This window comes from Eschrichtius robustus, chromosome 12 (genome assembly GCF_028021215.1).
Source record: "Eschrichtius robustus isolate mEscRob2 chromosome 12, mEscRob2.pri, whole genome shotgun sequence".
Lineage (NCBI taxonomy): Eukaryota > Metazoa > Chordata > Mammalia > Artiodactyla > Eschrichtiidae > Eschrichtius > Eschrichtius robustus.
Genome location: NC_090835.1, coordinates 41840989 through 41913077, shown reverse-complemented (window position 1 = coordinate 41913077; position 72089 = coordinate 41840989). Strand labels below are relative to the sequence as shown.

General features: G+C 42.1%; 1 protein-coding gene across 2 annotated transcripts; it reads left to right on the top strand.

The window, feature by feature from the left end:
• Nucleotides 1-12693: 12693 nt before the first annotated feature.
• CCR3 (C-C motif chemokine receptor 3) lies at nucleotides 12694-55175 on the top strand. Of its 2 annotated transcripts, none has more exons than XM_068558787.1 (2): nucleotides 12694-13467; nucleotides 53056-55173. In XM_068558787.1, exon 2 carries the CDS (start codon nucleotides 53067-53069, stop codon nucleotides 54141-54143), a length of 1077 nt encoding a protein of 358 aa, XP_068414888.1. In that variant the 5' UTR covers nucleotides 12694-13467; nucleotides 53056-53066; the 3' UTR covers nucleotides 54144-55173. The 2 variants fall into 2 exon arrangements, with proteins under 2 accessions (XP_068414888.1, XP_068414889.1); XM_068558788.1 differs by lacking the exon at nucleotides 12694-13467 and adding an exon at nucleotides 13475-13876 and having other exon boundaries at nucleotides 53056-55175.
• The last annotated feature ends 16914 nt before the right edge of the window (nucleotides 55176-72089 follow it).

Below are 72089 nucleotides of genomic sequence, written 5' to 3'. Positions count from 1 at the left end.
TTTGAAAAGAGTCCTCCTATTTTAGATGGCAACCAGAAAAATAAGTTTTGGAGTGTTTTCTTTTTACATATATTTAGTAACCAAGTAGACTTTTGCTGGGAGGCTATAGCTTGAGCTGTCTCATTTGCTATTACTATTTTTAAAGTAGGAGAAAGGTTTCATAGCTACAAGAAGACATTGAGACCGTAAGGTTGCAGTTGGCAGCTGGGAGTATATATCGTTTTGAAAATGGCTGATGATGTCCTTAAGTCTGATAAAGTTTAGAGAACTCAAGTTTTCAGTAATGTAGGAACGTGTCTAAATCCACATCCGTAACAGCCACCTAGTTCCATTTTGGATGTCTGAACGACAGTTATTTCGTTTTGATTTTTTAAATGTAATTTTTTTAATGGCTGAAGCAGATGTACAACACAAGTTTAATAGGTCATAAACAGGCTGTTCTGATTAGCAAAAAGTTCAAATTCAATCATGTACAAGCCAGAATGATTTCCCCACACCTCAACATGTGAAAATTCCTCCCATCATTTTCCACTTTTGATTGCAAATCTTTCCGTAAATGGCACTGATAATCAATACATTTTTCTAATGTTGGCAGAGTGGCCCAGTTGCCTGCTCTGGGTCCATTTATGTCTCTCAATGCTAGACCTCTTTATTTTTTTTTTTCTGCCTAGTTCTCCACGTTGGGGGAAAACTAATCAGATATCAAGAAGAGGCTCAGAGATATATTAATGGGGAAACACTTTGTAGGCTATGCATTTCATCACTTGTACTTAATTGTCACACAAACATTGTACATATGTTTTTAGCAATACACTTAAAACACACAGTGAGGTGCGGAGTCAAGATGGCAGAGTAGGAGGATGCGGAGTTTGTGTCTCCTCATAACTAAGTCACCTACCAGACACTGGTGGGGGACCTTAACACCCAAGGGGACAGGAGGAACCCCCGAGCGAACAGGTAGGATGTGGGGGGTGGAGCAAGGGGGGAGTAGAAGTGGAGGCCAGACAGGGCCAGAGCCCCTGAGGGGTGGCTGGGGGAGGAGAGGGGTTCTCACGCCTGGAGGGACACTCGGGGGTTCGGAGGATCAGAGGGGAACGTGGCTAGCGTCTCCCCCACCCATTCAGGCCCTGGGAAGCCTGCAGGGGTCCTGGACAGGGTTCTCCACCCTCCGAGGCCCCCTCAGGCCGCGTAGGTCCCAGGGGCGTGGGAGGGGGGGGAGGAAGAGTAAAGGCGAACAGGGAGGGACCCTCTGGGATTGGAGGATTGCGGGGGGAATGCAGGTAGCATTTCCCCCACCCACTTGGGCCCTGGTGAGCCTCCTGAGCTCCCGGGCCTGGTCCTCTTCCCTCTGAGGCACCCTCCAGCTGCGTGGGTCCTAGGGGGATGGGGCGGGGGAAGAAGAGTAGAGGCAAATGGGGGGTACCCTCTGGGATCAGAGGATTGGGTTAGAACATGGCTAGCATTTCCCTTGCCCACTCAGGTCCCAGGGAGCTTGCTGGGGTACCAGGCCTGGTGCTCCACCCTCCAAGGTCCCCTCCGCTGCGTGGGTCCTAGCGGTGTGGGAGGGAGGGTGGGGAGGAATAGAGGTGAACGGGGAGGGATCCTCCAGGATCAGAGGATCGGGGGGGAACGCAGCTAGTGCTTCCTCTGCCCACTTGGGCCCCAGTGAGCCTGCTGAGGTCCTGGGCCTAATCATCTGCACTCGAAGGCTGGAGGTACTCCGGGGCCCCTCCAGCTGCACTGAGCCTAAGCCCCGCCCCCCAACCCCCCAAGGCCTTTAGGGGCAGTGGGTCCTAAACCTAGACCCCGCTACCGCCTAAACTCCACCTCTGCCTAAGCCCCACCCTTGCCTAAGCTCCACCCCACAGCCAAGGTCTTTTCCAGCCTTTTTTTTTTTTCTTTTTTGCTATTGTGGTTCTGTTTCACTTTCTGGTTGTTGTTTATTTTTTTATTTTTTCTAACATATCTGTTAGTTTTCTAATCTTATCTTATTTTATATTTTTTGTTGTTATTCTTCTCCTTTGTTTTGTCCCCCACCCCACAGAGCTTGCAGGATCTTGGTTCACAGGCCGGGTGTTAGGCTTAAGCTCCTGTGCTGGGAGCACCAAGTCCTAACCACTGGACTAACAGGAAACCTCAGACCCCAGGGAAAATTAATCACAGTGAGGTTTCCCAGAGGTCCTCATCTTGGCAACAAGACCCAGCTCTACCCAACAGCCTACAAACTCCAGTGCTAGAAGCCTCAGGCCAAGCAAACAGTAAGAGAGGAACACACTCCACCCATCAAAATAAATGAGATGACAAAAAAATATGTTACAAATGAAGGAGCAAGGGAAAAACCTACAAGACCAAATAAATGAAGAGGAAATAGGCAACCTACCTGAAAAAGAATTCAGAGATAGTAAAGATAGTAAAGTAAAGTAAAGTAAAGTAAAGATAGTAAAGTAAAGTAAAGATAGTAAAGATGATCCAAGATCTTGAAAACAGAATGGAAGCAGAGATCAAGAATATGCAAGAAATGTTTAATAAGGACCTAGAAGAACTAAAGAACAAACAGAGATGAACAATACAATAACTGAAATGAAAAATACACGAGAAGGAATCAACAGCAGAAAAACTGAGGCAGAAGAACGAGTGAGTGAGCTGGAAGACAGAATGGTGGAAATAACTGCCGAGGAGCAGAAAAAAGAAAAAAGAATGAAAAGAATTGAAGACAGTCTCAGAGACCTCTGGGACAACACTAAACACACCAATATTTGAACAATAGGGGTGCCAGAAGAAAAAGAAAAAAAGAAAAGGTCTGAGAAAATATTTGAAGAGATTATACTCGAAAACTTCACTAACATGGGAAAGGAAATAGCCACCCAAGTCCAGGAAGCACAGAGAGTCCCATACAGGATAAACCCTAAGTGAAACACACCAAGACACATAATAATCAAACTAACAAAAATTAAATTCAAAGAAGAAATATTAAAAGCAGCAAGAGAAAAGCAAAAAATAACATACAAGAGAATCCCCATAAGGTTATGAGCTGACTTTTAGGCAGAAACTCTGCAGGCCAGAAGGGAGTGGCAGGATGTATTTAAAGTGATGAAAGGGAAAAACCTACAACCAAGATTACTCTACCCAGCCAAAATCTCATTCAGATTCAATGGAGAAATCAAAAGCTTTACAGGCAAGCAAAAGCTAAGAGAATTCAGCACCTCCAAACAAGCTTTACAACAAATGCTAAAGGAACTTCTCTAGGCAGGAAACACAAGAGACGGAAAACACCTACAATAACAAAACCAAAACAATTAAGAAAATGGTAACAGGAACATACAGATCGATAATCACCTTAAATGTAAATGGATTAAATGCTCCAACCGAAAGACACAGACTGGCTGAATTAATACAAAAACAAGACCCATATATATGCTATCTACAAGAGGCCCACTTCAGACCTAGGGACACATACAGACTGAAACTGAGGGGATGCCAAAAGATATTCCATGCAAATGGAAATCAAAAGAAAGCTGGAGCAGCAATACTCGTATCAGATAAAATATACTTTAAAATAAAGACTGTTACAAGAGATAAGAGAGGACACTACATAACGATCAAGGGATCAATCCAAGAAGGATGTAACAATTATAAATATTTATGTACCCAACATAGAAGCACCTCAACACATAAGGCAAATGCTAACAGCCATAAACGGGAAATGGACAGTAACACAATAATAGTGGGGGACTTTAAAACCCAACATACACCGATGGACAGATTATGCAGCCATAAAATAAATAAGGAAACACAAGCTTTAAATGACACAACAGACCAGATACATTTAACTGATATTTATAGGACATTCTACCTGAAAGTGGCAAAATACACTTTCTTCCCAAGTGCACATGGAACATTCTCCAGGATAGATCAAATCATGGGTCACAAAGCAAGCCTCGGAAAAGCTAAGAAAATTGAAATCATATCAAGCATCTTGTCCAACCACAACTCTATGAGATTAGAAATCAATTTCTGGAAAAAAACTGTAAAAAACACAAACACATAGAGGTTAAACAGTGTGCTGCTAAATAACTAAGAGATCACTGAAGAAATCAAAGAGGAAATAAAAAAATATCTAGCATCAAATGACAATGAAGACACAATGACCTGAAACCTATGGGACATAGCAAAAGCAGTTCTAACAGGGAAGTTTATAGCAATTCAATTTCACCTCAAGAAACAAGAAAAATCTCAAATAAACAATGTAACCTTGCATTCAGAGCCACTAGATAAGGAAGAACAACAAAAACCCAAAGTCAGTAGAAGGAAAGAAATCATAAAGCTCAGAGCAGAAATAAATGAAATAGAAATGAAGAATACAATAGCAAAGATCAATAAAACTAAAAAGTGGTTCTTTGAGAAGATAAAGAAAATTGATAAAACTTTAGCCAGACTCATCAAGAAAAAAAGGGAGAGGACACAAACCAATAAAATTAGAAATGAAAAAGGAGAACTTACAGCAGACATTGCAGAAATACAAAGCATCCTAAGAGACTACTACAAGCAACTCTACACCAATAAAAGGGACAACCTTGAAGAAATGGACAAATTCTTAGAAAGGTATAACCTTCCAAGACTGAACCAGGAAGAAATAGAAAATATGAACAGACCAATCACAAGTAATGAAATTGAAACTGTGATTAAAAATCTTCCAACAAACAAAAGTCCAGGACCAGATGGCTTCACAGGTGAATTCTATCAAACATTTAGAGAAGAGCTAACACCCATCCTTCTCAAACTCTTCCAAAAAAATTGCAGAGCAAGGAACATTCCCAAACTCATTCTATGAGGCCACCATCACCCTGACACCAAAACCAGACAAAGATACTACAAAAAAAGAAAGTTACAGACCAATATCACTGATGAATATAGACGCAAAAATCCTCTACAAAATAGTAGCAAACAGAATCCAACAACACACTAAAAGGATCATATACCATGATCAAGTGGGGTTTATCCCAGGAATGCAAGGATTCTTCAATATAGGCAAATCTATCAATGTGATACACCATATTAACAAATTGAAGAATAAAAACCATATGATCATCTCCATAGATGCAGAGAAAGCTTTGGACAAAATTCAACACCAATTTATAATAAAAACCCTCCAGAAAGTAGGCATAGAGGGAACTTACCTCAACATAATAAAGGCCATATATGACAAACCCACAGCCAACATTGTTTTCAGTGGTGAAAAACTGAAATCATTTCCACTAAGATCAGGAACAAGACAACGTTGTCCATTCACACCACTATTATTCAACATAATTTTGGAAGTTTTAGCCACAGCAATCAGAGAAGAAATAAAAGGAATCCAAATCGAAAAAAATGAAGTAAAGCTGTCACTATTTGCAGATGACATGATACTATACATAGAGAATCCTAAAGATGCTACCAGAAAACTACTAGAGCTAATCAATGAATTTGGTAAAGTAGCAGGATACAAAATTAATGCACAGAAATCTCTTGCATTCCTAAACACTAATGATGAAAAATCTGAAAGAGAAATTAAGGAAACACTCCCATTTACCACTGCAACAAAAAGAATAAAATACCTAGGAATAAACCTACCTAAGGAGACAAAAGGCCTGTATGCAGAAAACTATAAGACACTGATGAAAAAAATTAAAGATGACACAAACAGATGGAAAGATATACCATGTTCTTGGATTGGAAGAAACAACATTGTGAAAATGACTATACTACCCAAAGCAATCTACAGATTCAATGCAATCCGTATCAAACTACCAATGGCATTTTTCACAGAACTAGAACAAAAAATTGCACAATTTGTATGGAAACACAAAAGACCCCCAACAGCCAAAGCAATCCTGAGAAAGAAAAACAGAGCTGGAGGAATCAGGCTCCCGGACTTCTGACTATACTACAAAGCTACAGTAATCAAGACAATCTGGTACTGGCACAAAAACAGAAATACAGATCAATGGAACAGGATAGAAAGCCCAGAGATAAACCCACGTACATATGGTCACCATATTTTTGATAAAGGAGGCAAGAATATACAATGGAGAAAAGACGGCCTCTTCAATAAGTGGTGCTGGGAAAACTGGACAGCTACATGTGCAAGAATGAAATTAGAACACTCCCTAACACCATACACAAAAATAAACTCAAAATGGATTAAAGACCTAAATGTAAGGCCAGACACTATAAAACTCCTAGAGGAAAACATAGGCAGAACACTCTATGACATAAATCACAGCAAGATGCTTTTTGACCCACCTCCTAGAGAAATGGAAATAAAAACAAAAATAAACAAATGGGACCTAATTAAACTTAAAAACTTTTGCACAGCAAAGGAAACCATAAACAAGACGAAAAGACGACCCTTAGAATGGGAGAAAATATTTTCAAATGAAGCAACTGACAAAGGATTAATCTCCAAAATATACAAGCAGCTCAATATCAGAAAAACAAACAACCCAATCCAAAAATGGGCAGAAGACCTAAATAGACATTTCTCCAAAGAAGATATACAGATAGCCAACAAACAAATGAAAGAATGCGCAACATCACTAATCATTAGAGAAATGCAAATCAAAACTACAATGAGGTATCACCTCACACCATTTAGAATGGGCATCATCAAAAAATCTGCAAACAATAAATGCTGGAGAGGGTGTGGAGAAAAGGGAACCCTCTTGCACTGTTGGTGGGAATGTAAATTGATACAGCCACTATGGAGAACAGTATGGAGGTTCCTTAAAATACTAAAAATAGAACTACCATACGACCCAGCAATCCCACTACTGGGCATATACCCTGACAAAACCATAACTCAGAAAGAGTCATGTTCCACAATGTTCACTGCAGCTCTATTTACAATAGCCAGGACATGGAAGCAACCTAAGTGTCCATCGACAGATGAATGGATAAAGAAGATGTGGCACATATATACAATGGAATATTACTCAGCCATAAAAAGAAACAAAATTGAGTTATTTGTAGTGAGGTGGATGGACCTAGAGTCTGCCATACAGAGGGAAGTAAGTCAGAAAGAGAAAAACAAGTACCATATGCTAACACATATATATGGAGTCTAAAGAAAAAACATTGGTTAGGAAGAACCTGGGCGCAGGACAGGAATAAAGACACAGATGTAGAGAATGGACTTGAGGACACGGGGAGGGGGAAGGGTAAGCTGGGATGAAGTAAGAGAGTGGCATGGACTTATATATACTACCAAAATAGATAGCTAGTGGGAAGCAGCGCATAGCACAGGGAGGTCAGCTCGATGCTTTGTGACCACCTAGAGGGGTGGGATAGGGAGGGTGGGAGGGAGACTCAAGAGGGAGGAGACATGGGGATATATGTATAGCTGATTCACTTTGTTATAAAGCAGAAACGAACACACCATTGTAAAGCAATTATACTCCAATATAGATGTTAAGAAAAACTAAAAATAAAAAAAAAATAAAAACAAAAACAAAACAAAATGAAAACAAACAAAAAAGAGTCAATTCCCTTCAGTTTTGTTGCACATGTGCTAGGTGAGTACCTGATAAGGGTCCTTTTATTTATTTTGAAGACAGTCCTTTAAACAATGTCTCTTCCAGTGTATATAATCTCCTAGTTGCAGGTCATAGGGCATCTAATCTTCATCCAAAAACAGATTACTGTGATCGGCTTTAGAAACAAGCTTAGAATATCCTTTACTAATTCAATTGAACTTCATAATAATGTAACATAGCAACAAGGAGCCATCTTGGACATAGATAATACAAAGCCTCAGTAAATACAAAAGTTCAGTATCAATTTTTTTTCTCGAGATTATCTTTATTTCTAAAGATAATCTACTTTATCTACTAAATAGATAAAGTTTGGCTACTAAATATAGCCAAATTAAGACTAATTTGTTCAAAATAAGTTCGGTTTCAATAAATATGGCCTGATTATTCACATAAGTGTAATTGCTCATATAGGCTCTTTCAAATTGGCTGCCCTGGAACTTTTTATTAGGAAAATCGGATCGAACTTTTAAAAGGCCTCTCAAGGCTAGGAAAGCCATGCCAATGGCTTGCCTTCAGATTGTGCCTGTGATATCTATAAGTTGGGTAAATTTGTCTCTTTTCCAGGTCCCCAAAATATCTAGATTCCTGCACCTGCCAAAAGATAGTCTTTTTCATCCACCTGGTAAGGTTGCTCAGAACCCAAGAGTCTCCAATTTCTGGAGGAACCAGACAGAAGGAAAAGAAAAATATTATAATTTTACCCACAGGTGTAAACTACCAAATTGTTGTAAATCATAATTAGCTTGAGGAAACGGGCTTTTCTATTTCTGAAAAACAAAGATTAGAAGCCAGTACTATGTCAGACAAGGCATAAAAATTATAATCATATTTAGCAGTTCATTTAATCCCATATAATTAATCTTTGTTCTCTTTGAGTCCAGTTTTTCCATTAGTTTTCTTGTCCATGGACAGATGAATGGATAAAAAAGATGTGGTACATACATACAGTGGAATATTACTGAGCCATAAAAAAGAACAAAATAATGCCATTTGCAGCAACATGGATGGACCTCGAGATTGTCATACCAAGTGAATTAAGACAGAGAAAGACAAATATTATATGATATCACTTATATGTGGAACCTAAAATACAACACATATGAACAGATCTATGAAACAGAAGCAGGATCCCAGACACAGAGAACAGACTGGTGATTGCCAAGGGGGAGGGGGTTGGAGGAGGGATGGAGTAGAAGGTTGGGGTTAGCAGATATAAGCTTTTATATATAGATTGGATAAACAACAAGGACCTACTGTACAGCACAGAGAACTATAGTCAATATTCTATGATAAACTATAATGGAAAAGAATATTTAGGACTTCCCTGGTGGCACAGTGGTTAAGAATATGCCTGCCAATGCAGGGGACACGGGTTTGATCCCTGGCCCGGGAAGATCCCACATGCCACAGAGCAACTAAGCCTGTGTGCCACAACTACTGAGCCTGTACTCTGGAGCCCGCGAGCCACAACTACTGAAGCCCATGTGCCTAGAGCCTGTGCTCCGTAACAAGAGAAGCCACCACAATGAGAAGCCCATGCACCACAACGAAGAGTAGCCCCCACTCGCCGCAACCAGAGATAGCCTGAGTACAGCAATGAAGACCCAATGCAGCCAAAAAAAAAAAAAAGAGAGAAAAATGGAAAAGAATATTTAAAAAAAAAGAATGTATATATAACAATCACTTTGCCGTACAGCAGAAATTAACATAACATTGTAAATCAACTATACTTCAATTTAAAAATATTAAAACGTAAAAAAAATAAAGGAAAAACTTGCACCTGGATATTTAGAACAGTTTTATTCACAATTGCCAAACTTGGAAGCAACCGAGATACCCTTCAGTGGGTGAAGGGATAAACAGACTGTGATACAACCAGACAATGGAATATTATTCAGCACTAAAAAGAAATGAGCTATCAAGCCATGAAAAGAAGCTTAAATGCCTATTACTAAGTGAAAGAAGCCAATCTGACAAGGGTGAAAGGCAAAACTATGGAGACAGTAAAAAGATCAGTAGTTGCCAGGGATTTGGGGGAGGAAGAGATGAAAAGGTAGAGCACATTTCTTAGGTGATTTTTAGGGTTGTAAAAATACTCTATGATACCATAGTGATGGATACGTATTATTACACATTTATCTAAACCCATTAGAATGTACAACACGAAGTGTGAACCCTACTGTAAACTATGGACTTTGAGTGATGATGATGAATCAGTGTAGGTTCATCAGCCATAACACAGGTACCACTCTGGTCAGGGATGCTGATAATGGGAGACGCTAAGGGCATGTGGGGGCAACGGGTATACAGGAACTCTGTCCCTTCCCCTGGATTTTGCTGTAAACCTGAAACTGCTCTAAAAAATAAAGTGCGTTTAAAAAAAAATCATATGGGCTTCCCTGGTGGCGCAGTGGTTGAGAGTCTGCCTGCCAATGCAGGGGACACGGGTTCGAGCCCTGGTCTGGGAAGATCCCACATGCCACGGAGCAACTGGGCCCGTGAGCCACAATTGCTGAGCCTGCGCGTCTGGAGCCTGTGCTCCGCAACAAGAGAGGCCGCGATGGTGAGAGGCCCGCGCACCGCGATGAGGAGTGGTCCCCACTTGCCGCAACTGGAGAAAACCCTCGCACAGAAACGAAGACTCAACACAGTCATAAATAAATAAATAAATAAATAAAAGAACGTGAATTTCTAAAAAAAAAAAAAAGAAAAAAAAAAATCATATGAGGCAACAGGTAACTTAAAGTTTAAGTAACTCTGCCAAAGGTCCCAGAGCTGGAAAGTGATGGAGCTGAAGGCAGAGCAGAGATTGACCCTCTGTCTTGCTCCAAGGCCTCCATCTAACCAGTACAATCTACAGTTTCTCTCTGGGGTCTGATCGGAAGCCACCTTTCTGGGACTTCCCTCGTGGCCCGGGGGTAAGACTCCGCACTCCCAATGCAGGGGGCCCGGATTCGATCCCTGGTTGGGGAACTGGATCCCGCATGCCGCGACTAAGATCCGGTGCAGCCTAAATAAATAATTTTTTTTTTTTTTTTAAAAGAAGTTACCTTTCTGTGTGACTTGCCCCTTTATTCCTTCTGCACATGAATCACCTGTGCAGAATGTGATCCCGTCTGGGGTGGGGCCTGACAGCATGCCTTTCTAACGAGCTCCCCGGCGACGGGGATGGAGCAGGTCCAGAGGGGACACTCTGAGTCACCAGGGTCTGCGTTCCACCCACGCCAACCTGCTGGCTAAGTCCAGTGCACACTCTCTGTTTTATCATCACCATGTCTTACTGATGCTCCCACCACCCAGAATGTCTTTCTGCCACATCTCTGTTTGTCAAAGATCATAACCTCCCTTAGATATACAAATTAAAGTCTACTCTCATGATAAATCATCACCTGACCCTCACCCACCCCCACCGACAGCCAGAATTGATTTCTCCTTCTGATGTGCTTCCCTTGCCTGCAGCACCATTTCATGCAGCGCTTGCTTCTTCCTTGTTAACTGGCACCTCCCTGTTCACTGGCTGTGCATCTGTTCACTTCTGCTATTCTGAAAGCACCTTGAGGAGAGGGACTCTATCTCTTTCATCTTTATAGGTTCCTTGACCTCAAGCAGGACTTTGTACGCAGAAAGGAACATGACCCTGCCTTGCCCCCTTCCTTAGCTCCCTGATATTGGTCCTCTCGTCTATAAAATGGGACAGTAACACCTATCTGTTTGGACTGTTATGAGGTTTAAATTACATGTCATATGTAAAATGCCTCACCCATTAATTATTTATTGAATTGGATTTTCCTCTTTTATTATCCGAATAAGGAAAGGAGGTGGGCATGAAAGTGAGTTAAAGACAGAGCCAGGTAAGATACCAGGCTTAAGATACCAGATATCTTAACTATTATTCTGGTCATTTTTCCACTCTATGAAGCTCTACTGTACTTTATTTTGGTTATGTAAGTAACTCCCAGTCATTCATGTGACTAAAATTTATCAGTATTTAGAGAAGAAACCTAGAATATTGTTTCCTGGTTCATATTTCCTGTACAAATCACTGGCTAAAATTCCGATAAGGCTTACAAATAAAAGGCACTGATGTATCCTTACATCTTAGTAAATGATAAAGTAACATAATATATTTACTACCCATCTATAATATAATGGTATGTCTATGTCAGTGGTCCCCAACCTTTTTGGCACCAGGGACCAGTTTTGTGGAAGACAATTTTTCCATGGACCGGGGTGGGGGTGAGGAATGGTTCAAGCGGTAATGCGAGTGATGGGGAGCGAAGGGGAGCGGCAGATGAAGCTTTGCTCGCTCGCCGCCGCTCACCTCCTGCTGTGCAGCCCAGTTCCTAACAGGCTTCGGACCGGTACTGGAGTGGGGGGCGGGGACACCTGGTCTATGTAACTCAAAACAACCAAATTTAAAAATAGGAAATGGTTCCAGATTAAACATGATCGTATGAGAGAAAGTAAATGATTATGATTAACCAGAGTGATTGCCTTCACCAATTACTCACTGGGACACCTTGGCAAACTCAGTTGATTTCTGATTTACTTCATCTGTAAAACACACATATTACCAACCACCTTACTTGCTTCTCAGAGTTCATGAAATGAGCAAAATATTGCCAATTTATGCAAATGCTGTAAAAATATGGCAAACTTTCTATGGGCAAAAAATCATTAGCCATATCTTTGGGCATAATCCAGAGCTGAGGGGAAAGGTAATTTATGTGAAACATATAGAAAGTGGAAGACTTGGGGAGGACCAACTATAAGTATTTCATCTACTTTTATTATTTTTTAGATTTATGGTCTTTGCTCCAACTGCTCCAGGTATCTAAGTGAGACATGAGTCGTGTGTGAAAAGGTCGGAGAGCAGAATGCTTCTAGAGCCATCTTCCCTTTTTCAGAACAAGAAAAGATGGTTTATTTGATGTAGACATGTTGACTGGCAGTGCAGGCTTGCAAATTCCTTCAGTATTAAGTCATGTCTTCAAAACTGGGTGGGGCGCTGAGTCATTAAATTTTTTCTTTTCCTCTGGAAGCCAAGGCTTGCAAGTAGCTGAAGATGACATGCGAACTGAGTTGGGTGGTCTCAGGAAAATTCTGTGTAAACAGCATTGCTCATCTAAAAGTAGCACAAAACACTGCACATCTGTCTGTCCATATAAAACAAACAGAATTTGGACTCCATTAATGCGCCTGAGGAATAAATTATTCTCTAATAAATGTTTTTATAATCACAGTGGAAAGGAAGGTCCAGGACACCAAAGGAAATAAGACTCCACTGTACCAATCTGTTGGCGGAAGCCTGGAGGAGGAGTAGGAGAAGGAAGAAGTCCACAGCTGTGTCTGACGCAAGAGATGTCGTGCCTTCTCTAAAGACGGGGAATGTAGGGGCTCTGGGAGGATACCTTATTCTAGATTGCCAAGGAGAATGCCAAATCACCCCAGGAGGGTGGCTTTTGCTCTTAGCTTTTGCCGGATGATCCAACAACAACCCAATGAGACATTCAACTGAGGCTCCAGACCCGACGACCCCAATGTCCATGACGTGGCGCTCCAGCAACTATGGAACACGGCACTTGGGCTGTGTGGTTTTTGCATCCAGATATTGCTAATGCACGAAATACCTACTCTTCTCTCCCTTTGCCCCATCAAATGTTTGCTGTCATTGGCTGATGAGCACAAGGGCCTTTGTTTTGTAAGGGGGGACAGAGATGAAGTCTGATTGACTCAGAAGTGGTGGGGAAGAGAGAAGAGGAGGCTAGAGGGTGACGTGGTCTCTGTTCCCTGTCTGGCTCCCTGGATTGCATATGAGCCTGGATGTCGGAGGATTGAACTGCTTTCATTACAGACTGTAAGATTCTTGCAGCGGTGATACATCTGAAGCACGGTAGGCTCAGAATGGTCTGGGGTCCCTGCCTCTGTGAGAAAGCTGGCCCGGCTCTGGGACCGAGAGGGCTGGCACTCTCACAATAAAGCCCATTAGCAAAGGCTTCGTTAATGATGCTAGAATGAGGCTTCTCAGGCAGAGACTGAGTGGGGGTTGGCTGAGGAGGTGGCAGATGTGCTGTGGTAAGCACCGCTGACAAACTGGTTTGTGGACACACGTGAGGACCCATTTGGGGATGCTCAGGAACAACTGAAGAATACATTCTTGATTGGGCAGATGGGAAACGTTCAACCCCAATTCAATGTACTTTGGGCGTACTCATAAATGGATCCAGTTTTGTATTTACTGACCGGCAATGCCAAAGGTTAAAGCTACATAGAAAATGACATTTGGGTTTTGGAAATTTCAGGTATTTATTCGGCATTTATATAATCTTCCTCTGGCTATGCCAAATTCATTTGCTGTAAAAGTCATGATGTCTTTAACATATGGAATTCGTGAAACTATTTCCTAACACACCTTGCTTTTTAATTACAAAAAATTTTAAGGCAATGATTTTTATTATTATTATTATTATTTTTGTTTATGTCCAACTTTTTTCACACAGCAAAACTTTTTTTTGTTTTTAAACAACAGACCTGTATTTTCTCACAGTTCTGGAGGCTGAAAGTCCCAGAGCAGGGTGCCAGCATGGTGGATTTTTGGTGAGATGCCTCTTCCTGGTTTGTAGGTGGCCACTGTCTTGCTGTGTGCTCATATGACCTCTTCTTTGTGCAAATGCAGAGGGAGGGAGGGAGAGGGGGAGAGGAAGGGAGCAGTAAAATGTATTTGAGATTCATCCATGTTGTAGCAGGTGGCAGCATTTTGTTCCTTTTTATCGCTCAATAGTATCCCATTGTATGAATACACCAAATCTTGATTATTTATTCACTAGTTGATGAACATTTTGATTATTTCCATTTCTGGCTATTATGAATACTACTACTATGAAAATTTCCATGCAAGACTTCATATGGATCTATGTTTCACTTCTCTTGGGTAGATATCTAGGAGTGGAATTACTGGGTTGTGTGGTAAGTGCATGATTTACTTTTTATGAAACTGCCAAAATATTTTCTAAAGTGTCTGTACTATTTTATGTTCCCACTAGCAATGTTCGAGGGTTCCAGTGGCTCCGTATCTTTGCCAACATTGGGTATTGTCAGTCTTTTTGATACTTCTAGTAGGTGTGCAGTATCTCATTTTGGTTTTAATTTGCATTTCTCTAATTCCTTGTGATGTTATGGACCTAGAGGTTGTCATACAGAGTGAAGTAAGTCAGAAGGAGAAAAACAAATACCGTATGCTAACACATATATATGGAATCTAAAAAAAAAAAGGTTCTGAAGAACCTAGGGGCAGGACAGGTATAAAGACGCAGACGTAGAGAATGGACCTGAGGACACGGGGAGGGGGAAGGGTAAGCTGGGACGAAGTGAGAGAGTGGCATGGACATATATACACTACCAAATGTACAATAGATATCTAGTGGGAAGCAGCTGCATACCACAGGGAGTTCAGCTCGGTGCTTTGTGACCACCTAGAGGGGTGGGATAGGGAGGGTGAGAGGGAGACACAAGAGGGAGGGGATATGGGGATATAAGTATACGTATAGCTGATTCACTTTGTTATATAGCAGAAACTAACACACCAATGTAAAGCAATTATACTCCAATAAAGATATTAAAAAAAAACTATGTACATACCTTAATTTAAAAATACTTTGTTGCTAAAAAATGTTAGCCATCCACATGAAAAACTGCTCAATATCACTAATTATTAGAGAAATGCAAATCAAAACTACAATGAGGTATCACCTCACACCACTCAGAACGGCCATCGTCAAAAAATCTACAAACAATAAATGCTGGAGAGGGTGTGGAGAAAAGGGAACCCTCTTGCACTGTTGGTGGGAATGTAAATTGATACAGCCACTATGGAGAACAGTATGGAGGTTCCTGAAAAAACTAAAAATAGAATTACCATATGACCCAGCAATCCCACTACTGGGCATATACCCAGAGAAAACCATAATTCAAGAAGACACATGCACCCCAATGTTCATTGCAGCACTATTTACAATGTCCAGGTCATGGAAGCAACCTGAATGCCCATCGACAGACGAACAGATAAAGAAGATGTGGTACATATATACAATGGAATATTACTCAGCCATGAAAAGGAATGCGCAGTTGGGTCATTTGTAGAGATGAGGATGGAACTAGAGACTGTACAGAGTGAAGTAAGTCAGAAAGAGAAAAACAAATATCGTATATTAATGCATATATGTGGATTCTAGAAAAATGGTACAGATGAACCTGTTTGCAAGGCAGAAATAGAGACACAGACAGAGAGAACAAACGTATGGACACCAGCGGGGGATGGGAGGGGGTGGGATGAATTGGGAGATTGGGATTGACATATATACACTAACTAATATGTGTAAAATAGATAACGAATGAGAACCTGCTCCACAGCACAGGGAACTCTACTTCGCTGTACAGTAGAAACTAACACAACACTGTAAAACAACTCTACCCCCATTAAAAAAAAAAAAAAGAGAGAGAGAGAGAGAAAACGTTAGCCATCATCTAAGCCTTCAGTGAGTTGTAATCTTTTTGCTGCTGGAGGGTCTATTGCCACACTGATGGCAACTGACTGATCAGCGAGTGGCGCTTGAAGGTTGGGGAGGCTGTGGCAACTTCTGAAAATAAGACAGCGCTGAAGTCTGCTGCATCAATAAGACTCTTCCTTTCAAGAACAATTTCTCTGGGGCGCGCAATGCTGATTGACAGCATTTTACCCACAGTAGAACTTCTTTCAAAACTGGAGACAACCCTCTCAAACCCTGTTGCTGCTTTACCAACTAGCTTTATGGACTATTCTAAATCCTTTGTTGTCATTTCAACAACTGATTAAGTTTGCCATCTTACATGGTTGTGGTTCATGGCACTTCAAAACAATTACAACAGTAACATCAAAGATCACTGACCACAGATCATCATAACAAGTATAATAATATGAAAAGGTTTGAAATATTGTGAGACTTACCGAAATATGACACAGAGACACAAAGGGAGCAAATGCTGTTGGAAAAATGGCGGCAACAGACTTGCTTGACACAGGCTTGCCACAAACTTCAATTTGTAAAAAACGCACTATTTGCAAAAGTAAATAAAGTGAAACACAGTAAAATGAGGTATGCCTGTATGTTGTTTTAATCTGTTAAATCTGTAGTAATTTGTCATGCAGCAATGGAGAAGTCATACAACTGAATAGGATTTATGGCAGACGGGACATTGCAGGAGAAATGATTAGTGAAATTGACGACAGCAGTAGAGAGTATCCAAAATGGAACAGAGAAAAAAGAATTAAAAAAAAAATCATCAATGAGCTGTGGGACAATTTTAAGACATGGCCTAATAGACACATAATTAGAGTCCCTGAAAATGAGGAGTGGGGGAAGAAGCAATTAGAAGAAATAATGGCTGAAAAACTTCCATGTTTGATGAAAAGTATAAATCCACAGATCTAAGAAACTCCATGAAATCCAAGTACAAGTAACATGAAGAAAGCAAAAAGCATAAAAATAATGATATATTCCTGATTAGAAACAAATCAAGTGAGGAAATAATAGAACACATTTAAAGTACTGAAAAAAGACTGCCAACCTAGAATTCTATGCCCCCAAAAATTATCATTCAAAAACTCAGGGTGAAATAAAGATGGTTTCAGACAAACAAAAGCTGAAATAATTCATCACCAGCAGAGCTGTACTACAAAAAAACATTAAAGGAAGAACTTCATACAGGAAGAAAATGGTATGAGAAGGGAATGTGGATCTGCACAAAGAAATGAACAGCAGTGGAAATGGTAACTACATGAGTAAATATAAAGTATTTTTTCTCTTAGTATTTAAGTCTTTTTTAAAACATAAACTTTTAATTTTAGAATAATTTCAGACTTACAGGAAAGTTGCAAAGTTAGTATGAAGATATTTGGATATATGCTGCCTTCAGACACCAACTTCATATATTAAGAAACAAACTGGTTAAAAGAAAAAGGAAAGAGAAACATATAACATCAGTATTCATTAAAGAAATACAAATTAAAATGCAATGAGATACCTCTATTCCTTTGAATGGCTAAAATTAAAAACCATACCAAATGTTAGTGAGGATGTAGAGCAACTGGAACTCTCACACACTGCTGATGGGGATATAAAATGGTACAGCCACGCTGGGAAATAGTTGAGCAGTTTTTAAGAAAGTTAAATATGCATCTACTATAAAGTCCAGGCATTCACCGCTAGGTATTTACCCAAGAGAAAAAAAAGCTTATGTTTATACAAAGACCTGTTACAGATGTTCATAGCAGCTGTATCTTTAACAGCCCCAAACTGAAAACTGCCTCCATGTCCATCAACAGGTGCCAAGGAGGCGGGCTCAGAGGAGGGTGCTGTGCACTAGGAAACAGAAATGCCTCACACTGGCAACTGGATGAGTGGATGTGCATACAGGATCCTGTGCTAAGTGTGCTGTCCCCACGTGTGCCTGTAACAATGCTTGTTGACTGACCATTTTGTTAAATTTTATTTATTTATTTACTTTTGGCTGCGTTGGGTCTTCGTTGCTGTGCGCAGGCTTTCTCTAGTTGCGGCAAGCGGGGGTTACTCTTCGTTGTGGTGCACGGGCTTCTCATTGCAGTGGCTTCTCTTGTTGCGGAACATGGGCTCTAGGCATGCGGGCTTCAGTAGTTGTGGTACTTGGGCTCAGTAGTTGTGGCTCGCGGGCTCTAGAGCGCAGGCTCAGTAGTTGTGGCGCACGGGCTTAGTTGCTCCGTGGCATGTGGGATCTCCCCGGACCAGGGCGCGAACCTGTGTCCCCTGCATTGGCAGGTGGATTCTTAACCACTGCATCACCTGGGAAGACCCTCATGTACTTATTTCATAGATGTTCACAGAGCTATACAGCTATGTCCCCATCACCACAATCATGATATAGAATACGTCTATCACCCCAAAAGCTCCCTGTGCCCCTTCTGTTTCCCTCCCTTCTACCTGCAGCCTTTGGAAAACATTGTTCTGCTTGCTGTTGTAATAGTTTGGGGTTTTTTTTCTTTAGAATTTCACTGAAATGGAATCATAACAGTATGTAGCTTTTCTAGTCTGGTTCTTTTACTTAGCATACTGCATTTGAGATGCATCCAAGTTGTTGTATGTATTATTCTTTGCATATAGTTCATATTTTTTTTACTGCTGAGTAGTATTCTATTCATGGATGTATCACAGTTTATCCCTTCTCTGGTTCACGGGCACTTGAGTTATTTCTAGTTGGAGTTATTATAAATAAAGTTGCTATGAATATTTGTATACAAGTCTTTGTATACAACATGTTTCAATTTCACTTGGATAAGTTCTTAGGAGCAACTGCTGTATCATATGGCAAGTGTATATTTAACTTTGTAAGAAACTACTGAAGAGTTTTTAAAAGTGGTTATGCCATTTTACATTCCCACCCGCAGTGTATGAGGGTTCCAATCTCTTGACATCATCTTCTGACTCTGATTATAGGTATCCTAGTGAGTGTGAAGTGGTATCTCATTGTGGTTTTGAGGTGCATTTCTCTGACGGCTAATGATGCTGAGAATCTTCCTGTATTCTCATTTGCTACCTGTATATCTTTTTTGGTGGACAGCTTATTCAAATCTTTTGCTATTTTTTTTTTTTTTTGCTATTTTTAAAAATTGGGTTATGTGTCCTCCTATTAATGAGTTGTAAGAATTCTTTATATGTTTGCATACAAGACCTTTATCAGATATGTGTTTTGCAGATATTTTCCTCCAGTTGGTGCCTAAGCACCAAACCTTAGGGTCAGCCTTGACACCTCTCATTCTCCTTCCTGTCACAATCCAATCCTCCTGGCTCTATCTTAACATGTATCCAGAATCTGACACTTCTCACCACCTCCACCGCTTCCACTCTGCTCCACCGTCTCTCACTAGGATTACTGCAGTAACCTCTTAACTGATCCCCCTTGCCCCTTGATTCTATTCTAAACATAGCATCCTGAGTGATCCTTTTAAGCCAAAAGTCAGATCCTGTCACTTTTTCCACTCAAAACTCTCTAAAATCTTCCCTTTACTAAGTCAAAAACCAGTCATAAAAACAGAAAAAATGTTTACATTTTCATTTCAGAAAATATTTCCCATTCACATTTTTTAAAATTAGGCTTGACAACACAGTATAATAAAAATTTTTCACTAAATCAAATACGAAGGATTTCAAGTATGGCCTCTCAAATGATTCTAATACCATTTGCCGTTGAAATTTCAGCCACTTTATGGAGACAACACTATCTTTCCTAGGGCCGCCCAGCTTCCAAGGCAGAGTCACCCAGTAGAGGAACTCTATGCTGAAAAAGGGATAACCTTGTAATTGGCTTCCTCTTGTTAGTTCAAAGTTAGGTTAGCAAAGAGAGGGGAGTGTAATGCTGTCAGGCAATGACATCAAGCAATATTACCGTTCCTTTAAGCTTGACCCATTAAGCAACTTCATGTGTATGTTAGGTTTATGAGATGCTTAATTAATTTTAATTATTAAGCATAATTTTTAATTATAATTAATTATATCCTTGTGTCATTTCTGCCAGAAATGACCCTTTTGAGTTAGCCTGAATGATTTCTAATGCCCCTATTAGAATGTACTTTCATTTAGATTACAGTCAGATGCTAATAAGGGTAAAGGTCACTCAGGCAATCATTTTAAATCGATTTTTAGAATCTATTTACCTCTCATATAGGGACTAGAACGCATGTAAGTGAAGGTCAGGAAACATACAAAGCAGCTGCGCATTCAGGATGTACAAACAAATCTTTCTTTGAGTCACATGTGAAGAAATAGGATTTCCATCGTCATCATTAAAGAGTTAGGAGATTTTAAACTTTAGGAACTAATGGCATTTTATTTTCCCTCTGGGGAAATTACTTGACTTCTGGGAATATCCATTTGTTTGAATTTCTTTGTTGATAAATTAAATGCCCACAAACTGTAATACAAAAACAAAATCCAAAACCAACACTACCCTGTGAACCTCTTGGCTCAAGTGTTTCAATGCTATGAAGCTGCAGAGTCAAGTCAGTTAGAAAAAACAAATCGTAGAGCCAGGACTCAAAATTACGTATTTAAATTAAAAAATGAAGTCAATAATAGCTACAAGTAAACATTGTTTTAGGACATAGAACCCATTTGCTAAATTTCTAAATATTTTATTCAAGTGTGAGGAATGTGACACTTTCTACTATAGAGATTCCAGTTTGGTCTGAGTTACTGTGAAAATAAAAAGAAAGTCATAATGTTCTTTCACAAAATTATTTCTTAGGCATTTGCTATCTGCTTTCTATATTGTGAACCAGTGAGAATAGAACCAACACCCATGTGTACACAGTGTTCTAAAGTAAAAATACGTAAGAGTGAGAGGAAAGCATAGAATGAAGGTGAGTTTATGGCCACTGAGTGCCTCACGAAGATGTACTTCTTGGCCTGGCAACATCCTTAGGCAGCAAGGTGTTCTCTCCTGCTCAAGGTTTCTGCCCTCAGCATCCCAGGGATGTGGTATTTTCTTAACCTCAACAACACATGCTATGATCTGGTTTAAAGAGCAGAGCTTAAGAGAAGTCAGAGAAATTTGTTTCAGAATATATCAAGAAAATATGGCCTTGAGCCCTGCTCTGCTTCTTATAAGGTCTGGGCCATGAGAAATGCCTTTCAAAGAATTTTATTGAAACTGCAGGCACAGCCAACTCCTTCTCCAAGTAGGTTCATGTCAACAAATGCTTCATTTTTTCCACGTCAAAGCAAGGGGCCTCTATCTCAGACCTAATATAACAATAACAACAATAATAATAATTACGATGATAATAATAATGCATAGTTATTTATTGATCATCAATTTGCATGAATCTGTACTAGAGGTCTCTCTAGGTCATCCAATTTATTGCTCATAAAATCCTCTCATGAGATAGGCATGAACAGCCTTATTTTATAAACGAGAACACTCAGATTCAGAAAGGTTTAGTAACTCGGTACCAAAAATTAGTATGTGATATTGGAATTTGCATCAGATGCATCTTTATTCTAAAGTTTGTGCTTATGGCTTCCATATTTTTTTTTATTATGCCTGCCTTTTCAAAGATCTCTGACATTTGGACAGGAAAACGGGTTTTCTAGCTTCCTTAGCCACGTTTCCAAGTAAATAAGAGCTTCAGAGAGAATTACTACTCAACTTAAATGGTAAAACCAGAGCTTCTTATTTTCCTCTTAATGACCCTGTGCAACATTTGGCTTCTATTTCCCCAAAGGCAATGTTAGAATTGCACACGCCTCTTAGACAAGGAAGCATTTTCAATGTTGCACCCCACTTTCTATGACTGGTTGTCTAGGTTAGCTGCTATTGCTGACAGCATCATTTGCTGAACCTGTCCTTCTCTCTTTGTTCCTAAAGACACTTGGGCTCTTGTCAAGCTCACTGACAAGTTCCATTCTTGCTAAATCTGGTGTTCAATTTTCAATCTTCTTACTTGTTCAATCAGCTGCATTTTTGATCAGCCCCACCTTCACTTGGCTTCCAAGACATGATTCCCTGGCTGCTTCTCCTTCGACTCCTGTGCTAGTTTCTTCTTGTCCTCCTAGTTTCTAAATATTGGGATGCCCTGGGGCTCAGTCCTTGGATCTGTTCTCCACCTACTCCCTGGGTGACCTCATCCTTTGTGATGGCTTTTAATCCCTTCTATACACTGACCTCTTCATCCTCAACCTTTTCTCTGAACTCCAGACTGGCATATCCAGCTGCTGCTCATTTCGCATGTTCAAGAGGAGAAACAGCTTGAAATCAGACTACTGGTTTCCTTTCCAAACCTCCTCTTTTCATACTCTTCCTCATTTTAGGCAAATGGCAGCTCAGTTCTTACTGTTGCTCAGGCCCAAAACCTGGGAGTCACTCTTGAAACACAACGTCAAATCCATCAGCAGCAAATTTGGCTGATGGTTTTGGCTTTACTCTAAGACATATACAGAACCCAAACACATCTCACCATGTTTTCTGTAACCAGCCTGGTTCAAACTATTATCATCTCTCAAATTACTCAATGGCCTTCCAAATGTCTCCCTGCTTCAACCTTTACCCCATTCATTCTATTCTCAATATAACAGACAGACTTACCTTTTAAAATATAAGTAAGATCGTGTCACTCTGCTCAAAACCCAACAAGTCTTCTTGCTTGTTCAAAGCAAAAGGCAAAGTCCACACAATGGCCTGCCAGATTCTACGTCTGTTACTTCTTCGACTTAATCTCCCCTCTTTTACTCTCCTCTGGCCTCCTTTGCTTTTCTTCAAAGGTGCCAAGCACATTCTCACCGAAGAGTTATTACACTTGCTGTTCCTCTGCCTGGAGCTTACTTCCCTTATCCATATGGTTTGCCCTCTGGTTTCCTTCTAGTCTCTGCTTCAAAGGACCCCCACTTAGAATCCATTTTCCCTGACCACTCCTCCCTTGACCCTCTTTAACTCACCCTATCTCTCTGACCCAGCTTTATTTTTCCCTACGGTACTTCTCATTATTTGATACATTTCATATTTTCTTATTTTCATTTTAAAGTCCCTGTTTTACCTAGAATATAAGCTGCAGAATGGCAAGGAATTTGTTTTGTTCATGCCTGTCTCCCTAGTACCTAGAACAGGGCTTGACCCATAATACAATGATTTGCTGAATGACTAGCCTATGGCAATTTTGTGCTCAGAGAACCCCCAATAGCATCATCTCCTACTTCCTGACAAGGCTGTCTCCTCCACCTAAACTAATTAAGACCTTAAATTAACTAATTTATTTTTGGCTGCGTTGGGTCTTTGTTGCTACACGCGGGCTTTCTCTAGTTGCGGACAGCGGGGGCTACACTTCGTTGTGGTGCACGGGCCTCTCATTGCGGCGGCTTCTCTTGTTGTGGAGCATGGGCTCTAGGCGCACAGCCTTCAGTAGTTGTGGCTCGCAGGCTCTAGAGCACAGGCTCAGTAGTTGTGGCGCACGGGCTTAGCTGCTACGCAGCATGTGGGATCTTCCCAGACCAGGGCTCGAACCCATGTCCCCTGCATTGGCAGGCGGATTCTTAACCACTGCACCACCAGGGAAATCCCCAAATGCTCATTTCCTAGTGCAAGGAAGGCCAGGAAAGCAAGTTGCCGGCACCAGCAGCCTCTGTAATGGGAGGCAGAGAAGTTATGGTCGGGGTAGGAATGGTTTTTGGGCAGGCAAGCAAGAGCATCTGCTCCTGTGCAAGTATTTTTGACTTCGAAGAACTTTTCTTCCCCTCTTATTTGTCTTCTCTTTTTCTGTTACAAAGTCTTGTTCTTGCTTTAGAGATACAATATCTTATTTCTGACTTATGTTCAATATTATTAAACATAATATCTTTAAGTTTTCTTCTATTCCCTGATTTATCTCTATTTCCTTGGAGTTCTCTTTGTATGTTTTTTGCTTTTATTTTGTTTTGTGTTGTGTAGTCTTTCTCTTTCATGTTAGAGACTGTTTTCCTTGTTTGTCTTTTCGTATTTAAAAGTGAGACACAAAAAAAGTCAATTGTAAAGAGTTATGTGTCCACTGGGGGCAGAGAGTGATGACATATTTCCCAGAGGGTTCCTCTGTCCTTTTCGGAGGGGGACTCCCAAATGCAATAGGTAGAGGTCTTTTCTTTAGAACCATTCAGTTTGTCCAAAGAACACTCACGCTCAAACCTCACTGTCTCATTGATGGGGGTGGGAGTGGTAATACGGCTGACTGCCAAGGAAGGGGTTGATGGTCCCGAAATCTTATATAGAAATTTTAGCTGAATTCCTCCAGGCCTCTGATTTACTTGATGTCCACACTTTTGACACCTTTTGGTTCACTGTTTTTGAAAATTTAGTCTTCAATTTTCTGCAACATCAGAAGAGGCAGATGAGGGTGGGTTGGAACGGGAAGAGAGTAGTCACCTGACTTCAAACTACGGAGGTGGTGTAGGGGAACCAGGAAGTCCAAATGGTCTGTACAGACATCAGCTCATTGTCTGCTGCACTGACACCTCTGGAGTCCTGAGTCTCTCAAGACCCTGCTTAACTCGCTCTCTGTGTCATTCCTGCAGGCATTTGGGTCCTACTCACCCTGTGCCATTAGGTCCATTATCCCTGGCACTATTATCTCATCTCCTGTTCAATGTGTCATGTTATATATAGTGTATATAAAATATATTACTGTCATTTTAGTGGAGAGTATAAATCGAATATGTGTGGTCAACCTGTCATTTTTATGCAGACGTCCCAGGATTTTAAAGATTCTATAAATTCACATCTGTCAGGAACCCTACTGATCTGGAAAGCAGACCTTGTCATTTTACAAAAGAAGACAGGAAATCTCAGAGAAATGAGGTCCTTGCCACAGTGATCTGTAGTGATGGAGTTCTTCTGGGAGCAGCATGGAAACATGGTCCGGACTCCATGCTGTTGAGTCAGGCTGCCTAGTTTTGCATCTCAGCCCCATTCTCTACCAGCTCTGTGATCTTGGGACAGTTTCTTAAACTCTCTGTGGCTCGCTTTCCTCAAATGTAAAATGGGGATAATAATACTTACCTAACTCATCAGGCTCTGGTTGGCATTAATGCATTAATAGTTGTAAAGCACTTAAAATAGTACTTTTACACTGTAGCCATCTATTCAATATTACTATTATTAGTTTGGATAAATCTAACTCAACTTTCAAAAACCCCAGGCATAGTGCTATTACAGTAGAAAGAGATCTTAATTTAAGAATTTGTAGAACTAATATTAGGGACAATTTATTCTAGTATATATGTTCTGTATGGTGAGATTAGCCTAACACTACTGCTGACAGAAAAACCATTATCCTTGAAAAAGTCTGCATTAATCCATCCCTTTGAAATACGTTTAAATTTATCCAATAAAAGAAACAAACTGAATTACATAACGGTTTTCAAATTAAAACATACTCATTAATCATCTAAAATGACTAACAATTCTAATTCTTACAAGAACACGACCTTTAAACATCAGAAAAAATCGTTTTTTTGCTGGTGCCAAATGCTCGAGTCAGCATTTTGCTTCAAAAGGCAAGGACACAGGGGCTTCTACACTGTTTCAGTAGGAGATGGGTGAACAAACAACCTGGCACACCCCAGCACCTCTCGGAATGTATGTATTCAGCATACACTGGTTGATCGGTTACTGGACAGAGGGCCCTCACTCACTGGGCTGCCCAGATAGACGGTGGCCTCTGAGACCCACCCTGAAGTTTAGTGGGGATGCCTGGGTCCTGGAGGCAGACCCCCGACCTCACATGTGGCTCCCACGCTGAGTTGGTGAGGCTGCGGAGGAAGTCCTGCCTACCCGATGACGGTGGGAGTGGAATCGGTCCCCCTCCACGGAGGGCCGTTTGGCCCTATCAGAACTCCAAATGTGTGCAGCTTCGGTTCCAATTCTACTTCGAGGAATTATCATTCAAACGTTTGCACATGTAGTGGAAGATACAGGTTACAAGAATGTTCCCTGTGTTGTGGGGACTGGTTAAGATCCCAGGGAATACTGGGCAACCTTCTGTGTTGGTACAAAACAGCCCCAGGCTGGAGTGAACAGGCAAAGGCAGTGTGCCTCGTGCAGGATGCCGCGGGCGGGGGAACTGGGGAGGCGCTGGCTGTGAAGGTGCCATGTCTCTGGAAGGAGGTACGGTGAAAGGCTAATATCTGTGGTATCTGGTGAGAGAACTGGATGCCTGGGAAAGAGGCAGTCTTACTTTTCGCTATATGTTATTTTGTATCATTTGGTTTTTGTACCAAGTGCAACTATTATCTGCCTAGCAGGTCTCAAAATGTGGGGCAAGGACTCCTGGGGATTTCCAAAACCCATTCAAGGGGTCCCAAGTGTCTTCCTTTTTCCAACTATGTATCTATGTGAGGCTGGTTTTTCTTCATAGATTTCAACCAAAGCAACACATCACAGCAGACACGATGCAGAAGCAGCTGTGGGGATTCAGCCACTTTTCTCCCTAAAATGTTTTCGTTTTGGAAAATATAATTGTTTTATGAAAGCATTATTTTTGATAATATGTATCATTTTTATTAGTTATTTTGAGTGAATTACTGAATTTTAAAAATTTGTCAGTTTTAATTTCTACTGCAGTAAATATTAGTCATCCACAAAAACAAAAAGTTCTTTGACGTCCGCAATTATACCTTAGAGGATAAAAGTTCCTGAGGAAAATCTTGAGAACTACTGATCTAGGGCAGACCAATTCTAATTAATTAATTAATTAATTAATTATTAATATTCTTTATTTATTTATTTTTGGCTGCACTGGGTCTTCATTGCTGCACACAGGCCTTCTCTAGCTGCGGCGAGCGGGGGCCACTCTTCGTTGCGGCGCACGGGCTCTAGGTGCACGGGCTTCAGTAGTTGTGGCTTGCAGGCTCTAGAGCACAGGCTCAATAGTTGTGGTGCATGGGCTCAAGTTGCTCTGCGGCATGTGGGATCTTAGTTCTCCAACCAGGGCTCGAACCCGTGTCCCCTGCACTGGCAGGCGGATTCCTAACCACTGCACCACCAGGGAAGTCCCAATTCTAATTTATTTTAAACTCCTGTTTCCACCAATTAGTAGCTAATAACCCAGGGTAAATTAACTATTTTTCTGAGCCTCACTTTTCTCATCTATGAACATTAATATAATGATGCACACAAAGCATTTAGTGCAAAAGGTAAACTCAAGACTATGGTTATTTAACACTGTGGTAGGCTCCGGCTACCCAGCTCCACCTTCAGTGACGTTAGGTCGGCAGCTTGAACTCGGCCACGAGAGAGTCTTTACACCAGGGAAATTGGAAATCAGCAAACACACGTCAGTGACTTTTTCTGTTTTTTTTTTCCTAGTGGATTGTTAAGCACTTACCAGCACATTACTGCTACCTACAGGCCATGAATGTACAGGACAGATGTTTGCATCTCTTTAATCTTAAATCTGAAAGAGCAAAGCGATCTGATAACATATCAGGTTTTGTGTCTGAGTCCACAAATCTTTGGTTTGGGCAGAAACTAGTTTTTACTTAAATGCCTGCCCTTCATACAGTTAGCTGGGGCTCAATTCCCTATTTGCAGGGGAATTCCTTACATTTGCGATGCACCACCTTACGAGACCTCCACTAGACCAGTTCTCTCCCTGGAGGGATGTGCGGGTCTTGCCCCACGGCCATCTTGGGTGGGCTCTGCTTCATGCCACACAAACAGAAGTTCAAACCATGGGTTTGTGCCTAGGGGTGAGGCATCTTGTACCCAGTTCATACTTCCCTTTTTCTGGACTTTCTAGTCTCGTTACTATCTTCCTTTTCCCTCTGTGGGTTTTTTGGGGGGAGTGAGGTGGGGTTGGCGGTTTTTTCTTCTGTTTTCTGGCCTTCATTTTTTTTTTTTAATTGAAGCATAGTCGATTTACAATGTTACATGAGTTTCTGGTGTAGAGCAAAGTGACTCAGTTATATATATATATATATATATATATATATATATATATATATATACACACACACACACGCATATATATATTCTTTTTCATATTCCTTTCCATTACAGTTTATTACAGCATACTGAATACAGCTCCCTGTGCTATACAGTACGACTTTATTGTTTATCTATTTTCTACATAGTAGTGTATATCTGCTAATCCTAAACTCCTAATTTCTCCTTCCCCCCCTTCCCCTTTGGTAACCATAAGTTTGTTTCGTATGTCTGCGAGTCTGTTTCTGTTTTGTAAGTAAGTTTATTTGTATCATATTTTAGATTCCACATACAAGTGATATCATATGATATTTCTCTTTCTGTGTCTGACTTACTTCACTTAGTATGATGACCTCTAGGTCCATCCATGTTGCTGCAAATTGGCCTTCATTTTTGATGTTTACTCTCTGCCAGGCACCCCCTGGCAGTTTCCCTGTCACTGAAAGGCATGTGCAAATTTTCACATGATAATCTTCTATCCTTTTACCCCTTGCAGATCGGACCTGCTCAAGGCCACTGAAGACAAGGAGGGGGTGGATCCCCAAAGGGATGCATCTTCTGGGGCCCCTGGCCTCTGTCGCGTGCTTAACTCTGCCAGCTTTTCCTCCTGCAGCGCCCACCACCACCATGTGCCCCCACTCTACTCCGGTGCCTCCCCCTCCCTCCCTCTTCACTGCTGTGCAGACAGTGCTCCTTTTTCATCTTTAATTCCCATCTTGAGCATCCTTTTCTCTTTCTGATGCTTCCAGTCATGCCTGTTCCACAACGATGCTGCTGTAAAGGGGACCCTACAAAGGTCTTTACAAAGATAGTCATTTTGGAGCCTCCAAAGGTTGGGTAAACTTGAAGTCAATTGAGCCTCCTCACCCTGGGCTTTCAGTTTTCAGTGGCTTTAGTTAAACAGAGGGCTGGGGAGGGATGATTCCTGGGAGAAGGGACAAAGAGCTCTGATCTTCTTCCACAAGCTCAAGGAGAGTGGTCTGGCAGTAGGGCCCACTGGGGTCCAACCACTAAACAAATTACCCCACGAGGGAGAGAGAGGGTCAGTGGCCTGCCCCTCCCAGAGCTGTGCACTGAGCAGAAAGGACCATGGCTCCAGGTTTGAAGGGCCATGACCTGGTCCTCCGGAATGAGGCCTTGGGCCCTGGCAAAGGCTTCCGCCAGGCCCTGACCCTGAAGACTCCTCCTGGGTCTGGGCAGTGTCCAGATAGGCAGGGCCTCCCAGGCTGTCCCCCTTCTCTGGGGGATGGGTGTTGGCAGTCTCCAGCTCAAAAGGCTGACGTCTGAACTCCTGTTTCGGAACAATGAGATGAGAGGAAGGAGGACCGCGTGCCACATGCCACTGCCAGTCTACAGCAGCCCAGCAGCCATGGCTCCACACCCCACGGCTCCATGCTATATGGCGTGGCTAGGGCACTCCTGAACGGGCAAGGTGGAGGTGAGGAGAGGGGGCTTTCACGAGACAGATGGACTTCCAGCCAAACTGGGCACGTGAGGGATCGAGCATTATAATTTGGAAAGTTACAGGGAGGGGGGCTGACAGCCTGGCTGCGTTACTTTCTCTTATCTAATTTGCTTCCCTCTTGCTCCTGCCTTGCTATCCAAAGCCACCAGTCAGGCAGCCTTAGGCCTGCCTTGAAGGGTCTGCCCCTTCTATTGGGCCCTGCCTCAGAGACCTGGTACCCCACGGCCTGGGCTTTAATCTCTGACATCATGAGTGGCCAGGCCCACTGTTCCCTTCCCTTTGTCCAAGCAACAAGCAATGGCAGTGTCTCACAGCAAGCAACAAGCACCCCAGCATGTCAGACCTCCTTTGAATCATGGCTCCACCAGATGCCATGTTTGTTCTTTACCACATACCTGAGCCTCGGTTTCCCCACCTGTAAAATAGGAGCAATAATACTGCCTTCTCAGAATTACGGCAAGAATTAAATGTTATTTACTACGTGCCTGGTACTTGGTAGGCGTTCGGCTGATGGGAGCCATGTAGCTATCTGTTTCTTCAACCGAAGCCTCAATCAAACCCGCCAACATGTGTTGAATGTCTCCTATGTGCAAAAAAGCTGTCCAAGAAACCCCCTCCCCGCACACCCATGCTGAAAAGGGGAAGGAGAGAGTATCTCAAGCAAGTGCTCTAAAAACTCCTGTCCAGGGCCAGCCTGAATTAGCACTTATGGTCTTGCATGCCCAGTTCTAAAACTCTTTGATTCTGAAGAGTTACGTACTATCTAACATGCACTATTTTATTATATCACATAACCTGTATTACGTCTTTTCTCTCCAAGTCGATTGTAAGCTTCTTAACAGCTGGACCCATGTCCAGTCCTTCTTTGTGGGTTTTCCACAGTGCCCAGCACTGAGCTGCATGCGTTAAGAGGCAGCTGATATGAAGACCTGTTGATTAAGTTTGGTGCCTTTGTCTGTGTGTAACCACAGGCGAGAGTATAGTTTGACATCTTTTATTCAGAGTGACGTTATCATGTATCTGCTTGAATAAATTCGTTTCCCCTTTTCATCCTGCCTCAGTGAACAAGAAATCTTCCTGCTCCTGAGAAATAAGTGAGAGGTGAAGGGACCAATGAGACAGTGATTTTGTATCCTATGGCTGGCCCAGAATCTGGGCAGGGGCAGGCAGTGTGCTGGTGTGAGTCTGAGACACTGATGGAGGTACTGGAGAATGGTTGGTGACTCCAGCAGGATTTGGAAACTTAAGCCTAGAGATGTTTACAAACAGAATCACTATCGGGAATGACTGGGAGGAGGTAGGCAGGAGGTGGGTAGAAAAAAGCAGAAGTGCCTATAACCAGAAATAGGTCAGAGATACCTCTCTTGGATAAAGAGCTCATATACAGAATAGATTACGAACTCCTACAAGTCAGTATGAAAATGACAAACAACCTAATTATTTTTAGATCAGCAAAAGATCTGATTAGCCACCTCAAAGAAAGTGATAACCAAATAACCAACACATACGCAAAAAGGTGATCAATATCATTAATCATTTGAGAAATGCAAATTAAAACCACAATGACAGAGCAGCACATACCCACCAGAGGAGCTAAAGCTAAAGTGTAAAAGAAAAATCTCTAACAACAGACAATACCAAGGGTTGATGAGAATGGGGATCAACTTGAGTTCTCACACATTGCTGGTGGAAGCATAAACTGGTACAACCACTTAGAAAACTGTTTAGTGGTATGTAAAGCTAAACATGCTTTCTCTATGACCCCAAAATTCTACCTCAAGGTATATACGCCAGAGAAAGAAGTGTTTGTGAACCCATAAGATATGCACAAGAAATGTAGCTAGTAATTTTATTCATTAACAGTCTCAAACTGAAAATCCCAAATTTTTATCAACAATAAAATGGGTAAATTATAGTATCTTCATGTAATAAAGTACTATACAACAATATAAAAGAACAATCTACTACTACTACATACTGTACAACTCCATTTATACTGAGTTCAAGAACAGTCAAAACTAATCTATAGTGATAGAAACAAAATAACAATTACTCTATGAATACAGACTGGGAAGAAGCACTAAGGAATGGTCTAGGGTTCTGGCAATGTCCTGACTGGTGGTTACACGGGTGTATATACATGCAAAAACTTAAGATTACTGTACTTTAGGCATTTTAACATATGCATGCTACATTTCAATTTGAAAATCTTAAAAATTTTTTTATTTTGAGATAAATTGCCCAAGAATGTGATTGGATTGTATTCTAAGCACATGTTTTCGTTTTATAAGAAACTGCCATACTCTTTCCCAGAGTGGCTGTATAATTTTATATCCCCAACATCAATGTAGGAGTGATCCAGTTTCTCCCTATCCTCTCCAGCATTTGGTTTTGTCACTACTTTTTATTTCAGCCATTTTGAAAGGTGTGTAATAACATCTCATGGTAGTTTTAATTTGCATTTTCCTAACGGCTAATGATATTAAACATGTCTTCATGTGTTTAGTTGCTATCTGTATGTCTTCTTCAGTGAAATATCTGTTCGTGTCTTTGCCCATTTTTTCTTTTTTTGTTTTTAAACCATCTGAAGATTTCTTTGAGATAAGTCCTTTTTAAAATTTCTACCTTGTTGGAAAAAAATCTTTGCCCATTTTCTAATCAGATTGGTTCTTTGTTTTTGAATTTTGAGAGTGCTTTATACTTTAGATACAAATATTTTATTGGATATGTTCTTTACAAATATTTTCTCTGAGACTCTGGCTTATATTTTCACCTGCTTAATAGGGTCTTTCACAGAGAGGAGTTTTTTTTTTTTTTTTTAATTTATATTTTTTATTTTTGGCTGTGTTGGGTCTTCGTTTCTGTGCGAGGGCTTTTTCCAGTTGTGGCGAGTGGGGGCCACTCTTCATCGCGGTGCGCGGGCCTCTCACTAGCGCGGCCTCTCCCGTTGCGGAGCACAGGCTCCAGACGCGCAGGCTCAGTAATTGTGGCTCACGGGCTTAGTCGCTCCGCGGCATGTGGGATCCTCCCAGACCAGGGCTCGAACCCATGTTCCCTGCATTGGCAGGCAGATTCTCAACCACTGCGCCACCAGGGAAGCCCCAGAGAGGAGTTTTTAATTTTGATGAAGCCAAATTTATCAATCCTTCTTTTTATGGATAGCACTTTTGGCATCAAGTCTAAGAACTCTTCGCCAACTTTTAGATCCCAAAGATTTCTCCTTTGTTATCTTCTAAAGTTTTATAGTTTTACATTTTACGATTAAGTCTGTAATAAACTTTGAGTTAATTTTTGTATCAGATGTGGTTTTTTAAGTTTTATTTTTCATTGAAGTATAGTTGATATTTATTTATTAAATTTTTTTTTTATTTAAGTATAGTTGATAAAATGTGAAGTTTAGGTTGAGGTTTATTTTATTTTTTTTCTGTCTGTGGACATCTAATTGCTCCAGCACTATTTGTGGAAAAGGCTATTGTTCTTCTGTTGAATGGCACTGCGCCTTTGCCAGAAAGCAGTTGGATATATTCTTGAGTCTAGTTCTGTAATTCTCTATTTTGTTCCATTAATCTATGTGTCTATCCCTCTGCCAAAACCATACTGTCTAGATTACTCTAGCTATATAATAAGTCCTGAAATCAGATAAAATGATTCCTCCTACTTTTTCTTCAAAAATGTTTTAGCTACGCCAAGTCCTGTGACTTTCTATATAAAGTTAAGAATAATAAGCTTATCTGTATCTACAAAAAACCTTGATGGGATTTTGATATAAATTGCCTTAACAGATCAATTTGGGGAAAAACGGACATCTTTACTATATGTTGAGTCTTCCAACCCATGAACACAGTACATTTATTTAGGTCTTCTTTGATATGTTTCATTTTGTAGTTTGCAGCATGTAACTCCTGTCCATGTTTTGTTAGATTTATACCTATGTATAATCTGAAAGCTTTTGGGAGCAATTGTAAATGGTATTTTGTTTTTAATTTTGGTTTCCAAGTGTTCACTGATACATAAAAATGTGACTGACTTTGTCGGTTTTTTCCTGCAACCTAGCTGAACTTAGTTCTAACAGTTTTTGGGTGGATCCCTTGGGATCTTCTCTGTAGACAACGTCATCCTCAAATAGGGAGTTTATTTCCTCCTTTCCAATCTGTATGTCTTTTGTTTTCTTCCTCACTGCACTAGCTAGGACTTATGGTTGGATAGGAGTGGTTGAACGGAAATCTTTGCTTTGTTCATGATCTTCGAGGAAAGCATTCATCTTTCATTGTTAAGTATGATGCCATCTCTAGGCTCCTTGTAGATGCTGTTTATCAAGTTATCAGTTTGCTGAGTGTTTTTTATCATGAGTGGGTGAAATATTTTGTCAAATGTCTTATCTGTGTTAATAATCAACAAATTGGTCTATTTATTTTAAATTGTTGCATTTATGAGCATAAAGTTGTTCGCAGTATTTTCTTATCTCTTTTAATGGCTGCAGAATCCGTAGAGATATCCCGTTTCATTCCTGACATTGCTGATTTGCGTCACCTCTCTCTCTCTCAGGTCTTGCTAGAGGTTTATCATTCACTGTTAATGACTTTTTGAAGAACCAGCTTTCTGTTTCATTACTTTGGTCTGTTGTTTCTGTTTTAAATTTTATTAATCTGTGCTCTTAATTTTTGTTTTTCCTTCTTTCTGCTTCATTTGGGTTTATTTTGCCCTTTCTCTAGTTTCCAGAGGAAGAAACTTAGACTATTGATTTGAGTATGTTCTTCTTTTCTAATGCAAGCATTCAATGTGGCAATATTTTCCTCTCAGAACTGCCTTAGCTGCACCCCACATATCTTGATATGCTGTATTTTTGTTTTCACTTAGTTCAAAGTTTTTAATTTCCTTTGAGACTTCCTCTTTGACCCATGGATTATTCAGAAGTGTTTTAAATTTTTCACATGTTTAGAAGTGTTTGTTATCTTTCTGTTTTTAACACTGCATTTTGGTCTGAGAACATATTCTGTAGAATTTAAAATTTAAAAACTTTCTGAGGTCCTGGATATAGTTTTAACTTGATGAATGTTCCATGAACACTTGAAAACATTTGCTAGTCGTCAAGGCACTGGAATCCTATATAAATTCCCCTCCTGGCCAAAATACCTACTACAGAAGCCTTTTTCACGACCAAACCCTAACTGAGATAGAAGGTTACACCCCACACTACACGGCAACCCATCCTGAAATCCTGCTGAACTTTCTGTCTTCTTTTCCTAAATCCTTTCTCATCTGCTGCCCCCTTGCTGGGTGTCTTCCTTTCTCCCTTCTGGCCCCACGCGGCCATTCCAGTCTCCCTGGTGCCAGCCTCATCTTTCTTCCCAGATCTCACGTCTCACCCACTTCCCATCCCACTCTCTCCATCTCCTTTCTTACCTAAAGAATTGTTTTCTTCTCTCTCAAATTAAAACATGTGGCTCTTCTCTGCACCTCTGCCATCAGCTCATTAAGAATCTTCTTTGTGATTCACCCTCCTTAGAATGCAGGGGGGGATGGTAAACAGCGAATAACTTTCTTGCTCTCCTAGGGCTAAGTGTGCCCCCACCCTTGTATCTGTGGTGCAGGTGTCTTGTTGGCCATTGGCCCAGAGGTCTAAGTTGTGGGAAGCTTATTCACTGGTCCTTCTAGAATCTCTGAATGATAGGTTCTTGATATTCTTGATGCCCTGGGTTATGTTGAAGTCTGCCGCTGATAATTCACAGCTCTCATCAAAGTGGGAAAATCCTGTAATTGATTTGTTCTGCCTCATGCTAACCGCAGAAGCTTAGGAGTCAAGAAAGACCTGGGCACAAATTTATCCTTTGCCATTCAGTTGGTAGCCATTTGGCAACCACGGTGGGTCACATAATCTACCATGACTTTAATCCTCATCTGGAAATTGCACACCTATAGAATCGTAAGGATAAATGTGATAAAGCACTTGGTATGAAACTCATCAAAAGATGATAGTTATGCTTACTGTGTGTTATTTCGTTGTTATGTTGTTGCTGTTACCGATGATAATGGCATTATATGTATCTCTTTTATCTTCCTCTTTTGAGCTTTTCCTTTTCTGGTCAGATAACTACATGCATACGGTGAGCATTAGTAATTTCTGGACACACAGACAGACTATATTCTAGCCTCTCTTGCACTTAGGTGTGGCCATATGACTTGAGTTCTAGCCGATGGAATGTGGACAGAAATGATGTGAGCGATTTCTCCACCAGCTCGCTCATAAGACCCTTCCAGGAGCATTCCTTCATACTCTTCCCCTTCCTCTCAGGTGATGCAGCTGTATATGTCTGGGTCTTAAATGCCAAGTTTAATGATAGCAGACACAGTACGTAGGTGCCTAGGTCCCTGAATGAATGATTGGAGACAGACTGCCACGAATTAATAACCCTGATTAGCTATAGGTGATCAAGAAACACTTCTACATGTTAAAGCTCACTGTACATTTTAGAGTTTGTGTGTTAGCAGCTAGCATTTTCTAAACTAACATAAAAATTGGTACCTTGAAGTGGTGCCATACAAAAATCTAAAACATATAGCACTGGCTTAATGTTCACGCAATGGGCTGCAAAGAAACTGATCTTAACTAGAAAGATGTGGTTGCCTGGAGTTGGAGGGTGGAGGGAGGGATGGATTTCAAAGGGGCACAGGGAGTCTCTTGGAGGGGATGGAAACGTTCGTATCTTGACTATGGGAGTTGTATCCCAGATATATACGACTGTCAAAATTCATCAAATTGTAGACATTAAATGGATATAATTTATTGTCCAAAAATTATATCTCAATAAGTTGTTGGAAAAAACCCAACTCCCATCTATGTTAAACGACCTATCTTATAGGCATCAGGTTCCCAGACCCTGAGGTGAGGATTCATGTGTGAGTGATTTACTCAGTGAGTGCTCCCAGAAGACACCAGCAAGGGAGTGAGAGAGCAGGACAAGGAGGGAGGAAGCAGCAGGACTGTGGTCTCAGGCAGAGTTCCCCCCAGTGGCCTCCACCTGATCCTGAGGGGGGGCTCTGGGGCATGAGCCTCACAGTGTGTCCTGTTTCAAGACAAGGCAGTAGGAGAGATTCCTCCCGGAGCCTGAGGACAATCCTCCACAGTGAGTCACAGGTGCAGTGGCTGGAAACAAAAGAGCACAGAAGCTGGGGAAGGAGAGCCAGAAATGGGAAAGGGATTCAAGGGGATCCAGCAGAGCACCGCCAATATCCATTACACCCTCTTAGAAGAACTCGTTCCTTATTATGATGAAGTATAATATGCCTGCTTTCTTCAGATTGTTTTCTAAACACCGAATTACTAAAGCAAAGGTGTCCTGACATGCAAATCATCTGCAGAATCTTGGGCACGGACCACTGGAGTGGGATGAAGGGCCAGCACCAACTGACCCACGGCAGCAGCCCACCCGCTTGGGCCACATCCACAGACCCCTGCGGGGAGAGCAGGCACAGTGGTTGGGGGAGGGGCTGGAAGCAGACAAATGTGGGTTCCAGGATGAGCCCCACCATTTTCTGGTTGTGTGGTCCTGCAGCTGTTGCTTAACCCACTCGCCTCACTTCCTCCTCTGAGAAATGGAAAAAACAAACTTATTTACCTCACAGGGTCACCGAAAGGTTTAAAGAGACAAAACACGTAAAGCCCTTAGCAGATCCCTGGTGTGACATGTGACACAAGTGCTCAGGAAAAACTGCTCATATCCCTGAACAATCATTTCTCTCCTCCCCCCACAACTTCCCCACCGTTCACGGCAGCCCCTACCCCGCCACTCCTGGTCACCGTCTGCGTCCGCTGATGCCGTCTGGAGCTCAGGACTGACACACCTTCCCTCCAACCCTCATGCTAGCTCTTTTAGCTTTTCCAGAGCAGAGGCTCTGGCACATTTTAGGATTCATTCAGAATTTGTACGGGTCAAAACAGAGGCTTGACGCATTTAGAAAGTATCCAGATTAATCGTGCGGGTGGGATGCAAAACAACACCCCATAGGAAAACTAACCATCCAGTTCTCTCCACCCCAAGTTACACTTCTAGGTGTCCTTCTAGCCACTGGGGTTTATAGAAACCTCCAAAACGCCATATTACTTAGTTGTGAACAAAGCAGAAATTAAATTTTCTCATTTGGTGGAAACATTTCTGGCTGACATTTGGGAAAAGGGAAGAGATTAGCTTAAAGATCTAGTATCTCCCCATCCCTCATATCTCCGGTTTCTCTTGTCTGTTTACCTATCCTTTCTCTCTCTCTCCTCTCTTACATTTCCAAAGGCCCATCTCATAGTTTGAGAAACCAAGGAAGAAAGGACATCACTTATTCTACTTGACAGATATTATGCAGGTTTTCCCTGTTCATGCAGAGGTACTTACCATACCTCGGGGAGAAAACTGTATTTTCTACATCACTTCTAAATCGTTGTTCACTTTTCTCTTCATTATTATATTTATTTGCTAATTTTGATACTAGATTTTTCCTTCAATATTGACATAACAGAATGAAACAGAGCAAAATAAAACATACAGAATAGTGAGAGCAACAACAGCCACAACCCAGTTTCTCACGGGAATGGCCTCAAGGGACCTGGGCTCTGTTTTGAAACTAGTTTGAATATGCAGGTTGGGTTAGTCCAGATCTCTGAAAAGCAGACACCCAGCAGGTTTTATACCTTTATCAGAGGAGGCACCTGTGAGGGAAAATGGGCGGGTGCTGTCAGGCCCCAAGTGAAGCAGGGAGCAAGGGAAGGGTGGCAGAAGACTCCCAGCCTGTTGTGTAGACTAAGGGGAGTCTGGCATGTCCACTGGGGAGCCCTCGAGCTAAAGCCAGCCATCAGAGGAAGCCATGTCTCCCAGGAGTGGGCATGCTCGGTTTCCTTGTGGGCTGGGTCAGGGGTGGTGCAGGCCACAGGAAGCGTGGCCTTGGGGCAAACAGAGCATTGGTTTCAGAGCCCAGCAGCGGGGCTTGGTCAGTCACACACCCTGCAGTTGGAGATGTGCCAGGTGCATGCTCATGGCCGCCCGGTGGGTGGTTCACTGCATCCTTGGTTTAATTCTGGATGGCAGTTGGAGGCCAATACTGAGTCTAGACTCTGCTCTTCTGTTCAAATCTTGAGACGCCCACTACCTCCCCAAATAACACAGCTTCCATGTGGTCACTCCAATTTGTCTTGCAGGAGAGTCTATGATGGGGGAGAGTCCTTTTTGTACAGGTCTGCTTCTGTTGATTTTGGGGCTTTACAGAAGGGCAGCGTGCTGTCGATGGAGGGAACTCAGAAATACACTTGACCAAGTGCCAGAGGCAGGCGCCGCTGGCTGCATGAATCCTTCCCTTAACTCCACTGGGAACATGTTAGTAAGAGGAGGTAAATGGCTGGAGCCCACCTTCCTGCCCCAGGACCCTGCACCCAAGAGCTGGTGTCGAAGATGGGGGCAATTAAAGGAAGCCGCATACTTCTCCCTGCTGCTCTGGCAATCACTTCCTTTCACACGCTCAAGGCCATGGTTGACCTGAACCTTCCGCAAGAAATTCCTGGCCCCTTCATAGCTTCTGAACACCTTTTGCTTGCTTGTTTGTTTTCCCCTCAGACGCTCCCATATTCCTAAGCTGTCTTCTGTTTGGTTTGTTGTTGTTGTTGTTGTCGTTTTGGTGGGTTTTCCTCCAAAATGTTTCTTATGTGCAGAATCTGAAAGATCTGAAAGATCAGAGGTATCAGTGTTTGGTGTCAGGTTTTCCTGTGTACCTTGGGAACCTGTGAGTTGAATGCCTTGAGAAGCCTGAAAGAAGCACCAAAACTCTCCTGCCCATCCTGGGAAGAGCCAGACAGAACAAGCCACTCTGGACCTTGGGGAAACCACTTTGGGTTCTGCCTTTACATTTTGACATCCTCATCTTCAGCTGAAGGCACCAGTCCTTCAGATGGTGGTACAGTGCAGGAAAAATGACCACCAGTGAACAGTCTAAACTCTGGGGTGGAGCCCAACTCTGCCTTTCAGCCTCTCTGTGGTGTTTGCCAAGTCCCTTGTTGAATCTCAGTTTCCTCATCTACAACATGGGGTATCAACAGCATCCCTATCAACCTCGTGCGGCTGCTATGGAGACCCTTGTCAAAATGAGAGGATAGGCCAGAAATGCAGTTGGCAACTGTACTGTGCTGTGCCCATGTGATGACCAGTCATCAGACAAGCACCCCACAGAGTTCTCCTACCCAACCTTAGTCTTGAGGGATGATAATAGGTGTTATTTGAAAAAAAAAAAGTTTTTTCTACCTTAAAAAACATTTGAGGAATGCAAGGTTAACCATGTTTAAACCTGTTCCTCACTGTGGATTTCTCAGAGACTTTAATGTCCTATGAATCTCCAGGAGTGTTTCCACACAGTGTCTGAGAGGATATGCTTTCTGTGCAAACCTGTGGGCTCCCACACCACACGCTCAGTTGGAAACGCCGTATTCGATAACATGATGGTCCATGAGTGGAGGACGTAGGTGTCAGACTTGGTGCCATCCCCCATGCTGATGCTTGGATCATAAGAAACTTGAAAGACAGATGAGTTCATTTAACCAATGGAGAGTTGATATGGGGCTACAACCTGGCAGACCGAACGCTCTTGATACCAAAAAAAAAAAAAAAAAAAGCCCAGGAGAAATCCCTGACATGTGTGACGAATCTGACCAAGATCTCCCAGGGTCACCAGGGCCCTTCCAGAGTCCACACAGGCTCCTGAGATATCCTGATATCCTGATATATCCTGATATTGTTAGAAATATCACATTTCTAACAATAATCCTATATGATCGTGATTCTTGGAGAATTGGCCCATGGGAAAGGCCAACCCTATAATAACAGAAAGCAACGGAAGACTTGTTTTCTTTCTCTTATTCAGAGCAGAGGCTTGCAGTTCTCCTAACTCTTCTCTGACGGGGGTTCTACTGACCACCTGAGGTTGAATGCTGGCTGTCAAGCTCCCTCAAACTGGGGCCCCCAGTATGCCCGTGAGCCCTCCCAGCAGAGTCTTTGTCAAGCATCTGCTGTGTATGCAGGACTGTGCCATTTGAAGCATATGGCTCAGTCCTGCATACACAGCAGATGCCTGATAAACACCTGGTGAATTTCATTGTCTTGCCCACTTAGCCAGTGTATCACAGCTCACACCACCTGTGGTCAGACCTCTCCCCACAAATACTGGGTGAACACTGGTCTGTGCCCAGGACCATCCTAGGTCTTGTGGATACATCAGCACATAGAGCAGGCACACGGCTCTCCCCTTTGAGGCTTCTGTAACAGTGGTGTTCTACCCACCCCGTACAGTTGCTTAGCCACGGATAGTCCACAAAGACTTTTTTAGGAATTCCTTTATTTTTATTATTTATTTATTTATTTATTTGGCTGTGTTGGGTCTTCGTTTCTGTGCAAGGGCTTTCTCTAGTTGCGGCAAGCGGGGGCCACTCTTCATCGCGGTGCGCGGGCCTCTCACTAGCGCGGCCTCTCTTGTTGCGGAGCACAGGCTCCAGACGCGCAGGCTCAGTAATTGTGGCTCACGGGCCTAGTTGCTCCGCGGCATGTGGGATCCTCCCAGACCAGGGCTCGAACCCGTGTCCCCTGCATTGGCAGGCAGATTCTCAACCACTGTGCCACCAGGGAAGCCCCCACAAAGACTTTTTACGTATTTATCTTAGTTGGTTCCATGGCAACCCTATGATGTAGTTATTATTATTCCCAGTTGACAGATGAGAAAGCTGAGGTCCAGCAAGATTAAATGATTAACCCAAGGTCATGCAGCTGTGGGCGCCCCAAACTGAAACTCAAGCTCAAGTCTTCTTGGGTTGTGTAAACCCATACTACAACTCGCCTCATCAAAGTCTCCCATTGAGCTCTGCAGAATAATTAGGTTATCCCCTAGCCATCAGTCTTTCTTTACAAGGAAATCCCGATTTCATTTTTTATCCTGTCTCCTCAAAGGTCAAAGCCATGCTTATTCAAGAATTATCCCCCCTTCCAAAACAATGAGCAATTTCAAGGGAAGGCAGAACCCCTAAAATAGCTGCTAAACATCAACGGCGTTCATCTCAAGGATTACTCAACTGAGTGCTTAGTGTGTGATCTCAATCATAGAAAAGAAGAACTGCTCTTAAGCTCGATTATCTTTTGAAAAATTTGCAAAACCGTAGAAGCTAAGCCCGTTTGAAACAGGAAGCTGTGTTCCTTCCTACCTTACTAATGTCTCTGGTGGTATCAGATGGTATCTCCGTTTCATGAGTAGCAAGACCTAAGCTATCACTGGACGCATAAAGGACTTTGCTAAATTGGCAGGTACCACTGTCTTCTTTTTGTTCTCATCTGGGCGAGAACTTATTAAATGCAACAAAAGTTGTTTATTCAGGAGAGGTTTCCAGGTAGATCGTCAGGTTCCTAGGAAAAAGGAGATGGAGCAAGGGGTCTAGCCAGGCAGAAGCAATTCCTCCCAGGAGTGCTCTTGGATGGAGGAGGTAGAGAGGGAGGCCTGCTGCAAGGCAGTAGGTAGTGTGGGGCCAAAGTGGGAGAGCAGACTGTGAAATATGTCCATTTTCTTCTTGCTTTCTCCCTTTCTGCCTTTCTCTCACCCGTACCATGATGTGTTTGCCTCTTCCACTCATCCAAACTTGGCCTTTTATCCTCTACGGTCAACATGCCCAAGACTGTGACCGTGCTGCCTTCCCTGGGCTTTCATAAATTCTCAACTATTGAGAGGATGATCACTCCAAAAGGGTTATACTTAGTAGCTTTGTGTTATTGATACTGATTTGTAAGAAACATTCAGTGAAAGTATAATTGACATATGTGTGTACATACTTTTATGTATTACATCTGTATATATACGTATATATTTCAAGTTTTCATTGAAAATCCACTCTAAGTCAGGCTATTAGATGGATCAGTTGTTCGGCTGATTTGGTGTCTTTTTATCTGGATCTACAAAGTTGACTGTTTGCTTTTCCTGGATCTATATTAGAGGGTAAGAAGAGAAAGCCTTCCTTATTTTCTGGGAAACCTTCAATTGGTTGGGGATGAAAGTTAACTGTTGTGTGACAAGTGTTTCGAGGGGAGGCGGTGGGATTATGCAGTCTTTGGTACGTGGAAGTGATAGGAGTTGGAGTGTATCTGAAGCTCTTTTCAGAAAATGGTGATGATTACCATGAACTATGCAGGCAGAGTTATTTCTCCTAGGGGAATAACTGCATGACTTAATAAGAAAAAAGCAGATACACCCAGCAGAATAAAATGTGTAAAGGGCACAAACAGATAATTCGCAGAAAAGGAAATGCAAATGATTAATAATTACAGCTAAAAAAAAAACCCTCAGTAATTAAATAAGTGTTAGTTACATAAATAATGACATCCTTGTTGCCTGTAAAATTGGCTGAGGAATTTTTTTCTCTTAGATCTCCGTATTGATGGATGCTTGCTGAGACTGGCACCATCACCTACTAGTATATATATTGTTACACACCTTCTGGAAGCAATTTGGCAAAATGCATCAAGAGTCTTAGAAATATGACTAGTGGTAGAAACTGTGCTTTGGGAAATCTACTTTAAGGAAATAATAAAAATACAGATAAAGATGTTTACTGCAGCATTATTTGTAAAGGTGCAAATTGGAAACAACTTAATCACACAACAGTAAGACAATGATTAAATAACCATAAATATACAATATGTTGAAGTTGTTACAAATTATATTTTCAAATAATTTTTAACCACATGGAACTAGGTGCAGGGTATGAAATTTTAAGTATCAGAATACAAAAGGGCATACAAGTGTGGTATCAACTTTAACAAACATGGGGCCTAGAAAAGAAGCAGTGGTTCTCTCTCCAAGGCACAGGTGGAGGTGGAAATACCAGGGTCCAGGAAGCTGACGCTCCAGTATGCTGAACATCCCAACCATGTTATTTTGACTGCATAGGCGTAATTTCCCCATAAAACATTTCTTCATGATCATCTCTTTCAACTAAGTAACATATCAGCCTGTATACAAACACTAAAAATCAGCCACATTGGAAACACCTGCTACTGGAATATAAAGTGTAAATCTAATCCTTGAACAAGGAAGTTGGTAAAAATATCCAAAGTCACTTGGCAGGTGGATGAAACCAAGTCACTTAACTGACTACACTCCGAGAATAGCGTGTAAACTTTGCTCTAGTAACTAATAATATGAGTGGCAGCTGTGCAAGCCCATGTGCTGCTCTAAAATATAAAGGCTGGGAGATGTCTGCATCTGGGAAGAAGACTGCATTTATTCATGATTTCAACCTTGAGAGGCTCTTGTGTATTTCTAGGGAGGGAGCTTACTGGCTCACAAGACAGCCCATTCTGTTCCTGTACGACTTGGTTCTCAGCAAGTTCTTCCCCATATGTGACTGAATGTAGTTTCTTCCAATACCATCAAATTCCTGCCCTCTGGAGAGTCTACTCCCTCCTCTACAGGAAAAGCTATCCCATTACAGGCTTTCCCTTCTCAAAGGAATCCAAAACATCACCTAATCCAGTTCTTTAATAAAAAAAGATTAGAAAACTTTGGTCCAGATCAAAGATGTATAAATATTGGGATAAAAAAAAAAAGAAAAGAAACTAAAATAAATCTGAAGACTTTTTTCATACAAAACATTCAAGTTCTGCCAACTACAGCTGATGTTTCTGGACCTTTATCATCCTAGCCTGTCCTGTGCTCCAGGTTGATACTAACCCTCTTAAAATGTGGTACCTGGGACAGAAGCTAATATTTCAAATGTATAGTCTGAAAAGTGAAAAGCAAGGTAAAATTATTCTGCTCCATCCTTGTATTCATTTAAGAAGCATTTATGAAGCAGCCATTACTTGTCAGGCATTATACGGGGCACTAGTCCTGCACTGTCCAATATGGTGGCTACTTGCCACATGTGGCTATTCCAATTGAACTTAATTAAACTTAAATAACATGAAAAGCTCAGTTCTTCAGCAGCAGTAGCCACATTCCAAGTGCTCAACAGCCATGTGGCGTGTAGGTGCTTTACTGAACAGCACAGATACAGAACATTCCATCACTGCAGAAAAGTTCTATTGGATAGTGCTGTACCAGATCATTATTTTTTCTGACTATCCCAGGTTCGCTGTGGAAAGAAGTGCAAGGGGAGGGGGACTGGTTTAAAACTGTGTAGGTGGGAAGCAATTTGAGGAGCTAGATGGATAGGTAATTGAATGAATAATTCTGGATGATCTATTAACATAGACGACTGAATTAGCTCTTGGGGTTGGCTTCTAAAGAGCCTGCAACTGAGGATACTCTTAGTTCAACCCCTAAATTTCCTCTTTTCTTCTCACTTAAGTTTAAGGAGGTTGGAGGGATGTAACTCAGAGACAGTAAACAGATTCAAAAAATTTAGGAGGGTGCAGTGTATCATCTATCTATCTATCTATCTATCTATCTATCTATCTATCTATCTATCTATCTATCTACCTACCTATTCCTGTCATCTTTGTGAAAGATAATCTAACCTCGATGATTCTTCATTGGAATGTCAGTCAGTAAATGGATTAATATAATCTTGGGTTCCCATTAGGTTATTTAATTTGCTTGAGATCCAAAACCATTTGTAGAAATTCAAAATCCTCATTTACTGTAACTAAAGATTTTAATGAAGGCTGAAATGTCTTGTTAAAACATTACTGGATACCAATCACTGTGTTTTCTATAACCTCACTCCCTCACCTCCCTCAAGACTTTTCTCAGATGTCATCTCATGAGCTCCTTGTTGACCCCCTCCAATTTAAACTGCACCTCTCCAACCCCATCCTACTGCCTTTCTTCATCTCCTACTTTATCTTTCTCTGTAGCACTCATGACCATCTGAGACACTGTAGTTTTTAGTTATATATTATTCCCCAACTAGAATATAAGCTTCATGAGGTCAGAGAGTTTTGTCTATTCTGTTCACTGATATGCCTCTGTCCCTGGAACAGTGCCTGGCATATCATAGGTGCTAATAAGTATTTGCTGAATGAATGACTGGAGAACCCCATGAGGCAGTAACTCTTCTTATCACCAGGTTACACATAAAGATTCTGAAGCACAGAGAGGTTAACCTACTTGCTCTAGGTCACACAGTCATTTCTTCAGACTCAGGAATTGAATAATTATCCTAGACTGAGGACGACCAAGGATATATAAGCAAGAAAATCTTACAACTATGATTCCTTGGCACCAAATACCCATGAAACCAAAAGTATCTAGGGCCTTAGGCATGGAACCTGATCTTAACAGCAGGTGGTCCGGCAGGAGTGATCACCACCGGGAGTCACCTGTAGGCAGGGCTCTTCCAGATGGACAGGCAGTTTCAGGATGGTAAGCACTGACTTCACACCTGCTCTCTTCTCTATATTCTTTAGACAATTTATCAAGTTCACCTGAGAGGTGGCTCCCCTCAAAGAGACTAAGCACTTACACACACACACACACACACACACACACACACACACACACACACACACACACACACACACACACACACACACACACACACACACACACACACACCCCCCCCCCCCCCCCCACCGATTAGTGATGTTACTAAACTGGGATATTATTCAGCATGTGGCCTTCTATCAGACATGCCTGGTTTTAACCAAACTCCCGCTACTGTCAAGGATCAGCACTCTTCATCATAGGCGTGACAGTTTTCCACTTTAGCAAAGTTTTAGAATAAAACGGATTTCAAATTAATAGTATCTTTTTTGTACTTTGGGGACTTTGAAAGGTTGGGGGGTAGGATGTCCAATGATAATCAGGAACCAGACAAACGTACTAACACCACTATTCTTTAACATCACTGTGGAAGTTCCAGCCAAAGCAATAAGGTGAGAGAAACAAATAAGAAATACCAGAAAGGAGGATATAATCTTATCACTGTGTCACAGATAATATGATTATCTATCTAGGAGTCCTAAAGGAATTTATTTTTAAAAATCAGTAAGGTAATCAGCTTAAAACATGTAAAATAATTTTTTTTATACTACCAACGATTGGTTAGAAAATTTGTTAGGGAAAAATATATCATTCACAGTAACCTCAGAAATATAAAGGCAGATAAAAATTTAAAAAGAAATGTGCAAGACCAATAACTTAAAGCCCTATGGCAAGCAGACATAGCATGTTCCCAGATATAAACGTTTGATATGTAAACTTGTCAATTCTTCCTAAACTTATTTACAAACGTAACAAAATTCCACTCAAAATTATGTTTTTGTAAGTAACTGACCAAGTGATACAAAAGTTTATCTAATAGGACAAATGGCTCTAACAGATAAGACATATTGCGAAATGAAAAATGAAAGGCAGTTGTATAATCGGATAATCTATATAAATAATCTAATAAATCTACAGTAATTAAAAGAGTGTTTCTGGCACAGAAATCAATGGAATGTAAAGTACACAAGCAGAATCAGGAACCTGAGGGAACATATGGCAAAGGTGATGTTTCCAGCCCAAGGAGGAGACAGAGGGTAGTTACTCAACATATGGTGTCTTTAAATTGGTCAACCATTCAGAGAGAAATAAAATAGAAATGCACTTCATGCCATATATCAAACCAAACTAAAAGATATTAGTGATCTGCATGTATAAAAATGGAACCATAAAAATACTAGAATATATATAAACATTTATGTAATCTTGGGGTGTGGAGGCCCTTACTAAATGGAACCCTAAGGCAATAACAGTGTGGTCTTTGGAGACACAGAGTCCCAGCCCTGCCGTGCATCAACGGAATAGTGACTGAGCCTTGCCACGCCTCTTTTTGCTCATCTATAAAATGGGGATATAAAAACCTACCTTGCAAAGCTGTGAAGACAAACAAGCCTGTATAAAGTGCTGGCCTAAGGAAGGCACAGTTATTACTCACTCTTGTCTCACACTAGTTATGTGTAAAGAACATAAACTTCCTGAACTCAGAGGCCATTTTCTTCTCAGTATTTTTTCCTTCCCAGGTGGTTGCTGACAATAAGGGGGAAAAAACTACATCATACAAAGAAAGCTTCTGACGATATCATGCATTATTTGATCCATGCTGAGAAATAAATATTTCCTTCAGTCAGAGGCACTGTGCTGGCTGGGGCTCAGGACCAAGGAGCTGGAGGCCCAGTGCACTGGTTTGATTTGCGGTATCTTTAGAGTTTAATAAGATTCTTTGAGTGGATTCTCATTAGGAGGGGCTCTGGCTTGCATTTGGGGAGGGTCCAGAGAAATGGTCTCCACGTCTTCAAAGACAGGAAGGTTTGAATTACTGTAAACCCTGGGGGGTGGCCTTCTGATGTGCACTCTGGACAGTTAAGCACAGTGTCCAGCTATACAGGCTGAAAGGCTGGCCCAGCAAGAGAAGAGCAGGGGCCCTGTGAACATCCTCCAAGTTAAGAATTTGCCAAAAGCGCTAAGAATCGTGGAGTGGGAAGAAGAGAAAAGGTGGGCATGAGAGTATCACGCACTGAATAATTTGGAGGCATCCTGGGAGCTGGTGTCCTCACGGCCCACCTGTCCACACGAAGGTGCCCGCCGTGGTCATCTGAAAGGCCTTCTCACTCTTTCCGTGGAGGCCTGCTGAGCCCCAGCCAAAGCAGGTCTCAAGACCCTAAAAGACGCCTCCCCTACCCCAGTCTGGGGGTTGTATGTCAGCTCCACCCAAGATCAAAGGGGAGAACCTGGCTACTAAGATCTCCAAATTTCAAAACAAAATTCAAATGCTTTACCTAGTGTGTCCTCTTCTTCAAGTTTCTTAGATCTCAGTTTGTGGTTTCAAGTTCTGATGAGGAAACCCTTCATCTTTTAATTTGTTTTCAACCCAATTACCTTTAGAAAATGTGTCTGCCAAATCTTCCAGCAGTCCCTGCCTAAAAACACTAGCTTTCAATGACAGTTTAACTGATAAGGGAATATAGAAAAATTTTAAATTTTACAGCTTTAAAAATGATAATCCACCTACCCCCCACAGCTATTTTGATTATTTGCCTGTTGCCTTTTATATGTGCATATAACTTCATGCTGTTGCGATCTTCATTTACACACTTTACATTCTCTTCATTTTTATAAACATTTGTCTGTGATTCTATCTGGTATCCAAAACCAGTTTTAATGACTACATAATAATCTATTGTGTAAATGGACTACAATTTATTCAAAATATCCTTCATGTCTCAAACATTTAGATTGTTCCCATTTCTTGTTTTTCTACTACAAAAACAATGCCACAGTGAACACCTTCGTGCACATTATGTATTGGACCTTTTCCCCTTAGGGTAAATTCCCAGGATTAGAACTACTGGATCAAAGCCATGTGTATCTTGATGGTTCCTGTTATATATGAAATTTATTAAAACAAGTTACATTGCATCATCAGTGAATAAGCGCTCCAGCAATGAATAAGGTTCACTGCAAACTCACTAGCATTGAGTATCATCATTACATTTTTTTTTATAATTAAAATGGCATTTCAAACTTAAATATATTTTCTAGAGAAAGGTCTCCAATTCTAAATATTTCTTTTCAATTCAGTTTTGCAACACTCATTAAAATTTTACACTGGTGAATGTGAAATTACGAAATTATGAGGTATCCATTACCTCATACCATTTACCACAGTATAAATGGAGGTTGCATATATATTTAGCTGGACCTGGCCAGAAAAGAATGGCAGGGAGAGGGCTCCTCTACTTCTGAGTCCAGGAATTGTGAGAAAAGAGACTATGGAAGGAAGCAGTCACATCTGTGTGTCCCATCTCTCCCATCCAGGCTTTGACCAGAGTTGGGGGGTGTGGAGGGCTGTTTGATAAATTGGGGGTACCCCCAAGAGGATGTCTCTCTTCAAGGCACCTCCTTACCCACATGGGGTGGCTAGCGCAGTTAAGCTGGTGGTCAGGCAGAAAAAAGATCTGGTTTGCAGTCTTGCGTGTCCCTTGGTTTGTACGTGGCATGGACATGGAGTCAAGGAGGAGCATGTCTGCCTGGGCACCTGCCAGTTCAGGAGAAAGAGCACAGCCTGGGCCAGAAACCTGATGGAGACGTGCTTCTCCATTCCAGCCAGAGCCGAGGGAACACTCCATCACCTGGGAGGGGTCACTGTGCCCGGGGAGGACTGAGAATGAATCGATCCTGAAGCTATTAGCTACAAACCACTGCAGCAGATGCCAGCACAAGGCTCAGGGTTGGGACTAGGTTGACCCCCCTCAGCAGACACAAGCCACGTAAATCAAGAACCAACAGGAGACTAGGGTACCCCCTTCTCCCTCCGCCCACGCATCGAGTCATGCTAGCCCTTCCCCCATATCGCCACTGCCATCTTAGAAAGAACCAATGAGAGAAGACAAGGAACCGAAATTATAAGCTGGCAACAGAGGATGAGTAAAACCTAGTCATCATTCAAATCAATGAATGGATCAGACTAAATTTAAACCACTTAGCACTAAAATTTGTGAATACTTTTTCCTGCTACCCAGCAGGTGGGAAGCTAGTAACAGAGATCCAAATAGTTTTGGAGGCTAAAGAAACTTCATTTACAGTGCACGGTTGTACTGTGAGCAATTTTAGTGAACCAGCTAAAGGAGTATGATCTCAATTTTTGTAAAACTTCGTATCCGTGTATGCATATCTACATAGAGAAATGTTATTGGTGGTAAACGCATCATGGTGAGACTTGGGGTGGTTTTTACTGTGTGTGTGTGTGCGTGCGCCTTTCTTTATTGTTGATGTTGTTTACTATTATTGTATCATTTTTCCGAACTGCAAGGACTGTGAATAGGACTGCAGACAGATAAAAACCCTATCTGTTTTTGTGTCTCTGACCCCATGTAACTAGTAATCAGCGACTTGGCTTCTGACTCTACAGAACCTGCTTGCTTCCCTGTGCTTTGCAGTCTAGGCACCCCCCCCACACCAAGATTCTATAATCTTATACTGATCATATTGGATTTATGGAAGTGACACATGAATTAAAGATGATCCTCAAGTTGAACAAAACTTCAGTGAAATTTTTTTTAAAGTCTGAAGTGTTTTTAGATCAGTCTGGGAGAAAAGGAAAGAATATACAAATAATTAATGGTGAGTAGAGGCTCTGTTCCTTTCTTGCTTTAGACATTAAGATTTAGAGAGACACTCATGATTGAAAATGCATAACAGACAAAATGATGGGTATTTTTTCTCAGCTGCTGTGGATTTTGCCATTAGGAATAAGAATGCTGATAAGATCATACAAATCAGTTGTTCCTCAATTCCATTTTTCACCTCAAAAGCCTGAAGGTGTCACTTATCAGCAGATGATGTACCAGGACAGAGCTATGAAAATAAATCAAGTTCTATCCAACAGCCCCTACTTTTTCCTGATTTCATACGAAATGGCTTCTCATTGCCTTTCTTTCACTTCTGCTTCCTACCAATTTTACAGTTTTTTTGTAATTTAAAATGTGATCTCATGTAGACTGTCTGATCTGATGCTCAGCACAACCTTGGGTGCTACCATGATCCTTATTTTAGAGATGAGTAAACGAGGCTCAGAGTTACAGGCCTGTCCAAGTCCTATCGCTGGCGAGCAGAGCAGCCAGGAACAGCTCCTGTGTCTCCCCTCTCTACTCTCACTTGGACTACACAGAACCCTGACAGGTGCTGACCTCTGGGGTCCCAGTATTCTCTTAAGAAGCAAAGACAATCCTTGCCATTGGTTCCAATTATTGCAGTTCGAAGACTTGCCTTGAGAAATGCCTGCTGACATACATTCATGACCTCACATTGGTGCCTTCATAGAAAGAAGAAAGTCAGTAGGACTCCTTCTGAGGAGGCAGTGCAGGGATTAACTGCCCTTCATGGACTCCTCCCTTGTCTGTTTTTCCTTCTTCTCCAGCCAAGTCTGTAATCTTAAGAAAAGCTGGCACTGGCCCTAGGGATCCTGCTCTAAAAAATATCAAATCTAATATGAAGTCCCATTGGCCTATGCTCAGCTCCTTTATGAAGGAGAAGCTCTAAGGGGTTTGCTCTTGGCACATGACTGGCTTATGTCAGCATTGTCACAAACAGGAAAAGGGAATGCTGCTTATAATTATTACAATAGTTTGTAACTACTATAATAGCTAAGTCTTCAAAAGTTAAAGATCATCCCAGCTTACCCTTCCCCCTCCCCATATCCTCAAGTCCATTCTCTACGTCTGCATCTTTATTCCTATCCTGTCCCTAGGTTCTTCAGAACCTTTTTAGATTCCGTATGTATGTGTTAGGATATGGTATTTTTCTCTTTCTGACTTAATTCACTCTGTATGACAGACTCTAGGTCTATCCACCTCACTATAAATAACTCAATTTCCTTTCTTTTTATGGCTGAGTAATATTCCATTGTATATATGTGCCACATCTTCTTTATCCACTCATCTGTCAGTGGACACTTAGGTTGCTTCCATGTCCTGGCTATTGTACATAGTGCTGCAATGAACACTGTGGTACATGACTCTTTTTGAATTATGGTTTTCTCGGGGTATATGCCCAATAGTGGGATTGCTGGGTCATAGAGACTGGCAATGACATATATACACTACCAAACGTAAAATAGACAGCTAGTGGGAAGCAGCCGCATAGCACAGGGAGATCAGCTCGGTGCTTTGTGACCACCTAGAGGGGTGGGATAGGGAGGGTGGGAGGGAGACGCAAGAGGGAGGGGATATGGGGATATATGTATACGTATAGCTGATTCACTTTGTTATACAGCAGAAACTAACACAACAATGTACAGCAATTATACTCCAATAAGGATGTCAGAAAAAAAAAAGTTAAAAATCACTGCACTTGAATCTAGGGATGAGAGAACTGGACATAGACACTGAAGACCTAGCCTGAACTTCTGCAATTACTTACTAGAGGATTTTAGGCTAATTATTAAATTTCTTTAAGGTTCAATCTCCCCATTAGCTATGATGAACAGCACATTGTTATGGAGCCATGGAGAGGGGGTAGTTATTTCTAATGATAATAATCACTATTATCATTATTACCACTATTATTATTATTATTAGCATTTGGTTTTTAAATAGGTAAGATGATTTTGAATGTCATATATAAACCATAACACATAAAATGCAAAATACCTTAAAAGATACAGTAATAATAAAATTGCTATAATATTATTGTTTTCATTACCCAACCTGTCTCTTCCCATTTTGTATTTCTGCCTTCAAATGCCTTCTGAAAGCAACACGCCCACTTTTCACCACCACCCACAACTCTTCTGTTTCCTTTCCCAACCCGGATCATGCTGACTTTCAAAACGTTAGATCTTTCACTCCTGACATCTCCCCCCACAGCATCTCTGATATACCTTTGGAAATACATGCTGAGGAATGTGTAGGCTGTTTATCCCATGTGGTTTTACCGAGTAAATGTATAAACCAACTGGTGTGGGTCACAAGGGTTGATCATGGCTAATTGTGGGGTTGCTTTTTCCTTCTTCTATCACAGGGACAAGGGAAATGGCGACCTCAGTCGATGGGACTGAGACTGTGGGTGAAGCTGCTGGGACCACACCCTATGACTATGAGGGGGCACTGCCATGTGAAAAAAGCAACATCAAGGAGCTGGGGGCCCAGCTCCTGCCCCCACTGTATTCCCTGGTGTTCACGGTTGGTCTGCTGGGCAATGTAGTGGTGGTGGTGATCCTCACAAAATACAATAAGCTCCGCATTATGACCAACATCTACCTGCTCAATTTGGCCATTTCGGACTTGCTCTTCTTATTCACTCTGCCGTTCTGGATTCACTATGTTGGGTGGAATGAGTGGGTTTTTGGCCACCATATGTGTAAGTTGCTCTCTGGGCTCTATTACATGGGCTTGTACAGTGAGATCTTCTTCATCATACTCCTGACCATAGACCGGTACCTGGCCATCGTTCACGCCGTGTTTGCCCTTCGAGCCCGGACGGTCACTTTTGGTATCATCACCAGCATCTTCACCTGGGTCCTGGCAGGGTTAGCAGCCCTCCCTGAATTTATCTTCCATGAGTCCCAAGAGGAGTTTGAACAGACTTTCTGCAGTCCTCTTTACCCAAAGAATGGAGAAAATGCCTGGAAGTGTTTCTATGCTCTGAGGATGAGTATCTTGGGTCTCGCTCTGCCTCTGCTCGTTATGGCCATCTGCTACTCAGGAATCGTTAAAACACTGCTGAGATGCCCCAGTAAAAAAAAATACAAGGCCATCCGGCTCATTTTTGTCATCATGGTGGTCTTCTTTATTTTCTGGACACCCTACAATCTGGTTGTCCTTCTCTCAACTTTTCAAATGCACCTGGAGACTGACTGTGAGCAGAGCAGACAGCTGGACCTCGCCATGCTGGTGACGGAGGTGATCGCCTACACCCACTGCTGTGTCAACCCCGTGATCTACGCCTTCGTTGGTGAGAGGTTCCAGAAGCACCTCCGCCACTTCTTCCACAGGCATGTGGCCATCTACCTGGGCAAATTCATCCCATTTCTTCCTAGTGAAAAACTGGAAAGAGCCAGCTCTGTCTCCCCATCAACAGGGGAGCAGGAACTCTCTGCTGTATTTTAGGTCAGATGCAGAACATTGCCTAAAGAAGATGGATGGGGCAGATGAAGCAAACACATCCACCTCTGCACCAGTCCTCTGAACTTCCAGCGCAACAATGAAGTTCTTAAAGACATTAAAATATATACCCAATGGTAGCAGTGTATCTATGCACCCCAAAGTCATTACCAAAGGTCAGCAGCTGGGCAGTGACTTATTGTCAAACCTGAGAAGTAGAGCTTTGCTTGATTCTTTCAAGAGTTAAATATATTTTAATGCACCTGAATGTTACACAGTTACTATATGCAGCTACACACAGGTAAAGCTTTTTAGATCTTAAACCTTAACTTCAGCCAGTTATTGATATAAATGAAACATACTTCACAAAATACAATAAATCAATTACATTACTTCTTAATGTGCCTAGCTCTTTCCTTGCTTGATGAAAAGACTTGTAAAAAATTTATGCATATGTACTCTCAAGCACCATAATGGCATGTCACACCTGTTTTGAATATTCTTAATAATGAACAGATCTCCTATTCACACTGAATGACATTTCCCATGAGCTACTCGATAGAAGAAGAGCAATTTGGTATTTTCAGTATAGAGAATAAAAGCCCTGCTCATAGAAACTTCTCAGAGTCCTGAAATGTGCAGACACTGTCCTCTTTTACACCAGTCTCACTGTTCATCCAGTAACTGTGTGTTAGGTGATACAGACAGGATGCACAAACACTGCCTTAGGTTAAGTGAAGGATGCAAAACTGTGTAAGACAAACACAATCCTTGCCCCCATGAAAGTTTCCCCGTGGTAGAGGATGTTTAAGACAGAAAAAAATAACTTTAGTGCAAAGAGGAACACACTCGATGCTACGCCTGGGCCAGGAAGAAAGAGACCATTTCCAGCTGGAATCTGAGGGAGGAAGACTTCATGGAGGAAGTGGCTTTTGAGTAGGTCTCTGAAGGAGGGGCAGGATTTAGAAAGGGAGAGGGTTGGGGGGAAGGCACCCTAAGCCAATGTACGCCCAATACAAAGGTGAGTGGGGAAGGCACAAACATGTGTGGATGGCAGGGTGAGGTGGGAAGGCTGGGATGGGGGGTGATTTTCAGGCAGAGCATCTTGGGCTTTATTGGGAAGGCAAGGGGAACAAAGCAGTCAAAATGGTGTGTCAGGAAGATAAATCCGGTATCACACAGAGGAAGGAGTAGAGCAGGGGTCCCCAACCCCCGGGCCGTGGACCGGTACCAGTCCACGGCCTGTTAGGAACCAGGCTGCACAGCAGGAGGTGAGCAGCTCCGCATTGCTCACATTACTGCCTGAACCACCCCTCCCCCTCCCCCCGCCACTGGTCCATAGAAAAATTGTCTTCCACGAAACCAGTCCCTTGTGCCAAAAAGGTTGGGGACCACTGGAGTAGAGGCCCCGGAACCAGGCAGGGAGGTAAGTTAGGAGACAAATGCAAGTGTGGAGGCAAGGAAAGATCAATGGCTGATCAAGAGAGGTGCCAAGAGCATGCCAAGAAGAATCTGGCCAAGAGACAGTGTGAAGGAAGAGTTAAAGCACCAGGAGCAGTACATGGTTGATTGAAAAAAACAAAGGGCAAAACAGAAAGTATGTTTAAAAAAAAAAAAAAAGGAGACACTTTTTTCATTGTGCTTAGATGCACTGACCATCCTCTTTAAGGATACAAAAGAAAGAAGTAACAGAGGTCATCTTTAGGGAGGGGCGTGCGTAGAAAATAGAAGGAGGGATCTTTCTCTGAATACCCTTCTGCGTCTTTTAGATTTTGAAACAGGGGAACACATTTTTCAAAAAATAAACAACACTTTAGAATTATATAAAAAAATAAAAGGCTAGACTACTATTCAGATGTGGTATCCATTCTAGCCATAAAGAGATTAGAAGCCCTCTGCCATGAATTAACTCTGTGACCTGGTTAGATTATCTCTAAGCCCCCTTACAGTCCAAGTAAACTCTGATCTTGCTAAAGTTTTAGGAGCTGGATGCTCAAAGTCTACAAAATATATTGTAAAAAAAAGGAGGCTGGGGCATGATAGACAATTCCACAGCATCTCCTCCTACTGGCCATGAGACCAAGTGCATTTTCCATCGTTCACTAAGGTATACTCAAGTTTCATGTGTTCATTCATTCATCTGGTCACTTATTCATTCATTCAGTAAACATTTGCTAAGCACCTGCCATGTTCTCAGCTAAGTCCCTCAGGAAGCTCACTGTCAGACTGAATTGGACACTGTTCTGTCCTACACTGCCCAAGATCAAAATCATGTCTTAAAAAGAAAACTGCTAACACCTAAATTCAACCCAAATGAGAGAGACTTCCACTGTGAAGACTAGAAAACATTCCATTTCCAGAACATTTCACATCCTAATCAAATGCTTGGAGAAGGGATGTACATGCTCTTGGCCTTCCATGCCATCCAGCCTCGACCGCTAGTGAGTGGCCTTAATTTTTCTTACCTTCACCCCTGTCTGAAAGGTCTTACCTCAATCCAACCCTACATGGGCAGCACAGGATGTGAACTTTGGAACACTAAACCACGCAACATGAATCTCAATTTGGCTAGGAAACTTTGAAGTTACTTTTTCTCTTTTTTGTGGTTCAACCAAAATGTAAATAAAGCAATCATTTAAAAACTATACATCACTGGTTCTCTCTTGCATTGTGAAGTACTGTTTGCCCTTAGGTAATCACAAGTGCAGGATATAGGTGCTAGTTCATACTCCCCTGATCCCTGAAAGCTTTTAGGAGCTCTGTGACTGACACAAAACTGCACATAACCAAATCACAGATTCAGTGTGCTCCTCTGTGCTCCCCAGCCCCATGCTGTCCGATGGAACCATCTACAACGATAGAAAAGTTCTACATCTATGTTGTCCAATATAATCACCACTGATCATATGCAGCTATTGAGCACCTGAAATGTGGCTAGTGAGATTGAGGAACTGAATTTTTCACTCCGATTCAATTTTAATTGAAATAGCCAACATGTGGCTAGTGGCTAGTGGCTAGTGGCTACTGCATGTGGTTAGTGGTACAGCACTAGCCCCTTCAAACTTGCCTCTTCATATCAACTCTGCCTATGCATCAAGCTTCCTGTAGTCAGCAATCACGTCTTGAACACTGTGCAACGGGCTGAGGAAAATGCCAGTGATGTAAAGATGAATAAGATTCATTTCTAGAAAACTCACCATTCAGTGGAAAAGATCCATCTGACTCAAATGACTATAATGAAATGTGACAGGTGCCCAAAGGCCCCTCAGCAGAAAGTAGAATGGAGTCATTGAAGAAAGTTACACAGAGAAAGTGATATTCTGCTTAGGTTGGGTTCCCCCAAAAGCAGTTTCTGAGCAAGAAGTGGAGAGCAAAGAGTTTATTCGAAAGGAAACTCCAGGAGGGAGTGGGGAAGTACAACGGAAGAGGAAGATGCCAACAAAGGGTACATTACGAAGTACCTTCCACTGAGGGGTGACTGGAGCTCAAAACCACTAGAAAACTCTGGGGAACAGTGTAACTCACACTCCTCAGTTATCCCATTCGAGGGGGAAGACAGTTGGGGTATTAACACTCCACTCCTGTTGGTCATTGGCTGATTGACGCTTAATTCCTCAGGATTTCCAGCCTGCCTGGCTCTCAAGAGGCCTTCCAGCTTTGAGGAAAGCTCCCCAGCAACAAGATGCAGATACTGGATGTTGGACGCCAGCTAGGCACACTCAGTTAAGGCTTGAGGGATAAAGCATTTGCTACATGTTTGAACAACTTTTTCATGAACCAAAGGGTGGAAGTGAGAGCAGTGTCTGCACTAGAGAGAGCCTGCTGTTGTGAAGACTAGGTGACCCTGACAGTGGCAGGTGACCTTGAACACACCTCAGTGTTGACTTCCCCGCTGCTCCTCTTAGCATCATAATCTGCTGGTTTAAAAAATATGATCCGTTTCCAGCTTGAGTTTCTGAGGTTTTCAGAATTCCAAGGGTAAAATTCTAAAGTCTTCACATCTTCTGGACAAAGCAGGTTTATGTCCTCCACAGGCTATGGGCTTTCAATCACTGAGATTTTCTTCCCTTTCTGCCCAGATAAATCCCCAGTATAGTTAAGGTCACCATTTCTCTTTCTCTATTCACGGATCTAATCCAAGGGTCAGTGAACTGTCACCCATGGGCCAAATGCAGCCCACTGCCTGCTCTGTAAATAGAGTTTCACTGGAGCACAGCCATGCTTGTTTGTTTACGAATTGTCTGGCTGCTTTTGTGTTACAACAGAGTTGAGTAATTGTAACAGAGACCGTTCAGCCCACAAATCCTCAAGTATTTACTTTCTTATCTTTACAGAAGTTTCCTGATCCCTGATAATCCATGCCCTACAGGATGTGAGGCTCTGATATGCATAGCCATGATGAGGGAGACCAGATTTGGCGGGGGCAGGGGGAAACTAAGGATGTGAGGTCTGTGGACAAGCTGCTTAAATCCCCAGGTTCGTTCTAGCTTGACCCTGGATGCAGTTCTAAACAACCAAAATAGGGTTAGCTTGCGTAGTAGTCAAATGCTGCTCACTAATGCAAAATGCTAACAGTCTGTACCAACATAGCACATTGGAAGTTTTAACTGGGGCAGCCGGACCCCACAGATGCTGTATTCCAAACTAGGCTATACACAGAATTGACACAGGAATTGTTAAAACACATTTCACAACTCTTGAGACCCCTCACCTATACTGGGGACAAAGAGATTGGACTGTGAAAAGTAGGGAGATACTTGAATAGGATCTCTTTGTCGAGGGCTGCTGGTGCCACCTCAACACCAGGGATGGGAGGAAGGAAGTCATGGTGGGTGCTGTCTCTCACCTCAAGCCTGATAAGAGCGATGCCAATGGGACCACCCAAGAGCTTGATACAAGTCACTGAGGTTAAAGAAGATCTGACTCTCACCCAGGAAATCAGGAGAACAGAGACAGGCCAGCCAGCTGCTTTGGGGGTGGAGTAGACAAAAACTGCCACTACTTTGGGATGGATCTATGCTTTCAGAGTTGATTTTGGCAAAGAACGTAGGATTCTTTTCCATGGACCAGATGAGAAAGAGCTGAATGGAGGATTTCTAACCTTGCCCAAGAAGACTGCCTGGATGGAGCTTGTCTGTAGGATGAGAAAAATGTGTGCAGTGGACTGCCGAAACAGCAGGGTATCCCTGTTATGTTGAATATGAATATTCCCAGGGATGTCTCCAATTACTCTACAAAAGCAGTCCTTGAGAGAAAGAATCAACTTTTACACCTGCTGGTCCCAGGGGTGGAGCTGGAGGTGAAGTCATCATTTTATGACAGGGCCAGTCAAGCAAAAACTTTCCTTCCTTTCCCAGTGCCTACCAGTCAGGGGACTAGAAACCATGCTTAGCAAGTAGGGGAAGGAGTAGAAATGCCAGGGAAGAAGAGAGGCAAGTAGGACAGCACCCCTCACTCCTCTCTCCTGAACGTGGTTCATCCCTCAGCCAGCTGGGAGGTGGTGGGAAGATTTAAATGCCAAATCAAGTTGAGTTTTGATATTCTTATGGGGATCAACCCTTCAATTTCTGAATTGAAACTCTCTGCTTTTAGTGAGTTCAAATGATCATGGGACATTTTTGTACCTAAGCGTGATGATAAAAGTCATAGGACTGCCCAACTTTTCACTGGGGCTGGAAGAACTTCAGCCTTTAATTCATTTTGAAGAGATGTGAGACACAAAAGTAGATTCTTTCTGTTCATACCTCATAAGCCCTGTTGGTTCAACGTACTGGTGGCAAATTCAAAGCCCCCAAATTTCAGCTCTTGAGGTCCACAGACGGCTTACGTGAATTTTCAGGACTGTCCTGCAGGACTTAAATGGATGTTAGAGCCCCAGATCCTGGCTGAGAAATAAGGCAGAGGTGAAAAAAGCAATGCTATTTAATATATAGAGAGATATAAATATACATATGGATATTAACATGGGCTTGAATAGAGAAATACTTATTAATGCCTGTAAAATTCTATATACCTAGATTTTGCCTATCTTCAAAGTTAACCTTCCCTGGCTACGCAAGAGCTAGTCCACTGGCCACTGCCCAATGCCATAAGAAGAGTGGTTGCCTCTTGCAATCTAGACTTTCTGAACTGAGGAAAGCCTCTCGGTTTTCAGATAGGACAAGATTCTTCCTGGCTTAGTTTGGGTCCTGGGAAATTGACCCCAAGCCTAAGACTGTCCCTTGCTAACGTCTGCTTCAGTTACAGGTGTAGTGGGAAATGTGAACATAAGGGGGCCTTCGCATGCTAGAGCTGCAGCTAGCCCTGTGTAATCATTCAAGAAAATAGTGAAGCAGAAAATATGCCCATATACTAGTTGGGAGGTGAGGTTTTGATGATATCACAGCAAGAAATCAGGAATGCCTATATCTGATCTTATCCAACTGGGTTGCAAAACTCTGGGGGGTGCCATTTATATCCCTAGGAATTGTGCAAATACAGTGGCCACAGGAGGGAGGAACAGAGGATAGGAAACACGGTTTCACTTTGTTAGTACCAGGGCTAATTCCTAGTCCCCTGGTGTAGGGCTTTGGTACAGCTGGTTATAGTTCAAAGCCTATGAAATTACCCTATCTCCTCTTAAACAAAAATTCAAATCTAATTCCAGAGGGCCACACACAAGCAATGGGTAGGCTGAAAACATGTGCCACCAGAAGAGAGATGCAGGATGGCAGAACCTGACTCCATGGGGCCCACCCTGATTCCACACACTGCTGCTAGGAGGGTGGAAACAGACTAGACTTGCTAGTGCATATGTGGGACTTTTTAACACACAAAAGCCCCAACTGCTAATAAGTGTGGCCCAATCCATTTTCTGAAATCTGGAAATCAGAAGAGCCACTCCTCTGACCCAGGACAAGTGAGAATGGACAGATGGACAGATGTTCTGCTCATCCTACTGTTGTTCAATCAGGATGCTGTTCATCAGTCGAACCCCAACTGGTCACACTTATTGAACATCTATAATTGTCCTAGTCTTTATGCAGGGAGGTAAAGGGGATGGTAAAAGAAAAACATGGTTGCTGGCCTCAAGAAGGTGAGAATTTATCAAATTAGGGAGTGTGTGGGATATTCTGCTGCCCCACCCAGATCCACTCTCCACCCTGCTCTGCCCTGCTCTGTGCCTGAAAAACTGCCCTGTATGGACCACACCAGTTTTCTCCCTTGTTCTCTGGACTAGGTCCATGCTGAACACTTGCAGGAGACTGGAAGAAGGGAGGAGAGTGAGATGAGAGTATTTATTCCCCCAGCCCCCTCCCTGCAGCAGCACTGGGGGCTGGTGAAACAGCAGGTCCCATCTCTGAGTTCTGGACCTCACCAGATCCTCCCACCCCTTGCTCCTTTCAACCCAGGGCTGGGAATAAACTCTGTTACTCATCTCAGGGGACTGCATTCTCCCTCCACCCTGCTATCACCTTTGTATATGGTCCCTTGATTAAATTCTCCTCAGACTGCCCAATTTGAGGGTGTCATTTCCTGCTGGGACCCTGAGTGACATGAGGAGACAATATATGGCACAGGAAAACAAGTTGGCAACAAAAGAAAAAATATGGAAACTGTCAAGTAAGTGGTCAGGGAAGGCCTCCTGAAAGAGGAGGGGTGAGGATGGGTCCTAAGGACAGGAAACTACACCTCTGAGGAAAGCTGTAGGAAGGGGTTATACAAAGGCAGAGTTGAAAATGAATAGAGGATGTTCAAGGAATAGAGACCAACAGTCGATGTGGATGGGAGAAATCGGCAGGTGAAGAAGCAAGGGCACTTTGATGCCTGAATTAAGAACGTGCCAAGGGTTTGGATGTACCCTATTGGCAACGGGAAGTAACACTGCTATAGATACAAACCAGGGCGGGGTGGGGGTGGTGGTTGCTTGGTTCATAATGATTCCTACAGTGACCATCACCACGCTCCTCTTGACTTGTTTGATCCAAGAGTGATAGATTCTAGCCTGACCTAAGCTAGGCCAACTGGAATTTGAAAACTCAAATGAAGACACAAAGAGATGGATGGTGGCACTGATTGATCCTGTGGCTGTGGCCTAGACAGGGGCTCCATGACCTCCTCCTGAGGTCCTTCTCACATTCTGTGAGCTGTCCAAACCACGTGCATACAGTCATTCTTGGCTGAAGTTGGGTCGTTTATAAATCAAGATAAACTGATGTGGCAATGAGTGCTAGAAAGCAGGCTGCAGGCATCAGACTTCCAGGGAAATGAGACTCACATCCATATCCCAGAATGGGAAAATAGCAGCCCATGGGATAGAGCAATCGAACAATTAGTCAGGCTATCACCTTGCACTATGTGCCCACTGAGGACAGAGCCTGGCCAGGGGTGAGGGCAGGTGGCAGGAAGGTGCTGCAATTTACCAACCTAAAAGGATGAGGGATGCCAGAACCAGAGGGTAGGATGGCTGCCTCCAAAGGCACTGAGCAACTTAAAGCAAGGAAAAAAAAAACAAACACTCAAATACTAAAGTTTTCATCTTCAAGTTAGAGTGAAACAGAGCCTTTCTGTGACCATGTCAGGAGAAAAAAAAAAAAACAAAACTCTTATTACTTGAAGTTGCCAGGTTATGACTGTTGGAAACCAATTCAGAGCCCGAATTGGCAGGTGTCTTAATGATGAGTTGAATTCACACATTTGCCAAAAAGCATGTATGAATGTTAAGGCATTAATTGAGACAGACCAAGAACCAGCGGGAATGGGACTATCCGGATGGACGCAGAGGACCTGGGAAACCCTGATCCTCACTGCTCTCTGGCACACTCTCATCTATACCTTTCTTTCCGAAGAAAACCATTTTTCCTTAGTATGACAAAGTTAACAGTTCACCTCATGTCCCACTCTTCAAGGCTGCTCACTTCATAAACAGGATTCAAATTCAACATAACCCAGAAGCTAAAATGCAGAATCAGAGTAGGGAAGAAAATTCCATAAGGAATTACAGAAATTGCTCAATACATATTATCAAAAATCTGAGTTTGGATTTTGAGAGTGCTTATTAAAAGTGAGAAGTGAATTTTGGACTGGGCTGAATTTACTGATACGTGCACTCATCAGAAATACTGAACTCGATGGCTAAAGTTCTATGAGTTTGCTGACTGGGCGAATACAGACTTAGACCAAATGCTTGTCCATGCTAGGCAAGTGTGAAGGGCCAGGGATCCTCTGGAACAACCTAGAGGAAGACTGAACATTATACTACCTCTATCATGTGGGTTTTGACTAGTCTACCTCACTCTCTTCCTCTCTAGAGCAGAGAAGACCCTTCTCTCTTTTGTCTTGAAGACAAGATTGGAGAGGGAAGGTCATCTGGAATGGTGGTAGGAGGGGCTATAATTGAAATACAATCCTTGACCTCAATGAGTAGGGAGTATAGTAAGGGTGGATGTTTTACCCACCAGAAACACTACAGGTGTGGCCATTATGGAAGCCAACAGGAAAAGGAAAAGGACGGTGATCTGGGCCCAAGGTGATCTGGATCTGACATCCAGAACACCCTGCGTTCATTCATCATGGGGATCCCAGGAATTAAATCATGACTTACTTAAGAAAAGTTCAAGTATGGCAAAAATCAGACCTGTCCTGATTGCTCTGGTAGAGAATGCGGCCGCTGTCCAAATTCTCAGAAGTGAGTCATTTCACAAAACCAGGGCCTCTTGAATGAAAAGGAAAACACACATCCTTGAGGAAGAGCTTTAAAATATTGCCAGTCATGAAAACCTTTGCCCTAGCCTTTCTCAAGTGGACCCACAGCCAATTTTGCTGGAATAACAGGCACTGGGAAAAGAAATACACTTTTTAGTGGATGCCAGTTGTAAATTACAGTAATTCCAAAAGACCCAAGGAATCACTGAAGTCAGCCTCAGAGTAGGTGCTCATGAGAGTCAGGTGATAGAGTTTTGATGTGGTTTTGTATCACTGTGGACTGGATAGAGCCCTGAACCTACCTTGCGATTTTTTCACCAGACCTCAAGTGCAGTGCAGGAAGAAATATACTCAGCGAAGGGTGGGATTCCCACACTGGCTTTCAGACAGTACAGAAAGGTTACTATGAGAGGACGGTCCAAGTGGAAGCCATTACAGGCATCCTGTCCTCCCAATCAAGACCAGAACACTACCCTATGAGGAAAAGAGCAGAAATCAGTGTCCCATCACAGATAAGAAAGGTGCAGACATATCGATTCCTATGATAGTACCTCCTTATAATTTTCCAGGTGGCTGACATAAAAAACCAATGGGTCTTAGAGAAGAACAGTGGAATATTACAACTAAATCAGATAGTGCCTAATTTAACTGTATGTGTTCTTTTAAGTTTGGTCCTGTTGCTGAAGCAAATCATTACAGTCCTGGTAATTAGCATGTAGATATTCATCTAGAATAGGGGCTGTCAAATATTTCTGAAGGACAAGTTGCTGCATTGTGTTGGCTATCTATGGCTGCGTAACAAATTACCCCAAAACACAGTGGCTTAAAACAATAGCACTCATTTATTATTTCAGGGTCAGGAATTTGGACATGGCACAATGGGAACAGCTTGGATCTGCTCCATGATGTCTGGGTCCTCAGTCAGAAGACTCAAAGGCTGTAGCTGGAATCATCTGAAGGCTCACTCAACGCATATGTCTGGCAGCTGATGGTGGCTTCCGTTGGCTTAGGATCTAACTGGAACTGTTGGCCAGAACACCCACATGTGCTCTCTCCATGTGACTTGGGTTTCCTCACAACGTGGTGACTAGGTTCCAAGGGCAAACATCCCAGGAGAGAGTGAGCCAGGCAGAAGCTGTCCCCTCTTTCTAAACTGGCCTCATGAGTCACAAAGCATCACTTCCAGCCCACATTCTAGGGGAGGATGATTAGCCTTGAAGGGAAGTATGCTAAAGAATGTGTAGATATGTTTTCAAACTGCCACATATACCTTTATTCCACCAATAAAGGAATATCAATAACTGAGGGGTCTTTTGGATGATGGAGCAGCATATACCATATTTGTGTGTTCTGCTCTACCCAATTACTGGGTTACCCCTAAAACTTCCATTTTGGGGGTCCAGAGCAAGAGAAAGTTCTAAAGATAACCAGGGGTGTAAGTCTAGTGGCTTTGTCACCACTGTGACAACCCTTCAGGTGAAATGCTGTGGGCAGTGTACAGAGCTTATCAGGATACTGTGTGGAGCCTGCAGCCAGCCTTGAATGAACATGGCAGCAGCTCCTAGGAGAGTGGAGTAAGGCCATGTCCCCATCTGCAAGAAAGAACTCCTGGACTGCTACTGGACTCCAGGGGAGACTAAGAGTTTTTGACTACAGGACACCAGGTTACCATGACACTCAAGTTGTTTATTTTGAACTAACTGCCATCTGACCCACTTAGCAACAAAGTAGGGAGACCTATGAACACTGCCTCGTAAAGTGGAAGTGATGTATACAGGATCTAATCCAAGCACGCGCTGAAGGAAGTATGGGCAGGTTGCTCACACCCATAGTATCCCTAACCCCAACAACCTGCCACCACCGTCCCTCAATCTGGACCTGTGACCTCACAGGGTGTCCCCTCTGACTGGCTGACTTAGGATGGAAACCCTTATTCCTGGGCCATCTATTCCTGGCCCAGGAATAGACGGCCCTGCACTTTGCTTGAATGAGCATCAAGTAAACTGCGTCAGTCACAGGCCCTCTCGGGGTAGCCCTAAAGGACAGTAAAGGAGAAGACGCCTCCCAGGTGGTAGAATTTGATGAGTTTACGATATCACCCACTTTGCCTGGAAGGAGAGATTATCTAGGGTCAGAATCTACACCTATTCCTAGACAGTAGCTTACGATCTGGCCAAATGTTTAAAAAGGAAGGAATAAGATTTAAAAATTCTGGTCAAGAAAGTATGGAGGACCATGTCAATAGGTGTCCTGGAATGAGCTCCAAACCTAAAAATATTCATATCTCATGTGAACGCTCAACAAAAGGCTCTCATAGTGGAAGCGGCTCTGAAAATATGGTATGCTGGTTGCCCTCCCTATAGCAGCCAGATGATTTACCATGGGCTCATGAACAAAGTAAACAATGGTACAGGGAAGGAGACAAAGCACAGACTTAAAAGCACGGACTTCTACTGGTTGAGGCTATCTTGGTTTCTACCTTGGCTGTATGCCAATTTTCCTTCAGGAAAAATCAACCAATTTGATTGACTGATAAAACTACAATATGGCAGCATGCTCACAGCAGACCAGCCAGCTTCCAGATGCATCAAGGAGGGAGATGGGATTTGCCCTCAGTGGACTAAATATTCTATAATTGAACTGCTTCCCTTACTCGTCGTGCCTCTGCTAACTCCATCTATCCCCACACCTTCTGAAGGCCTTATACATCATCACAGTATCCTAACCGCAGGCAAGGAGTTTATTTCACAGCAGAAGGTGGAGGGTTTAGGCTGATGCCCGATGTGGCCTCTTGGTCTTGGTTCTGGTATGAACCCACATTCATTTAGAATCAATTGGACCTGTAGAATGGTGGGAAGGCCTACTGAAGAATTTGCTAAGAACAATGAGAAGCAAGCCAGTTGAGCCCTTCAGAACTTTAGCCATTTTTGAGACTCAGGGGTACCAAGTACTGTGGAAGCTGGGATTGAATCTCAAGGCTGAAAACAGGGCAGTTAGTTAAAAGTCTGCAAAAGGAGTAGTTAGATGCCCCACACCCTTCTCCACCCTGTCAGGCCAGGTGACTATCTTACCCATCCCCATAGGAGACTCTCGTGTATCTCCAAGAGTAAATAAACCCAAGGTTCTCCACATTCAGAGGCACACAGTAGAGGGCAGGGGTGAGTGCTGGACTCAGACCAAAGGGATTTAGCACACTGGCTTGTGCCAAATACTGAGACTGCTAGCCCCACTTCAAAAATACCACCTTCAAAAACTCTGCAGCCAGGCAGAGCAGGAGATAAGATTCTTCTCTGCAGAAACAAATGACTCCAGAGAAAGATACCTACAGGTTCCGCACTTCAGGGGTCCCCCAACATAAGGACCAGCTCACTAAACACCTGTGACAGGCCACCAGCAGACAAGCCCTGCCCACTCAGGGCTTCCCATCAGCTTTGGTATCCCACTCTTAAATATAAATGGAATGCCAAGGACTGCCAGACTCTGAGGACAACTGCCTACATGGAAGACAGCATCTGGAATGAACGTCTAGGAGAAAAGGAACTCAGAGGCAAGAGAAATATGGGGGCATGAAAAAAACAAAAAAAACCCCACCAAACATGTAATCAATTCTCAGAGAGCTAAAGAAAAGTATGGCTGCCGGAAGCAAGCAGAAAAGGGAAAGAGAGAGAGAACACTCAGAGAAGAGGAAAAAACTCTTGGAAATTAAAAATATAAATTTTAAAGAAAAGTTAACAGAGGGTTTGAAAGATAAAGGTGAATAGAAAAACTAATAGGTAATAGACCATAATACAACTTTTATTATTTTCCCAGGAGCTGGTCCAAGTTTTATATATATTAACTCATTTAATCCTCATAACAATCCTCTTATGTAGAAATCCCCTCCATAACACATCCTTATGAACTTTCATAACTGCAGGGATAAATAAATATATTGAGAGCTTTCAAGGAGAAAAAAATGGGCAACAGAAAGGAACAGAAATGGACCAAACATCGACACAACACTGACTGATAAAAGACAGTGGGGCAGCAGCTGCACAGTTTTGAGAAAACACTACATTCAACCTGGAAATCTATACAGAACCAGAGTTTTGATCAAGTATGAAGGTATAATACGGGTACTTCTAGGCATGAGAGGACTTTAAACTTTTCCTCCAATTTACCCTTTTTCTCAGGAAGAGACAAGAGATATGCTTCAGCAAAATGAGGGGTTAGCAAGAAAGAGGGGGTCCCAGGATCCTAAAAACAGGGTTTAATACAGGTGAGCAGCAAAGGGAACTCCAGGACCCCCAGAGACAGTCCAGATTAGTCTTGAAGATGAAACGTAGAATGTGTGGGTTTTGAACATTCTGAAAAATTATCGTTGGGCAATAACTGACAGATCAAATTGGAGCATTTTGGAAAATTGGTGATAGGTGTAAAAACAACTAAGTAGATGGAGAGTGTGAGGAGCCAATAAACTGCAGGAACACAACACACTGGCTTCACAGTGAATACTATTTATGCAGTTATCATGGCATGAACACTAATTAGTGATTTAACCAGAAACCAGAAAATAACCAGACTGAGATGTAGAGAGGGGAAGAAAGTGTGAGTGAGTTAGTCCTCACCTACAAGAACAGGAAATCAATAATAATGCCTAAAACTGGTACACCGTGAGGAAGCAACATAAGCATATGACTTAAGAACATGTAGGTAAGCAGCAAGAGAAATGGCCAATAGAAATCAAAGTGGTCACCTGGGAAGAGTGGGCAGAGATGGGGAGAGGTGGAGCAGGAGATGCTATTTCTAATTTCCTTTTTTTTCTGTCCTCTGTAGGCCAGGATCTGATTTTCTTAACTATGCACTATTATAACCTGCGTAAAAACAAATCTAAAAATTGTGATGTTATTATATGAGAAAGTAAGTGCAAATAGAAAATAAGAATAGGAGAGTAAGATTAAGCCATACACAGAATCCCTTACTGCATATAAGTACGGCTCTGAAAACTGGAAGAGTTGAGCTCAAACCTGACCATGCCCTCACTTCTTAGTAACCCAAACAAAGAATAAAACACTGTCCAGAACAGTAACTAAAACATAATTAGATTATCAGAACAATATTAAATTAGAGGCTAATCAACTACACATTTCTGGTAAATGTTGAATGGTATAACATTAGCTAAAATACCTGGCCACAGCTAAGTCCAAAACTGATGGTCACTATCACAGAAAAAACTTGCTGGGATTTACATAAATCTGAAATCTTATTTTAAAATGTAATTATAATTGCAGTTGTATTAGTAAAGGTGAGTGCTCTCATTTTTAAAGATTGACATCATGGTGCAGAGACAATCACTTTTCTGCACTGCCAGCATTCAGCGGCTCCAGTGATCACCACGCGGCACATGTAAGATCCTACATAGTTATGGCTTCCAGCCGAGGCTGGCGGAGGAGCAAGGTCTTGTGCTCACCGTACCAGTGTGGGGAAGTGCTCATGGTGATGTTGTCACAGACTTACTAAGCTTTCCTTTCCTTATCTCTCATGGTAATCAACTAAGGTGACAGTCTCCTCTTCAACTCTTGGAATTAAAGATACCGTCACTGATCGATAATGCAATTTCACTATTAGTGCACTGCTTGAAGAGGATGCCTTCTGAAGAGCGTTCTTAAAAGCTGACCATTTGGACACCTCTTAGGAACCACTTCCAATCCTCTCGGCCTTTTCTGCTGGGGTGCCTGTCAGCCTCTCACAGGTACAGCCTGACGGCACCTGGTCTGGGCTCGGACCATGCCTCTCACCACCTACCCCAGGACTCCTCCACTGACACTCAGCACCATGCATGTGCAAGCTGGGAGTGCAGGCGACTTGATGTCCAGTGGGGCAAAGCCTTGACCAATGGAAGATAGGAGCTGACGGGGAAGTGTGTCTGCCTCCACCCCCAGACAGATAATCCTGAGAAGCATCTCATAGCTTCCAGCACGCATGGTAGTGGTCACAATGCATCCTTGTACTGGCCCTTACTCTTTCCCTGCTTTACTACCTCATCCTTCACCTCTGCTGCCTGAGATCACATACCCTGATGAAGTTCTGGCACATAAACCTTGATCTTGATCTTGAGCTCTGCCTTCTGGGAAACCCAAGTGAAGACAAGGGATTATGATTATTGCCTTCACTTTCATTTTAAATTTCTAACATTTTCCCATGCTTATTCCATACAAGCACTCGAGAAAGGGTTGTTCTTAAGCCTTGAATCTAATAATGTGCCATAAGCAATCCGATTGGCATTAAATATTTTAAAAAACTGTCTCAGATTACACCTGCATCTCAGCTCTCGCAGGCACACCTCTGGAGTGGAAGGATAGGATCTTCACAGCAGTATTGGGTCAGAAATACTTGTGCTTTCAAGATGACTTCTTCAGCAGGTTCCAGTAAATCAGTTATTTTTCCACAAGCAACTATTGGTTGTTACCAAGTTTTACTGTGCCAGCACTGTTATTTGTGAAGTGTATTAGTCCACTTTCTTTTGGTCAAGCAGTCTTTCTAACACATCAAGGATGCTATGCCATTTGAGCATTTTGGAGAAATGTGTATCAAAGCAGTTTTACTATCTCGTGTATGTCATATAGTCTACCTTTGGCTAAACACTGAATAATACTAGTGGCCGTCTACCTTTTTGCTTATGGCCAGCAATTCTGCTACATTATGCAGTGTCATAGGTACTTTCTGAAAACACAACTGAAAGGTGTGAACAAAACACTGCATGCTTGTGATCCCTAAATCACTCATAGTCTCACCATGTGTTTTCCATTATCAATGACAATTATAGAACATTTTGCATTGCTGATTTTCCATTCAATACGTGTTTTTTCTTTCCTTCAGATTCACTAAGTTGTTATCCGTATGAGACTTAGAAATCTCTTGACAAGCAAATAAAGTAGAACATAATAGAACTCCGTCTGATTCCATGGTGCTCTCAGACTTAAAAAAAAAAAAAAAAAGGATATCTGGTTGTCTCTGCATGCCCAAATATCAGGTGCATTGTACACAAAATTTAGGATTGTCAGTAATCCATGTTTTCTAGAAGGATATTTGCATCTAGAATTCACAGCCTGGACAAATCTCAAAATTCTTCAACTTCTGAAAATGGTTGGGAACCTCTAGCAATCTTATTGACAAGGTTTTTGTTTAAATTTTAGCCTCTGTTTTCAATTGTCTTCTGAAAACAAAGATTGTGCCTTTGTAAAATAATCTTGTGAAGCAGATTGTTTCAAAGTTTGATTAATAAAATAGAATGTTTCCCTTTCCCCTCAACATTTTCTTTTTTAAAAATACCTCATATTCTTTTTTATGTCTGGATCAAAGAAAATTTATCATGGATATTTTTATACGTTCTTCTGAAGTTCTTTTAGGAAATTTTAAGGTGAAAACCTTCACATTTAGCTTTTAATTCATCTTCACAGGATGAGAAGAATTCTCAAATAGAAAACCTTATGGAGGGGCTTCCCTGGTAGCACAGTGGTTAAGAATCTGCCTCCCAAAGCAGGGGACACAGGTTCGACCCTTGGTCTGGGAAGATCCCACGTGCCGCGGAGCAACTAAGCCCGTGTGCCACAACAACTGAGCCTGTGCTCTAGAGCCCATGAGCCACAACTACCGAGCCCGCGTGCCACAACTACTGAAGCCCACGCGCCTAGATCCCGTGCTCCGCAACAAGAGAAGCCACCGCAATGAGAAGCCCGCGCACCGCAACGAAGAGTAGCCCCCACTCGCTGCAACTAGAGAAAGCCCGCGTGCAGCAATGAAGACCCAACGCAGCCAAAAATAAAATAAACAAAATAAGTAAATTAATTAAAAACAAACACACAAAAACCTTATGGAAAGATTCTTGGCTAAAATTGAATTAACTAAACTAAGAATCAATTACAGTTCTTAAAGCTTATTTTGTTTAATTTTATGAATAATACTAGGAAGTCAACAACTACAAATATCAAAATTATATAATTGACTCTCCATAATCTCTGTTCTTTTTTTCTGTTCTACCTTTTAATGTTATTTATATGTTTATAAACATTTCTCAGACTAAAAGTGACACAATATACTTCCTACAGTATCCAAATAAAACAAATTCTCCCTGATTTCTTGTTTTAACTCCAGTCTAATTTTTCTATTTATTTAACTATTTGGAACATCTTAATTTTTGTACATAAAATTGACAGCTTATTACCATCAGTTTTTGCAGCATCTTACTCTTGCAATATTCAATGTACGTTTATATTTCAACCAGTTGAC

Coding starts and splice junctions, on each gene's coding strand:
- CCR3 (XM_068558788.1), top strand. CDS start 53,067: ATGGCGACCTCAGTCGATGGGACTGAGACTGTGGGTGAAGCTGCTGGG.